The 61,346-nt window shown below is 46.6% G+C and overlaps 2 protein-coding genes across 2 annotated transcripts in view; one reads left to right on the plus strand and one right to left on the minus strand.

Moving 5' to 3' along the window:
- LOC311125796 (contactin-associated protein 1-like) overlaps nt 1–5,378 on the minus strand; it is a gene marked incomplete at both ends in the record, with an annotated part of 25,032 nt that extends 19,654 nt beyond the window's left edge. Inside the window, one exon of the mRNA XM_084199829.1 lies at nt 5,318–5,378. Coding sequence (XP_084055955.1) covers nt 5,318–5,378 — 61 coding nt within the window. The remainder of the gene's footprint in view (nt 1–5,317) is intronic.
- A 24,397-nt stretch (nt 5,379–29,775) lies between these two features.
- LOC311125798 (pleckstrin homology domain-containing family H member 3-like) lies at nt 29,776–60,714 on the plus strand. The gene is made up of 5 exons (XM_084199832.1): nt 29,776–30,428; nt 39,901–39,956; nt 53,715–53,809; nt 58,254–58,436; nt 59,919–60,714. The coding sequence occupies exons 1-5, from the start codon at nt 30,294–30,296 to the stop codon at nt 60,311–60,313; spliced, it is 864 nt and encodes a 287-aa protein (XP_084055958.1). The 5' UTR covers nt 29,776–30,293; the 3' UTR covers nt 60,314–60,714.
- The last annotated feature ends 632 nt before the right edge of the window (nt 60,715–61,346 follow it).

The following is a 61,346-nucleotide window of genomic DNA, read 5'->3' on the forward strand; positions in this document are numbered from 1 at the left end:
AATACAGTATACTTTGAGGTCAAACTGATGAGGGAGGGAGACAGGGAGCGACAGAGAGAGGTCGAAAAAAAGGGAGACGTTTGCAGAATTAGTATTCAGGCTGCAGAGGGAGGGAGGAGGGGAGGGATGAAGGGATGGAGGGAGGTGAGTGAGGGTGCAGACTCATCTTTTAGAACAGCTCTTGAAGAGGGAGAAAATAAATGGAGATAGGAGCGTCAGAGCGTCGGAGCGTCGGAGTGGAAGAGCTCAAACAGGAAAAACTAGGGGATAACCTCAGCTGAAGAATAAAACCTTGTCTCTGTACACAGTATGTGAGACAGCATCATTGAACTGGTCAGGCAGAGAGGTCCTTGTCATAACAGTCAGGAGTAGACTATGCCACCCACTCTGAGCCTAAACACCTTCCATTCCATTTCCCACCGTCACAACAGCTCAATCTGTCATGGGACTGTGAACGCTGTCATCCAAGGACCATTCAGGTGGAAAGAAATCAGCTGAGCCAGAGAAATGTGCTGCCTTTGACCTTGAGTGTTATAGTATAGTGTCTCTGTCTGGGTATCTGAGTCTGGACTAGGTGACCTTTCTGGCCATGTCCCCTGATCCTCTCCTGCAGACATTACAGACTGAGAACACACTGTTACTGCAGTACGTCAGGAAGTACAATACTCTGCTGCCTATAGATTGTTTGTCAAGTCAATGATTCTTCAGCTAACTCCAACAACAAAGCCTATAACCCTACACTAATAGAAGTTCAAGTTTACTTCCAGTTTAAGGTACATAGATTTTTGTTAATTTCCCTGGTGAGCAGTATAGAGGGTTGTAGAGGGTAGAGAAGAACTACAGGTATTAAAGGCATAGAGAAAGGCAGAGAGTCAATAGGACTACTGTAGGTTAACCCAGGCCTTGCCACTCAAGGCAGAGAGCCAATAGGACTACTGTAGGTTAACCCAACCCCTACTGAAAGGATGCTCTTCTCTCCTCCTCTCTCCCCTCCATCCGACTGCAAACCTCCCTCCACCCCCTTCTCTCTCCTCACATCCCTATCCCTCCTTCTCACTCAGCACACCTCTTTTCTCTCTCTCTCTCTCTCTCTCTCTCTCTCTCTCTCTCTCTCTCTCTCTCTCTCTCTCTTTCTCTCTCTCTCTCCTGGGCCAAAATCATGAGGGAGCTCCTTACCTAACGCCTTCCCTCTCTCTTCCTCTCATTTGATCTCAAATACCTCTCGAGTTGGCGTCGCTGTGTCGCAGTTACTAAAAGATGTACCCAGAGCTTATCCAGAACATTCCACCCCCTGCTCTCTCTTCCTCTTCTTCTCTCTCCCTCTCCATCTCTTTCTCTCTCACACTCTCTCTCTATCATGTTACTTCTCTCTCTCTCTCCCTCTCTCTCACTCTCTCTCTCTCTCTCTCTCTCTCTGCCTCTCTCTCCCTCTCTCTCTCCCTCTCTCTCTCCCTCGCTCTCTCTCTCTCTCTCTCTCTCTCTCTCTCTCTCTCTCTCTCTCTCTCTCTCTCTCTCTCTCTCTCTCTCTCTCTTGCACTCTCATTCTCACTCTCACTCTCTCTCTCCCTCTCCCTCTCTCTCTCTCCCTCTCTCTCTCTCTCTCCCTCTCTACACCACCACCAGGGGTTCTCTCAATCCATCTATCATTAAGGGAATGGCTTGGCTCAGTTGGCTGTAACTGTGAAAAGCTGCTGCCGGCCTATCAGAGATGCTGATGCATCAGTCTAGTGTTACTGTGGGGTGGAGAGGCTGCATGGGGCTGGGGCTGTCTGGGCTGACACATCACAATTGTTGTGCATATTGAAACAGCCTCCTCCGGACACATCATGCAGTGGCCCATGATAAACAATGTACAGTGTGATGAATATCTGGGCTTTTCAGGGATATTTGCTTTAGGATCTCTCATTAATTTATGGTTAGGAGACACGAATCCTAATGTTAAATGCCTGAATTTTTTGAATTGGGATTGTGTGGCACACAGAGTGGAAGGCAGGTTGCGTGTTAGAGTACAGACTGTTAATTATTCATAGCCAAAGTCAGGCCTCACAGTGGGGAGAGTCTGCCTGCCAACAGGGAGGACAGAGGGAAAGTAAAAAGTAAGCAAAATATGAAAGACATCAAAGTCCCAAACCATCTCATATACAGGACCATCATCCCACAGCATCCCGCATCTGTCTAAGAATAGAACAGAACAAAGTTTCCACATTGGTGCACCTCTATCCTCCGTATCAATTCCCCTCACTCACACTCACTCACACACACACACACAGACACACACACCACATGTCCCAACTAGTCTCTGTGAGGACTGGAGATGCACACTAAGACGGAACAACACATATCAGTGCACACACACACAAACAGATACATACACATTTTCACAGTAATAAACACATACACACACACACACACACACACCACAGGAGGCTGCTGAGGGGCAGCTCATAATAATGGCTGGAACAGAGCAAATGGAATGGCATCAAAATGGAAACCATGTGTTTGTGGTATTTAATACCATTCCACTGATTCCGCTCCAGTCATTACCACGAGCCCGTTCTCCCCAATTAAGGTGCCACCAACCTCCTGTGACACACACACACACACACACACAGCTGCAAGGGCAGTAGCATAGTAGGAGTGCCCCAGCAATGCTGTGGGTTAGCCCCACCCCAGATGAGCATATCCCAGGAATGGAGTCTCCATTTTAATCTGGCTCAGTTACACTGTGTACATCACATCCCATCCACAGCAGATTTACAGTATATGCTTGGCTGCCTGCCTGCCTGCCTGACTCACAGCCTGAGTCGTGGGCACTGCTTCATATGCCTGCCACCACCCAGATACACAGGCCGGCAGGCCAAACCACAGGAGGTAAAACACCACAACACCATCACAGTAAAGCAGTCAGCTTCCAAACACAGCAGTTTGATACTCCATCCCTAATAGCCAGTACTTACAACCAACTTCCCTCAATACCAACTCATCCAGAACGCTGCAGCCCGTCTGGTGTTCAACCTTCCCAAGTTCTCTCACGTCACCCCGCTCCTCCGCACACTCCACTGGCTTCCAGTTGAAGCTCGCATCTGCTACAAGACCATGGTGCTTGCCTACGGAGCTGTGAGGGGAATGGCACCTCCTTACCTTCAGGCTCTGATCAGTCCCTACACCCAAACGAGGGCATTGCGTTCTTCCACCTCTGGCCTGCTGGTCCCCCTACCTCTGCGGAAGCACAGTTCCCACTCAGCCCAGTCAAAACTGTTCACTGCTCTGGCACCCCAATGGTGGAACAAGCTCCCTCATGACGCCAGAACAGCGGAGTCACTGACCACCTTCCGGAGACACTTGAAACCCTACCTCTTTAAGGAATACCTGGGATAGTATAAAAGTAATCCGTCTACCCCCCTCCTACCCCACCCCCACAAAAAATAAATAATAATAATAATAAATTAAACCAAAAAAAATAGAAAAACTTTAAAAATATAAAATAAAACAAAAATATAAATTAAATATTAGAAATGAAATATTAAAAGGTAATTTGAAAAAAAAAGAAAAAAATATATATATATAAAACTAATGACAATTAAGAATATACTCTTTACAAAAATATATTTAAAAAAAATATGTATTTATTTGTAAAGTGGTTGTCTCACTGGCTATCATAAGGTGAATGCACCAATTTGTAAGTCGCTCTGGATAAGAGCGTCTGCTAAATGACGTAAATGTAAATGTGAATACTGAAGGCATACAGAAGTAACGCAATAGACCACAGAACAAAATGCCAAATACTCTACTGGTGTAAACACATCTAGAAAACTGACCAGTGTGGTTACCCCAACACACACATGGATACCATAACCCCACCTAGTTCCCCAAAATGGAATCCATGTGACACCACAAAAAAAAATACAATTCACACTACATGACCATAACAAGTGTTCACAATGTATTTATACAACCAAATGTACCAGACATAGACATACAGTACAACTCACCACAATATCACACCCAAATGTCCCAGATATTTAATTCCCACCTTAATCACTCTATCTGTCCAGCAGCCAGGATAGCCTGCCTGGGTGATCCTCTTACAGTAGGCTAACACCCCCACAGCACCAAGAGGGCACTGGGGCACTAAGTACTCACTAGTAATCACTAATATAGCCTAGAGAGAGAAAAACACACTACCTGCCCTGTTTACTGTACTGTATGCAGTGATATGAAGTGAATTAACAATGTTTTTCAGAAGTTTATACCTTTACATGGTACATTCACATATCATGGTGTCAGGTGGTCCTAGCCCACCGTCCCCCTCTCTCTCCCTACACCCTACCTCCCTTTCCCTCCCCCTCCACACCACCCTATCTATTTTTTTTTTTTAAACAGCTTGGTGATGAGTCACGCTGCAGCCTTTAATTCATTCATGATCAATGCAGTTCAGATTTGCTGAGGTAATCGTCTCGACATTGATTTAAGGAAAAACACACCACCAAGTTTTTCCTCCACATGCATCTCAAATCCATCTTCATATGACCTTGCATGTTATACCCTCCTGTACAACCACATCAAAAGCGACAATTAAAAAACAATATACATCATTGATCACGGAATTCCTATTAGGAATTTTTGCCGCGTCATGCGTGTTCCTAGATGAAGGAGACATTGGGCTCGTGGACAGGTGATGAGCACACACTCTGCGAAAGTACTGCATTGGGGTGGTCCCGCACGCGGCAGGCAGGTTAGGACACGGCTCTATTAATTCCTGCTGCTTTTACAGATAAGAAACCACATTTTCAGAGCCATCATTATCATACAGTTTGGGATATTCTCTACGACACAGTGGTTATTTGACATGACCGTAACAGAGTGCTAGAGAGGTGGCCGGGAAATGAACCATGCGATGCAGAAACTTGCACGCTGGCGCGAGAAAGCACTGCAATGCAGAAAGCCCCGTGCGAGACTGTAACCGCCGCGCGCCCTCAGTCCATGCCACTTCACTTATCTCAGAATTCAACGCAAAAATATATAGAATATGAAACTGTGTAAAATATAACAGCCATCGTGAACCCTTATACAATGTTTTGATGATTATTGGTCATTTTAAATCAGATGTTCTGCCCTTCAAAGATGCACCTATTGCCCAGAGCTTTTAGCCACTTCTATCTTGATTCACATTTTTACAATGAATCCCCTTTTATGTCAATATTGTTATCAATATGCTGCATATACAGGCTTAGGCTATTTAATTCATCTGACAGCAATTGGCTAAGAAATGACAAGACACTGACAGAAATTACCATTACTGTTTCACAAGACTTACGTGATGAGCACTCTTGAAAACCCCAAAATAAAAGGCTTATGCTCAATATTTTGCAAATCATCCTTTACAGAGGACAAGCGTCTCCGCACATGCTCTGTTAATTAGATCGTAGATTGTGTTCTCCTATCCACAGGGCACGGTAGCATCCTTTCACCCCCCTTTTCCCAACTTTAACTCGCGCAGTTCCAACTCCTCTTCCCGGGATCTCGGGTAGCCTCTGCCGGGACGGGGACGCGCATCAGTTACTGGTGCTGATGCTGCGCTTCACCGAGAGCGCGCACTGCTAGGCTATATTTTATGTAAATTGTTTTTAATAACGGTCACATATAGGGGACAAATTTCCAAGTGTGATCACTTTGTGGATTTGAAATACTGGCAACGCATGCTTTGACACTGTGACTTCAGTAGCTCCTCCAGAATTCCGCGTAGTTTTTGGTCCAGAGGAAGGAAGGTGGGAAGGAAGGGAGGGGTGGAAGAAAAAAAAACTTTTTTGGTCCAGCAGGCTACTTCTGTTTCCCAGTAGAGAATTTGAATGCTATACGTTTGACTTTGTTGTCAATAGTTCCGCAAATATACCTAGTCAGTAGTTTAGTAACCCAGGATTTATGCAATTCGTTTCACCGTTGTAGAATAAGGTTGTTCCTTTCCCGCATCGTTACACTCGCATATTGCTTTGGTTTGGCATCTCCCATATTCAATCAGTGGGCTTGGCATGCGGTACTTCTCACGGCCTCGCAATGGTCATGGGCGCACTGAGCCTATCAGAGAGCATCATCAATTTGGTCAAAAGCCTCTTCCTCCCCTGAGACCAAAAGTCAGACGACGATTATAATAACGATTACAATGTCTGTCGTTGCTCCCTAATAATGTGTTCGAGACTAATACTGTACTGTACAAGAGAGAGTAGCCTACAGAAGGCTACACTACAACCATTTATGTGGTGGACCTTGACCTACAATAGGGCCCTGAATAGGTACCAACAAAGTTAAAAGAGACTGATGATGTGTGGCCCAGGTTTAGTGACTGCCAGTTTGTGGCTGATGCTGAGACAGGCAGAGGCAGAGAGGACAGGGTGGGGGCGGGGTGGTAGGATTGACTGGGGGATTTATCTATGACATGTGTGGCACACTGGCCATGAACTAAAAAGGCTTTGAGATTAAGAAATGGGTTTATGGGACAGTGGGCAGCAGCAGTGTCAGTGCCAGGATGGGGTGAGATTGGACGTCGAGGCCAGCGTGAGATTTGCATTTTCAATCAAATCAGATTGGCATTTTGTAATCTCTCTGCCTCCACCTCCCCCAGCAATACCATAACATACTATATACCTCTGTAAATTGAATATATGAAGCCTATACTCTCTAATAAGATAAGGAGGAGGAGGAAGAGGAGGAGGAGGAGGAGGAGTAATAGAGGTCTAGTTTGTTTTTTTCCCACTAATTGCTTGTATAAAGAATAATCATCTTGGTTTCAAAATGCATGTCACATTGATTGGATTGGTTCTCTCAGCAAAGCCCTGGTTTGTAAACAACAGTGAGAAAAATAGAGGTATGGGCCGTACGGCCAAGGCAGATTAGATCAAACCTAAAAGTCATCAATTAAAAAACATAACACACACACAAACACACACACACACACACACACACACACACACACACAAACTCACACACACACACACACACACACACACACACACACACTAGAAAGCGTTAATCTCTCTCATTCACACACAGGCGTATACATTCAGGTTGGGGTCAGGGGTCAAACTGAATGCAACATCCATCTTGATTACCGTCTGTTTCCAGGGTGACCTTGACCTGTCTCTTCTTACAGTTTGTGGTGAATTTTCAAAACTCTTAGTACAAAACTCTAAACTGTTAACACCTGGTAACGCAGCCGGTCTTACATTCAAAACCTTTCATTGTGCATTCATTTTGTTTGGAGACATCTTTCACCACACAACCATTGATCCGAAATATATACGTTTACTGTTAAATATAATGAGTACATTAGTTTAATCACCAAAACACAACATAATGATATCTTCTCAATGTAGTTATCTTAATAACCCGTTAATAAATAGTAAAAATGTAAGGTAAATGTTTCAAAATTGCTATTTGAATGTAGTATGCTACAGTACTGTACATTACAGTACATTACACTGTTTTCACATTAGACAATACACTTGCACTACCCATTAAAAGTGACTGAACATCAAATTAGCATACATTTTATCCCATGTGTGATCCTTGAAGACATCTTTCACAATGTACACTATATATATATATATACAAAAGTATGTGGACACCCCTTCAAAATAGTGGATTTGGCTATTTCAGCCACACCCATTGCTGACAGGTGTATAAAATTGAGCACACCACCATGCAATCTCCATAGACAAACATTGGCAGTAGAATGGCCTTACTGAAGAGCTCAGTGATTTTCAACGTGACACCATCATAGGATGCCACCTTTCCAACAAGTCAGTTTGTCAAATTTCTGCCCTGCTAGAGCTGCCCCAGTCAAATGTAAGTGCTGTTATTGTGAAGTGGAAATGTCTAGGAGCAACAACGGCTCAGCCGCGAAGTGGTAGGCCACACAAACTCATAGAACAGGACCGCGAGTGCTGAAAATCATCTGTCCTCCAAACTGCCTCTGGAAGCAACGTCAGCACAATAACTGTTAGTCTGGAGCTTCATGAAATGGGTTTCCATGGCCGAGCAGCCGTACACAAGCCTAAGATCACCATGTGCAATGCCAAGCGTCAGCTGGAGTGGTGTAAAGCTCGCCGCCATTGGACTCTGGAGCAGTGGAATTGCGTTCTCTGGAGTGATGAATCACGCTTCACCATCTGGCAGTCAGACAGATGAATCTGGGTTTGGCTAATGCCAGGAAAACACTACCTGCCCGAATGCATAGTGCCAACTGTTAAGTTTGGTGGAGGAGGAATAATGCTCTGGGGCTGTTTTTCATGGTTTGGGCTAGGCCCCTTAGTACCAGTGAAGGGGAATCTTAACGCTACAGCATACAATGGCATTCTAGACGATTTTGTGCTTCCAACATTGTGGCAAAACTTTGGGAAAGTGAGGTCCATACAGAAATTGTTTGTCAAGATCAGTGTGGAAGAACTTCACTGGCCTGCACAGAGCCCTGACCTCAACCCCATCGAACACCTTTGTAATGAATTGGAACACCAACTGCGAGCCAGGCCTAATTTCCCAACATCAGTGCCCGACCTCACTAATGCTCTTGTGGTTGAATGGAAGCAAGTCCCCGCAGCAATGTTCCAACATCTAGTGGAAAGCCTTCCCAGAAGAGTGGAGGCTGCTATAGCAGCAAAGGGGGGACCAACTCCATATTAATGCCCATGATTTTGGAATGAGATGTTCGACGAGCAGGTGTCCACATACTTTTGGTAATGTAGTGTACCTTAAAAAAAGGTAGGGGCGTGGATCAGAAAACCAGTCAGTATCTGGTGTGACCACCATTTGCCTTATGCAGTGCGACACATCTCCTTCGCATAGAGTTGATCAGGCTGTTGATTGTGGCCTGTGGAATGTTATCCCACTTCTCTTCAATGGCTGAGCGAAGTTGCTTGATGTTGGCGGGAACTGGAACACGCTGTCGTACACTTCGATCCAGAGCATCCCAAACATGCTCAATGGGTGACATGTCTGGTGAGTATGCAGGCCATGGAAGATTTGGGACATTTCCAGTTTCCAGGAATTGTGTACAGATCCTTACGACATGGGGCCGTGCATTATCATGCTGAAACATGAGGTGATGGCGGCGGATGAATGGCACGACAATGGGCCTCAGGACCTCATCACGGTATCTCTGTGCATTCAAATTGCCATAGATATAATGCAATTGTGTTTGTTGTCCGTAGCTTATGCCTGCCCATAACATAACCCCACCGCCACCATGGGGCACTCTGTTCACAACGTTGACATCAGCAAACCGCTCGCCCACACAACGCCATACACAATGTCTGCGGTTGTGAGGCCGGTTTAAATGACGTTGGAGGCGGCTTTTTTTGTTGTTGAAATTAACATTAAATTCTCTGGCAACAGCTCTGGTGGACATTCCTGTATTCAGCATGCCAATTGCACGCTCCCTCAAAACCTGAGACATCTGTGGCATTGTGTTGTGTGACAAAACTGCACATTTTAGAGTGGCCTTTTATTGTCCCCAGCACAAGGTGCACCTGTGTAATGATCATGCTGTTTAATCAGCTTCTTGATATGCCACACCTGTCAGATGGATGGATTATCTTAGCAAAGGAGAAAGGCTCACTAACAGGGATGTAAATAATTGTGCATATCGAACATTTCTGGAATATTTTATTTCAGCTCATGAAACATGGGACCAACACTTTTCATGTTGCGTTTATATTTTTGTTCAGTATAGTATACTGGTCTATGACTGGCCCAGGGGATATTAATTGAACCATAGGGACTTTACACTCAAGTTTATGTTACATGGCACAGTTCTTAAAAGTAATGGATCAACCTCTTAACAAACCGTTTCATAGAGCCTCATCAGACCTATATGTCCCACCGACATCAAACCTAAATGTCCCACCGACTTCATACCTAAATGTCCCACAGACATCATACCTAAATGTACCACAGACATCATACCTAAATGTCCCACCGACATCATACAAAAATGTTGCTCCAAGGACATCATATAAAATAATCAACATTCCAAAATATGTTTTGAAGGCAGTTATACTGCCTACTGAAATTGACTACGATTTACTTGATCAATGTATTCATTTGTATAAAGGCAGCCCTCCGCAACTCTCTGATTCAGAGGGGTTGGGTTAAATGCGGAAGACACATTTCAGTATAGCATTAATAATGTCAGTCTAGGATTCAACGTTACATTATTGTGTTATACATCAACCGACCACTAGATGTCAATTGAGGCTCAATGTTAAAGCTCAGTCCCTGAAGGACACATGCTGTCCACATCTCACCCTATCTATTCATCACTAGACTTTATTCAACCCCTCTAAAATGTTCATTTTTACTGCCACTAGGAAATATATGAAAACTGAACACACTCGATGAATAATGTGCAAATAGCTACTGGGTCAATATGCTATGTGCCAACTTCAAAATCCCAAGTTACCTTCCTTGTAAGTATTACATATTTCTAAGATTATACTTTATATAGTTTAGCCACTGTCACCAGTCTGACTCTCTCTCTCTCTCTCTCTCTCTCTCTCTCTCTCTCTCTCTCTCTCTCTCTCTCTCTCTCACACACACACACACACACACACACAATGTCTCCTTGTTTCTCACAGGGAATCTTTGATCAGATTGTACTTTGGCCAGCTCCCATTGGAGAGTGTGTATTTTCCATAGGGGTGCCATTGTACAAGGCAAGGGACACAAGCTGAGTACACACACACACACACACACACACACACACACACACACACACACACACACACACACACACACACACACACACACACACACACACACACACACACACACACATGGTCCGGTGCTGCAAAGAAGCACCTAGAAAAACTGTAGCTGGCCCAGAACAGAGCGGCACATTTTGCTCTTCGCTGTTAGCAGAGGGCTAATATCAATACTATACATGCCAGTCTCTCTCGGCTAAAAGTTGACTGCATCACTTCATGTTTTATAATAAACATTAATGTGTTGAAAATTCCAAATTGTTTGCATAGTCAACTTACACACACAGCACTGACACACACACTTACCCCACCAGACATTTATTTTCACGGTCCCCAAATCTAGAACGAACCACCAGACATGCCACCAGGGTTCTTTTCACAGTCCCCAAATTCAGAACAAATTCAAGGAAACGTACAGTATTATATAGAGTCATGATTGCATGGAACTCCCTTCCATCTCAGATTGCTCAAGTGAACAGCAAACCTGGCTTTAAAAAACGGATAAAGCAACACCTCACGGCCTCTCGCCTATTTTACCTAAATATTTTGTTTGTATGTACTGTTATGTATGTACCAGTGGAGGCTGCTGAGGGGAGGACGGTTCATAATAATGGCTGGAATGGAGCGAAAGGAATGGCAATAAACACATGGAAACCATGTGTTTCATGTTGTTGATATCTTTCCACCGATTCCGATCCAGCCATTACCACGTGCCCATCCTCCCCAGTTAAGGTGCCTCCAGCCTCCTGTGGTATGTACTGATATGTATGTGTAACTGATAGCCTAGATGCTACTGAACGTAAATGTAATATTTTCAAATGTAAATGATAAATGTAGACCTAGAATGTTAATGTTCTGTATTATGCCATGTTTCGGGTGGACCCCAGGAAGAGTAGCTGCATCTATCGCAACAGCTAATGGGGATCTTAATAAAATACAAAAATACCAAATACACACACAAAAATGCACAATACACAACCGGCACCCAAACAAGTTCTGATGCACACCCAAATGTTCCCTAGAGATAGTTTCGCTGATCTGTTATCATGGATGAGTGCTAGATGTCATGAAGATAGATGGAGGGAAAAACGTGGTGTGATGAGCACTTTCTTGATTTATATGTGTATTCTGTGTGTCAAACAAACAATGAAGTTACAGTCAATTGAAGAGGACCTGTGTGTGTGTGTGTGTTTGTGAGTGAGTGTGTTTCCTTCACAGAGAACTGAATGTCTCTCTTTATGATGTTGAAGTGTACTACACATGATAGCTGGGTGCTTTTTGTAGACAGGCATTTCTCCGGCCACCACCCATGGGAGCCACGAGGACCCCACACACTGGTGGCCTGTTGTCCATCCACCTGTGTGACCTCCACCGGGATGACCCAGTCCCAGCTGAGAGCATGCCCAGCAGGGGTCCTCCAGACTGGGATCCCACCTGGTGTCTGCCCCACTCCTGGTCCAGCCACACTGTTAGCTCAACTGGTGCCTCCTGGACAGCTGAGCCCACTCCAACACTCAGGATTTAGAGTGGACATAGACAAACAAAATAAGCAAGTAAACAGCAAACACGCTTAAAAGAGTGATTTCCCAGCCGTCCTAAAACAATTCATGAAGGGTGTACAATGCAACAGATATCTCACAAGTGCATCTCCAGCAACTTCCTGAAAATGCTTTGTGAAGTTCCTCTTACGTGAAATAACTTCCCCCTAAGTAAAGTTTCCCTGATGGCACTGAGAGGAACTAATCCTTTTTCGTCTTTTCAGCCGGAGCAGTAGAGGTAGGGTTATAATAAGCCTTGGCCAGTATTCACTGCTCTATCATCACATTCCACTTTACTATGTTGAAGTGCCATGACAGCAGCAGGGTGAGGCTCACTCATGTCATGTGACTGGGGAGTGTGAACACTGTCTGGGTGTCACTGGGCCTCCACCAACACACTGCTAATGAAAGACAATGAAGGACCACTTCATCATCTTTCTCTTACACACTCGCACGCATTCACACACACACACAAACACATATTAACCGTTCACACACACATCTCCAACAAACACTCAAACACAAGGAGACGATGGAGACACGCACAGGCAGCTTCACAAAGACGGCAGCACCTGCACTGTGTTTAAATACCAACAGCTGTGGCCTACAGGAGCAAGAGCTGAGCCTCTTTTGTTCCCACTGTTTGCTGCCAATCCCACGCACACACACACACACAGACTCATGCACACCTCCCCCCTCCTGGTCCTATATTTCCCCACACGCCAGACAAGCCATACATGTTTAGTCTGTCTGCCAGTTTGTTTGCCCACTGACTTCTCTTTTTGTTGCCCTGTCTTGGCTTTTGTTTGATGTTGATTGCTGACTGTAGCACTTGACAATTGCAGCTGGGACAGGAGGGTAAATGAAAACAGATCAGATCAGGTGACCGAATGTGGGAAAGGACTGGTTTGAGTGATGGGAATTCAACTTAGCACAACACAAACAATGAGTCTGAGTATACAGTATGTGAGTTTTTCCAGTGGAGTTCGTCCACAAAGGACACCTTGTGCCTGTAGAACAAGATCTTAGATAATAGACGCAATGAGGTTGGAAACCCTGTGATTCACTTAGTTTGGTCTCACTAACACTATGTTTTCAACCTCAAAGTTACTAATGAGACTCAAAGCAGAAAGGCTTGAGGTGATCCTTGGGTCCACCAAACATATTTACTTGGTATCTCCCACACCAACCCCCTCAAACCACCTTAGATACACACACACACACACACACACACACACACACACACACACACACACACACACACACACACACACACACACACACACACACACACACACACACACACACACACACACACACACACACAGAGAGAGTTGGCCAGACAGTCCTACAGCCCTTTTCATTCCCCCTGGGCCGGTGCTGATTCCTTTTCCTTGGAGCTGAGAGCTGAGCTCCAGTAAAGTACCTCTGGCAGTACGGCCTGTCCTCTCAGTGCTGCAGATGGCTCCCACTCAGCCCAGAGCACACGGGTGGGGGTCAGGGTGTGAGTGTGTGCGTGTGTGTGTGTGAGGAGGGGGGAGTGCTTCTCTGGATCAGCAGCTTTTCCTCTATCAGGCCTAGCAGGGCAGGCAGACTAGTGGCAGAATATGATTTTAAATGGAAAGTAATCATGTGATGTCTCTCTAATCCAAGCAGGCTTGTGTTGCACCAGTTGTTTGGAGTTCAAACCCACATTGAGTTTGTGTTAAATGTCTGACACTACAGTCTGTGTTCCTTCATGATAGAGAGAGAGAGAGAGAGAGAGAGAGAGAGAGAGAGAGAGAGAGAGAGAGAGAGAGAGAGAGAGAGAGAGAGAGGAGAGAGAGAGAGAGAGAGAGAGAGAGAGAGAGAGAGAGAGAGAGAGAGAGAGAGAGAGGCGAGAGAGAGAGATATAGCGAGAGAGAGAGACATAGCGAGAGGAGGCCATTCTGACTCTTTTGGTCAACCAAAGAAAAATAAGGTCATCAGCATTGATTGGTGGGGACGTTAAGAGATGGAAGTTGCTCCTAGTATTTACAGAATTAACCCATGAGCGGTTCCTGAAGGAGACGGCAGTGGTGTGTGATGTGTGTGTGTTTGGAGGAGGGTGCAGTAATGAAATACTGCCCCGCACATAGCAGGGTTCAACCTCCGCCCAGGAAACTGTTGCTTTTGGAGGTCACGGCGCCTAGCAACATTCTGGATCTGGGCCTCAGAAGAACCTGAGACAACACACACACACACACACACACACACACACACACACACACACACACACACACACACACACACACACACACACACACACTTACAGTATACAGATGGAAGACATGCTGACATGCTTTTCAACCTTACTACCCCCCTCATGTTGAAACATACACTAAGATACATTGAGCTAAACACTCTCACAGGCAGAGTCAAATCAAAGGAGCAGAAGTTTACAAAGGTCCTCTGTGAAGGTTCTTTGCCAAGTTTGAGGTACAGCAGTGGCCACTTTTTTTTCCATATTCAATAATTATACTGCTTGTATTGCTAAGAGGCCTTCTCAAGGCTGATATCTAAACACAGGAAACTAGGGCAAAACCAACTAGAGACACACAGGCATCGTATTAGGGTTTCCACTGAATTTGCCAATGTTTCTGACATGTCCATCTTTCAGCAACGCCCTGTTGTGAATGCTAGTCAACACATTACCCCACAGCGTATACATGCAGACACAAACACACACACATGCACACACACGCACACACACACACAAACACATACACACAGGTCGGTCCAGAGTTTTAGTTTGGCAAAGTACCACACATTCTGTATTCTGAGTACTTGAACACAGTCGAAGAGCTAAAAATAGTTCAAGGACCCTGGCCCTCTGCCCAGTCCCTTAACTCTCGATAAGTTATCCTCTCTCCTCTCTCCTCTCTCCTCTCTCCTCTCTCCTCTCTCCTCTCTCCTCTCTCCTCTCTCCCAAACACTGAGCCTTTTACCCTCCCTTGATTCTCAACAAACCTCAGTTTTACTGCCTCTTTCTACCTCTCCAATGTCCACCATGCACAGAAGAGTGGTAATGCATTCACACTAACTCCAAAAACGATTTGAAATGCCGTTTTGGCTTTTGAGCAGTGAGCCTTGCCTGAGGACAGAATAGACGGAGAGTAACTGTATTGAACTGTGCAGTGTGCATTCCATCAAGCCTTATCTCTCCTGCCTTTCCGCTTTAATGTGAAAATACCAGGCAATATGAGGGTGTCTGGCCTCTGTCTCTCCTTGTCTTTTTCCTTGTTTTGTCTTCTACCGCTTCATCGCAAGCCCCTCATCTGTCCTATCCCGTTATCCCTCCTTCCCTATCTCCTATCTCCTATCTCCTATCTCCTATCCCCTTATCCCTCCTTCCCTATCTCCTATCTCCTTGTTTTTTCTCCCTCATTTCGTCTCAGGACTGTGGAGTTCTTTCCTGCCTGTTGTTTGGTTTAAAGATGAAAGATGTTGTTTCTTGTCTTGTTTTCATTTTTTGGTCAGTTGAGGAATTAGTGCCTATGGAATATTCATCTATCTATGAGTAATGGACGGTAATGGTGTAAAGTCCTTTATGTCATTCTACTGAGGGAACGTCTTCGGTTCATCTAGTGTCCTTGGTATAACCTTATACTTCATCCGAAAGACATACAGCACTGTATACATATAGGCCTACTGTAACTCAGCTCAGAGAAGGATAACATGTTTTGTAAACTCAGATTTGCTTTTTTATTTTACAGGAGAATATCATTTAAAAGGAGATAAATCAATGTCTCCAGACTCCTAAAAGAGCTAAACAGAACCCAGTGAAAAGTATTAAATGTTCCCTACTCTGACTGAAGGAGCGGAGGGTGGGATCAGAGATTTATATTATAAGTTCTAAACTGTCCCTTGTTTTATTGTCCAGAGAGTGAGGTAGCAAAATGCTCGGTTAGTTTGTGTATGCTCAGTCAATACGCACACAGCCAGTCAGTTCAGCTCCTGACCTCCTGTGCACACACATACACGACAGTGGCCTGCTAAAACAGAAGAGGCTCTTTAAAACAAAACATTCCTCACGCAGTAAACTCCCATCTCTCAACACAACACTACCAGTGTACCAGTAACACAGTATAACACAATGTCTCTCCCAGTCCAGATTGAGGGGTGTACTAGTGTGACAGGCAGGCATGCTCAGTGTAACAGGATGGTAGTGCTAGGGGTATTAATACTGTACTGGAGCCAGAGAGGAGTTGTGGGTTAACTGGGGTGAGGGGGTCAGAAGTTTAAACTGGGAATGTTTTCCCTTGCCTGCCCTACCCTGGCCCTGACACCAGTCCCTCTGGTCTCCCTTTCTCTCTGGGAACAGATGTGGCCGCGGCGACGGTTCAAAACATCATGATCCTCCACTGCTAGTTAACATGACCCCTCAGGCTGGCCAGGGAGACCTGCAGTACACACACACGTACAAGCATGCGTTACACATGAACATACACACGCACATGCACACACACACACACACACACAACACACACACAAAATACAGGAGACAAGAGCTGATTATACTCACAGTCCACATCGTCATTCCTTTAATGATATTTTATTCCATTACATGGCCTATCTGTCACAAAGTATTCATTTATACAGCAAGATATTCCTCAGAGGGAACTTCAGGTCAGGTACTGTAGTTAAAGGGCTCCACTATCCACTATCCAGTACATGATGGGCCAATAGCCCAACAGCCCTCTATTCACCAACTAACTGTAGCCTCATAGCGTAAACCATACGTAATACCTAATAGCAGTGGGGTAAGGGGTGGAGGGATGAGATGGGGGTTGAGTTCAATGCTTGACCCAGTGGGGACTCAGGAAATCCTGTGGGAAACTGGGTTGAGAGGTCAATAGGGTAAAGTAGATAGTCTAAATCCCTATTTCAGAGGAATGAGATGGCCCCTGACCTTTGAACACTGTGACTGCATCTGTAAGATGATGGTTGTAGTTAACTCTTCAAAGACAGATCTCCTTCCAAAGGAACCCCCCTCCCCCCTTTCACAGCATCAATTATTGGCCATTTATTGTTTGTTGTTGAAAATCTAGATGGATCCAACTTTATTCAACTTCTGCACCTGTAAGTAAATACCACCATTTTGCACCAATCAATAAATAGGCCTACCCTTCTCCAATCCTAACCTACCCACCGCTCCAATCCCTTACAAGTCCGTAGGGTCCACTAACTTACACTGACTTTTAAAGCTTCACGGAAACATTAATGTTAATAATCAGTCAAGTACACCCCCATAAGACGTGTGCAGTAATCCTACATGTAACTGGATGGTGCACAGAGAGACTGTGAACAACAGGGCCTGCTCTGCTCTGTCTCCCATCAGCCTATGTGACTTGGGTCTATTCTACAAAACGTCTCCATTGGAAACACCAAACCACCAATGTCAACAAACGGGCTGGGGCGGCCGTGGAGAGGAGAAGACAGGAGAGGAGAGGTAGGAAGACAGGAAGTGGGTGGGATCAGCCAACAGAAAGGCTTGGGGAAAGTATTTTATGAATATCCCACCAGGAGAGAGAGAGTTAGTGAGTGGGTGGAAGAACAAGTGGAAACAAGAGTAAGATACATCTCAGAATGTCTTTATGTGAGACTCTTATAGGCTTTAGAAGACGACCCCTACCCTGTCTGTCTCCCTGTGTGGACCTCCTCCCCAGAAATGACTACGAATACTAGAGCAATCTCTCCTACACAGATATGGTCTTTTTCCAGGGATAGCAGAGTCAATCCCAATCTCATACATACCAAACAAGTAGCACCCACACCCCAGCATCACAGAGGCCCCCCCTCTCTCATCTCTCACTACAGGGACACACATCAAAAAGGTCAGATAGAGGGTGGTTATATTTGTCCGGTTTCACACATGTACAAGTGTGTAAGCTGTACAAGTGTGTGGTGTGAAATGGAAATATCCCATAATGAAAATGTATATCCCACTCCCCCTGAGACACCCTTAGAGAGTGGGGTCAAAGACATGGTTCTCCACTCACCAGGCTAGAGAGGAGAGGAGCCGGGCTGGTCTGTGTTTGCACTGGGGGGCCCACTATCACATCCACAACCCCACTCTAACTCTCTACTAACTAACCCCCTCATCCACCCCCTGCTCCTGATCTAGTGCCTCAACCTGACACGCTGTATCAGGTTAGTCTGCTAACTAACCCCCTCATCCACCCCCTGCTCCTGATCCGGTGCCTCAGCCTGACACGCTGTATCAGGTTAGCCTGCTAACTAACCCCCTCATCCACCCCCTGCTCCTGATCCAGTGCCTCAGCCTGACACACTGTATCAGATTAGCCTGCGTGAGTGAGTGTGTGTGTGCATGTGTTAATGGAGCATCATATCTCAACTGCGGGAAACTGAGATGCAGGAAAGAGGGGGGCTTAAAGGAGGAGAGCAGGGGGAGAGGAAGACAGAAGGGGAGAGATGGGGGAAGCGAAAGAAAGAAAGAAAGAAAGAAAGAAAGAAAGAAAGAAAGAAAGAAAGAAAGAAAGAAAGAAAGAAAGAAATAAAGAAAGAAAGAAAGAAAGAAAGAAAGAAAGAAAGAAAGAAAGAAAGAAAGAAAGAAAGAAAGAAAGAAAGAAAGAAAGAAAGAAAGAAAGAAGAGAGGGGGGCTGGGTGAGAGTAAGACAGTTTGGAAAGAGACTGTAAATGAATGGGATCAATCTCTTTGTGTTGGCGCAAACTGAGAAAGAGGAATATTGAATATTTTGGATGCTCCTTCCTTCAGCAAACAAAGAAAAACAAATCAGACACTCTGACTATGAATTATCTTGCTCTATGGGGGTAATCATAATAACAGCCATTCACTTTCTGTGAAACTTCAACTCTCATAAACCATAAATGGAGGGAGAGGCCTTTCTTTTTTTCAGTTTTATTGCGTTGGCGTGGGCAGAGCGAGTGAGCTCTAAAAATAAAACATATGTTCCTGCAGGTCTGTGGGAGCTGGGCCTCTGGGGTATTGTTTTGGGAGATGGGGGAGGATGGGGAGGATCTGGCCCAGAGAGAGAGAGAGAGAGAGAGAGCTAGAGCTAGAGAGAGAGAGAGAGAGAGAGCTAGAGCTAGAGAGAGAGAGAGAGAGAGAGAGAGAGAGAGAGAGAGAGAGAGAGAGAGAGAGAGAGAGAGAGAGAGAGAGAGAGAGAGAGAGAGAGAGAGAGAGAGAGAGAGAGAGAGAGAGAGAGAGAGAGAGAGAGAGAGAGAGAGAGAGAGAGAGAGAGAGAAAGAGAGAGCTTATGGTCCATGACACTGTGCAGCATGGCCCTGGCGCCCGGCAGAACAGGGACATCCATAGGCTTTTATTGAGCTGCTGTGCTGCACACAATAATGAGAGTTCATCCCTCACAGCCCTGTGGGGTACAGAAGGGGTGGGGGGTTCGCAGAGCATGGGGGGAGACAGTAGTGTGTGTGTGTGTGTGTGTGTGTGTGTGTGCGTACATTCAGACATGTATGCTTATGCATGTGCATTATGGAATGCTAAAGGGATTGAGCCAAGAGCGGCACATACACAACCAGTAGGGAATGATCCTCAGACAGAATAGTAGTCTGCAGCACACAGCAATCCCTACTGAATGACCCTACAGTCAAGAATGAGTTCATGCCGGCTGAGCATGAATGCATGGGGGAGTTTGCTCCAAGCAGCGCAGGGGAAATGAAGGGATATTAAGGGAGAAATGAGAGTGAGCGCCGAGGGGTCTAGAGAGATATCACATGTCTGGATTTAGCACCAGTCACTCAGCCTCCTACCACTGCACCTTTACAGAATGCTCAGCAAAGTGGAAGAGGGAAAGGTGGGGGAGGATTGTGGAGTGTGTGTGTGTGTGTGTGTGTGTGTATGTGTGTGCGCGTGCATGTGTGCGTGTCTCTGTGTGTGTTTGAGGGCGTCAATAGGACAGTATAAGTTAGGGTTTGGGTTGGACAGCGGTGGAGTGTTATAGTGTAGAAAGAGTTTCAAGTTTCAAGTTTTATTGTCACATGCACAAGTACAGTGAAATACCGTTCTTACAACCTCTTTCCCAACAATGCAGAAATCAATATTAGTAGTACTATAAATGTCACGGTTTCGGCCGAGGCTGCTCCTTCTCCTTGTTCGGGCAGGCTTCGGCGGTCGTCGTCCCTGGAGTACTAGCTGCCACCGTTCGTTGTTTCTGTGTGTGTTTGGTTTGGTCTGATTTGTTACACCTGTTGCTCATTTCGTCTTGATTATGTGTCCTTTAAGTTCTCGTTGTTTCTGTCTTGTGTTTGTGTGTAGTTGTTCCATGTCAGCAGGTGTTGCCAGTCAGTTTGTGCTCTATGTTATTAGAGAGTCCGCACGTTGTGCGTTTGTTGTACTTTTACGCTGAGTGCGTTTATTTTTTCCTTGTTCAACCGGCTCGGTTTGTAGCCGTTATTTCTGTGGACTTTATTAAAGTGTTTTTGGACTTGCATCTGCATCCTGCAATTGATTCCACACCACACCTACGCCCGTCCTTGACAGAACTACACACCATTCATGGAATCAGCAGGAGCAGCAGCGACCGAGTCATGGGAGGAGCGTGTCCGCGGACAGGATGACAGGATAGCCCAGATCACCAACGCATTACAAGGAGTAATGAATACCCTGCATCGCCTGGAGACCAGTTGGGCACCCACGCCTCCTCCCACAGTACCACCAGCACCGGTCAGTCCCTTAGTCCACGCTCCGGAACCCAGTGGGATTCGGCTCTCGCTCCCGAGGGCGTATGATGGTACCGCTGCCGGGTGTCAAGGTTTCCTCCTACAAGTTGAACTCTACCTCGCCACCGTACACCCGGTGCCCTCGGGACACGAGAGCGTTTCCGCCCTCATCTCCTGTCTCACCGGCAAGGCGTTGGAGTGGGCCAACGCCGAATGGAGGAGAATAGACCCCGCGACGATCACCTATGCGGAGTTCTCCCGTCGCTTCAGGGCTGTATTCGACCATCCACCTGAGGGGAAGGCGGCGGGAGAACGTCTATTCTACCTCCGACAGGGGAAGAGGAGCGCACAGGATTTTGCACTGGAGTTCCGGACTCTAGCGGCAGACGCAGGGTGGAATGAGCGGGCCCTCATAGACCACTTCCGCTGCAGCCTACGGGAGGACGTCCGTCGTGAGTTGGCCTGCAGGGACACCACCCTCACGTTTGACCAGTTAGTTGACATGGCCATTCGTCTCGACACCCTGTTGGCCACACGCGGACGTCCTGAGTGGGGGTCGTCCATTCCACCCTCCAGCACCTCCGAGCCTAGTCCTATGGAGCTCGGGGGTGCTGGCGCTAGAGAGGAGAGGAGAAGGAGCCCCAGGGGAACCAACCCCTGTACCTACTGTGGCCGTGGAGGACACACTGCGGCCAGGTGCTGGGGGGGGGTCTCCTAGGGGGAGAGACGGCAGGCCACGCTCTGGGGAGTCCTTCCAGGTGAGTAGGCGCCCCACTTACCCAGAGCTCTCTGTTGATCACCTAACCATACCTGTTTGCTTCCCACAGGTTGCACCTCATTCCCAGCATAAGGCGCTAGTAGATTCAGGCGCAGCTGGGAATTTTATAGATCGGCGATTTTGTGCTGAGTTAGGGATTCCCCTCCTTCCAGTCAGTAGTCCCTTCCCAGTACATGCTTTAGATAGCCGTCCGTTGGGATCGGGGTTGATTAGGGAGGTCACAGCTCCACTTAGGATGGGGACGCAGGAGGGTCATGAGGAGACTATTCAGCTATATCTTATAGACTCTCCTGCGTATCCGGTGGTGCTGGGGCTTCCCTGGCGGATTACTCATAATCCCTCTATTTCGTGGCAACAGAGGGCTCTCAAGGAGTGGTCTGTCCAGTGTGTAGGGCGATGTCTGGGCGTTTCCGTAGGGGCGACCTCGGTGGAAAGTCCAAACCAACTGCCGGCATTGCACATTCCCCCCGAGTATGATGATTTAGCAATTGTGTTTAGTAAAGCGAAGGCGACGCAATTGCCACCACATAGACAGGGGGATTGTGCGATAGACCTCCAGGTAGGAGCTGCGCTTCCGCGGAGGCATGTGTATCCTCTGTCTCAAGAGGAGAAGAGAGCTATGGAGACTTACATAGCCGAGTCTCTGAGACAGGGATACATACGGCCCTCCACTTCCCCTGCGTCCTCGAGTTTCTTTTTTGTGTAGAAAAAGGATGGAGGTTTGCGCCCGTGTATTGATTACCGCAGTCTCAATCAGATTACTGTGAAATACAGTTATCCACTCCCACTGATTGCGACTATGACGGAGTCTTTACACGGGGCGCGTTTCTTCACAAAATTGGATCTCAGGAGCGCATACAACTTGGTGCGTATTAGGGAGGGAGACGAATGGAAGACAGCATTTAGTACCACCTCGGGTCATTACGAGTATCTCGTCATGCCATACGGGTTAATGAATGCTCCTTCAGTCTTCCAATCCTTCGTTGATGAGATCTTCCGGGATATGCAGGGGCAGGGAGTGGTCGTGTACATTGACGACATTCTAGTGTATTCTTCTACCCGAGCCGAGCATGTAGCCCTGGTGCGCCGAGTATTGAGGAGATTGTTGGAGCATGATCTGTATGTCAAGGCAGAGAAATGTCTGTTTTTCCAGGAGTCTGTCTCCTTTTTGGGTTATCAGTTGTCTGCGTCAGGGGTTAAGATGGAGGTTGACTGTGTGTCGGCCGTGCGTAATTGGCAAACTCCAACTACTGTTAAAGAGGTGCAGCGGTTCTTGGGTTTTGCGAATTACTACAGGAGGTTTATCCGGGGTTTTGGACAGGTGGCAGCTCCCATAACGTCTCTACTAAAGGGAGGTCCGGTGCGCTTGCAGTGGTCTGCTGAGGCGGATAGGGCTTTTGGGAGACTGAAGGACCTGTTTACCTCGGCGCCGGTGTTGGCGCATCCGGATCCCGCACTCCCATTCCAGGTCGAGGTAGACGCGTCTGAAGCCGGTATAGGGGCCGTGCTCTCGCAACGATCTGGCACGCCCCTGAAACTCTGTTCCTGTGCTTTTTACTCTAAAAAGCTCAGTCCGGCGGAGCGAAATTATGACGTGGGGGACAGGGAGCTGCTAGCCGTGGTCCAGGCCCTAAAGGTGTGGAGGCATTGGCTAGAGGGGGCTCAACACCCTTTCCTCATTTTGACAGACCACCGAAACCTGGAGTACATCCGGGCAGCTAGGAGACTGAACCCTCGCCAGGCTAGGTGGAATATGTTTCTGGCCCGGTTCGTTTTTAAGATCACGTACATCCCTGGGTCCCAGAATGGTAAGGCAGATGCTCTGTCCCGGCGGTATGACACGGAGGAGAGGTCCGTTGAGCCCACGCCCATACTCCCGCCGTCTTGCCTGGTGGCACCGGTGGTGTGGGAGGTCGATTCCGAAATCGAGCGGGCGTTGCGTACCGATCCTAGCCCTCCACAGTGTCCTGTGGGTCGGACGTACGTGCCGTTCGAGGTTCGGGATCGACTTATATATTGGGCTCACACGTCACCCTCCTCTGGACATCCAGGGATTGGCCGGACGGTGCACTGCCTTAGCACTAAGTACTGGTGGCCAACGTTAGCCAGGGATGTGAGGGTTTATGTTTCCTCCTGTTCGGTATGTGCCCAGTGTAAGGCACCCAGACATTTGCCCAGGGGTAAGTTACAACCCCTGCTGTTCCACAACAACCCTGGTCTCACCTCTCGGTGGATTTCGTTACTGATCTTCCCCTCTCCCAGGGAAATACCACCATCCTGGTCGTTGTGGATCAGTTCTCGAAGGCCTGTCGTCTCCTTCCCATGCCGGGTCTTCCCACTGCCCTACAGACCGCTGAGGCACTATTCACTCACGTCTTCCGGCATTACGGGGTACCCGAGGATATAGTGTCTGATCGAGGCCCCCAGTTTACCTCTCGAGTCTGGAGAGCGTTCATGGAGCACTTGGGGGTCTCGGTGAGCCTTACCTCGGGGTACCACCCGGAGAGCAATGGGCAGGTGGAACGAGTAAACCAGGATGTGGGTAGGTTTCTGAGGTCGTATTGCCAGGGCCGGCCGGAGGAGTGGGCGAGGTATGTTCCCTGGGCTGAGATGGCCCAGAACTCCCTTCGCCACTCTTCCACCAGGCTCACTCCTTTCCAATGTGTATTAGGTTACCAGCCGGCTCTGGCACCTTGGCATCAGAGCCAGATCGAGGCCCCTGCGGTGGATGAGTGGGTGCGGCGCTCGGAGGAGACGTGGAACGCTGCTCACGTACATCTGCAGCGGGCCATCCGTCGACACAAGGCGAGCGCCGATCTCCACCGCAGTGAGGGACCGGTGTACGCACCGGGAGATCGAGTCTGGCTCTCGACCAGAAACCTGCCCCTCCGCCTGCCCTGCCGGAAGCTGGGTCGGCGGTTTGTGGGGCCTTTTAAAGTCCTGAGGAGGTTGAACGAGGTATGTTACAGATTACAACTTCCTATTGAGTATAAGAATATTAACCCCTCGTTCCATGTGTCTCTCCTCAGGCCGGTGGTAGCTGGTCCACTCCAGGAGTGTGAGATAGCAGAGACCCCTCCGCCCCCGCTGGACATCGAGGGGGCTCCGGCGTACACAGTTCGGTCCATCCTGGATTCGAGACGCCGGATGGGGGGTCTCCAATATCTTGTGGAGTGGGAGGGGTACGGTCCGGAGGAGCGGTGCTGGGTGCCGAGGAGAGATATCTTAGACCCGTCTCTTCTGACTGAGTTCCATCGTGGTCATCCCACGCGCCCTGCTCCGCGTCCTCCTGGTCGTCCCCGAGGCCGGGGTCGGCGCACGGCTGGAGCTGCGCGTCAAGGGGGGGGTACTGTCACGGTTTCGGCCGAGGCTGCTCCTTCTCCTTGTTCGGGCAGGCTTCGGCGGTCGTCGTCCCCGGAGTACTAGCTGCCACCGTTCGTTGTTTCTGTGTGTGTTTGGTTTGGTCTGATTTGTTACACCTGTTGCTCATTTCGTCTTGATTATGTGTCCTTTAAGTTCTCGTTGTTTCTGTCTTGTGGTTGTGTGTAGTTGTTCCATGTCAGCAGGTGTTGCCAGTCAGTTTGTGCTCTATGTTATTAGAGAGTCCGCACGTTGTGCGTTTGTTGTACTTTTACGCTGAGTGCGTTATTTCTGTGGACTTTATTAAAGTGTTTTTGGACTTGCATCTGCATCCTGCAATTGATTCCACACCACACCTACGCCCGTCCTTGACAATAAAATTAAGTAAAGTAAGACAAAAACACACGACAAATAGAAATAAGAAGAACATGAGAAAGTAAGTAGCTACAGTGGCTTGCGAAAGTATTCACCCCTCTTGGCATTTTTCCTATTTTGTTGACTTACAACCTGGAATTAAAATAGATTTTTTGGGAGTTTGTATCATTTTATTTACACAACATGCCTACCACTTTGAAGATGCAAAATATTTTTGGGGTGAAACAAACAACTAAAGACAAAAAAACAGAAATCTTGAGAGTGCGTAACTATTCACCCCCCCCCAAAGTCAATACTTTGTAGAGCCACCTTTTGCAGCAATTTCAGCTGCAAGTCTCTTGAGGTATGTCTCTATAAGCTTGGCACATCTAGCCACTGGGATTTTTACCCATTCTTCAAGGCAAAACTGCTCCAGCTCCTTCAAGTTGGATTGAGGTCTGGGCTTTGACTAGGCCATTCCAAGACATTAAAAAGTTTCCCCTTAAACCACTCAAGTGTTGCTTTAGCAGTATGCTTAGGGTCATTGTCCTGCTGGAAGGCGAACCTCCGTCCCAATCTCAAATCTCTGGAAGACTGAAACAGGTTTCCGTCAAGAATTTCCCTGTATTTAGCGCCATCCATCATTCCTTCAATTCTGACCAGTTTCCCAGTCCCTGCAGATGAAAAACATCCCCACAGCATGATGCTACCACCACCATGCTTCACTGTGGGAATGGTGTTCTCAGGGTGATGAGAGGTGTTAGGTTTGCGCCAGACATACCGTTTTCCTTGATGGCCAAAAAGCTAAATTTGAGTCTCATCTGACCAGAGTACCTTCTTCCATATGTTTGGGGAGTCTCCCACATGCCTTTTGGCGAACACCAAACATGTTTGCTTATTTTTGTCTTGAAGCGATGGCTTTTTTCTGGCCACTCTTCCGTAAAGCCCAGCTCTGTGGAGTGTACGGCTTAAAGTGGTCCTATGGATAGATACTCCAATCTCCGCTGTGGAGATTTGCAGCTCCTTCAGGGTTATCTTTGGTCTCTTTGTTGCCTCTCTGATTAATGCCCTCCTTGCCTGGTCCATGAGTTTTGGTGGGCAGCCCTCTCGTGGCAGGTTTGTTGTGGTGCCATATTCTTTCCATTTTTTAATAATGGATTTAATGGTGCTCCTTGGGATGTTCAAAGTTTCTGATATTTTTTATAACCCAACCCTGATCTGTACTTCTCCACAAATTTGTCCCTGACCTGCTTGGAGAGCTCCTTGGTCTTCATGGTGCCACTTGCTTGGTGATGCCCCTTGCTTAGTGGTGTTGCAGACTCTGGGGCCTTTCAGAACAGGTGTATATATACTGAGATCATGTGACAGATCATGTGACACTTAGATTGCACACAGGTGGACTTTATTTAACTAATTATGTGACTTCTGAAGGTAATTGGTTGCACCAGATCTTATTTAGGGGCTTCATAGCAAAGGGGGTGAATACATATGCACGCACCACTTTTCCGTTGTTTATTTTTTATAATTGTTTTAAACAAGTTATTTTTTTCATTTCACTTCACCAATTTGGACTATTTTGTGTATGTCCATTACATGACATCCAAATAAAAATCAATTTAAATTACAGGTTGTAATGCAACAAAATAGTAAAACGCCAAGGGGGGTGAATACTTTTGCAAGGTACTGTATATACAGGGTCAGTTCCAGGGTCAGTTCCAGGGTCAGTAGCTATATACAGGGTCAGTTCCAGGGTCAGTTCCAGGGTCAGTAGCTATATACAGGGTCAGTTCCAGGGTCAGTTCCAGGGTCAGTAGCTATATACAGGGTCAGTTCCAGGGTCAGTTCCAGGGTCAGTAGCTATATACAGGGTCAGTTCCTGGGTCAGTTTCAGGGTCAGTAGCTATATACAGGGTCAGTTCTTGGGTCAGTAGCTATATACAGGGTCAGTTCCAGGGTCAGTGCCAGTACCATATTTACAGTGTGCAGGGATACTGGAGTGGTAGAGGTAGATATGTATAGGGGTAAGGTGACTAGGCATCAGGATATATGATAAACAGAGTACCAGCAGCTTATATTATGATTGTATGTGAGTGTGTGTGCGTGTGTGTAGAGTCAATATGAATGTGTGTGCGTGTTAAGTGTGTTTGTGTGTGTGTGTGAGTGTGTGTGTGGAGTCCTGTGAGTGTGCATAGTGTGCAAAAATAAAAATAAAATTAAAGGGTCAATGCAGATAGCCTGTGCAGCCATTTTGTTAGCTATTTTGCCATCTTATGGCTGGGGATAGAAGCTGTTCAGGAGCCTGTTGGTGTCAGAATTGTTGCTCGGTACCGCTTGCCGTGTGGAAGCAGAGAGAACAGTCTATGGCTTGAGTGGCTAGGGTCTTTAACAATTTTCCGGCCCTTCCTTTCACATCGCCTGATATAGAGGTCCTGGATGGCAGGGAGTGATGTACTCGGCTCTCCGCACCACCCTCTGTAGCGCCATGCGATGGAGGGCGGTGCTGTTGCCATACCAAGCAGTTATGCAGCCAGTCAAGATGCTCTTAATGGTGCAGCTGTATACCTTTTAGAGGATTTCAGGTCCCATGCCAAATATTTTCAACCTCCTGACGGGGAGAGGCACTGTCGCGTCTTCTTCACGACTGTGTGTGTGTGGACCATTTTAAGAGGTTGTAGGCCTATGTAAGTGAGGGGAATGTGGATAGAAGTTTAGAGGTGCTGGTTGTTTTCTAGTTCTCCTGAATTGCTCTAAAAGCAAATTCATACACTTGTCTAGTATATTATTAGTCTAGTGTCAAAGCTTTATTGTCTGGTAATTACTTTTCAATATTCACTCTGGAACAAAACACGAAGTATATTTTGCCAAATTCATATTGGCTAAAAACACATCTAGATATAATCTGATTAAATCTGGTAGTCATGATAAAGAAGTTCCGACCACAAAGTAATACACTCATGAGTTCCATCTGATATCACAAGTAGAGAAAAATGCTTTCTTGTAGTGCAAACCCAAACAAAGTCACAGACAGGCTTATCTTTGTTAACAACATTTGGGAAGAAGAGCTCTGTCAATTAGTGATCAGTGATTATCATAACTGCCTGTGAAGTCATTGAAAGGAGTTTCCTGGAATAGAGAATAAAGCGAGCGAGTCCATCTGCTTCCTATCGAGGCATTTCATGTGTTTCCGAGAGCAAATGCCTGTATTAACACACACACACACTCACACACTAAATCAACCATAAAAAACAGCCAGAAAATACACAATTAAACAAGCACTGGCTTAGGCCTACCAACACAGTATTTACAGTAGTCTTCACACAAACATGAAGTAGAAATGTGGTAAGAAAACATAGGGACTCCCTAAAAACATGCCACTTTGATATAAGTAACTTTTCGTAGCAGGTTAGGAGAGCATTTTTGCCAACCCTAACCCCAACCTTAACCTAATACTCCTAACCTGATACGAAAAAGCCCTAGCTGGCCTCCCGAGTGCCACTAGAGATCCTGGTTCGAGTCCAGGCTTTGTCATAACCGGCCGCGAACGAGAGACCCATGGTGCGGCGCACAATTGGCCCAGGGTAGGGGAGGGTTCGGCCGGCAGGGATGTTCTTATCCCATCGCGCACTAGCGACTCCTGTGGCGGGCCGGGCGCAGTGCACGCTGACACTGTCGCAAGGTGTACGGCGTTTCCTCCGGCACGTTGGTGCGGCTGGCTTCCGGGTTAAGCGGGCACTGTGTCAAGAAGCAGTGAGGCTCAGTTGGACTGTGTTTCTGAGGACGCACGACTCTCGACCTTCGGCTCTCCCGTGTCCGTACGGGAGTTGCAGCGATGGGACAAGACTCTAACTACCAGTTGATACCACCAAAATGGGGTGAAAAAGGAGGTAAAATACCCCCCCACACAAAAAAAAAAGTCCTAGCTGTATCAAAGTGACTTGTTTTTATGGAATCTCTTTATAAAGAAGGCATAGAATGTTTCATGGAGTTTGGGTTGTTGTAGGATGTGTTTCAAGCATTTTCTATGAAATATGCAATCCCACTCTACTCCCACTTCCTCTGCTGAAAGTGATTTTCTCAAGAATGATGGGCAAGGACGCTAAAGTGGTAGGTCATCAAAGAGACATGTGACGCAAAAGTCTGTTGGTAGATGGGCGTGCCTTGTCTGGGCGTTAGAGTCCAGCCGGTAATATTTCGCATTGGACATGAGGGGACGGCTCGCCCCGCCCATTCAAGGCTGGCTGATCTCTTGCACGCTTTTGTTCAAACTCAAATCAAGTCAGTCATAATCGCCTGCCTACCCTTTAGTTTAGCTATTACACTGTAAAATGTGAATAGCAGCAGACAACAAGAATTTCGCTCTTCATATTGATTTCTTTAGACGGCTCTTATTTACAATGTTCATGGTTTTGTCAGCCAGTAGTGAGTGGTATTTAGGTTTGAAAAGTAGATACATTGGCATTTTAGTTAGCTTGTGATAACGTGCGCGACGATTTCAGATACGAGGTGTCGGGACAAGGCAACAACTATAATTTTGGAAGGACAGATTTGACACAACTTTCAGACTAATTTTCACCAGGTTGAACTCTTGGATAGCCTCTATGTTTCTTCTATAGGCTAGTGTTGGACGGTTCTCTTGGCGTCTGAGTCTGTTTCTCATATTCCCTCTCTGGAAGTCTATGGAGAGAGGCTGTTCAACTTGGATGTTATCCTCAAGCGACTCTGGATTTAGTTACGTACTGTGAGACTTACAAGCGCACCCCCAGAGGCCAGACTTTGAATGTTGACTTTACGACAAGAATAGTCGAAAACACCTAACTTTACCTGATTTGAATGCCTTTGCAAGGATTTTGCTGGTTTCTGTGCTGCAGGCAGGGTTTCAATTTGCTCGGACGGGACTATGGGGAGAAAGAGGAGGAAGAATCTTTTGAGTTGCGCAACAAGGAGGACCTGACTTGCAACGGACATGTAAGTAACCTTATCTGCATGCATTATTAGTATTACCATGTTAATATTATTTGTATGCCCCCTCCTTCCCTATGATGCAGTTATACTGCGTTGTTAAGACCTGTCATACACATCTATGCGTAGCCTATGACCACCTTATAATGTATTATTATCATCTTCCTGACTACTAAATAACAGCCAATATGTCAGTCAGTTGGGAATTTGCTACATAGGGAGAGTTAACATATTATATGCCTTAAAATAACACACCATAAAGGATGACGCTACATGTTTATAAAATGTTAATCAAGCATTTAACTTGTATGGAACATGTTTGAGAGTACACAAAGTAGAAATTGTATTTTAATGTCGTTGCCTACTGACACCTGTAAATGGTATAACATAGTTATAACTAAGCATAGGCTACATAGCCAGCATAAATCATGGTGCATCTTGCTTTGAAGGCCAACACATAAGTGGCAGTTATAAGTTGATGAACCAATTTCATTCCTCACCACAGAGAGGTATAGCTGGCTACATGACTCTTCGTCACACTAGTTACCCACCCTCCTGATTTTGCCCTGAGCACAAGCTCATGAATACACTCACTGCTGGCTATGGATTCAGCAGCAGGAAAACGAAGCGGAGTTGGGCCAGGGCAAGGTCTATCCATGCTAAAATAACATTTGATTAGAACCATATTACATGTTAGAATCCTATCCAACATTGATACACATGGTAACATACAGACATAGGCAGGAATGAGCAGCCTATGTGCACAAAGATAGGCCTAGACTAGAGGTTGTACTAGGTCAGCCTTGTCACAGAGCCCACATTTACAGTTTTGAAGTGGTACCACTACCATCATGCTGACCTGACAGATTCCTTTTCCAGGATATAGGGAGTGTGTCAGGTCATTCATGTGATCTGCTCCCTCCATCACAATAAAATACAATCCCACTGTCATGGATACAGTGCACACAGACAGACAGAATGTGTGTTGATCCCTGTATTTGGCCTGTTCTTTGAAGCCTGGGCAACATTGAGCAATCTCACACAGTGTGATGCAACCAATAAAGCCCAGTGTTGAATGGAATCGATCCTGTGGCATCCGTCCACTCTATGGCAAACAAGACTGTGGCCTTGTCTTCTCTCAGTAATGTTAGTCATCTAATCGGGCACAGAGAGTTCAGCATTGTCCGCCCACTTGTGAGGGGTCATTGTTGCCTTGTATTGAGGTAACCTCTTTACGTCAATCTAGGACACAATGTACTGTACCCTCACATGTCCATTAAAAAGGAGCTTTACCTAGAATTCATCATCAAAGTCAATATTATTGACCGCAGCTCAGCAAGCCGTATAGTTGTAGGCCTAATTCAATATTACTTAATGTTACGCTTTCAGTCATATTTTCTGTGTTGCTTGCAGTGCTTAGCTTGACTTGGGCAGCATATCTTCTCGCACAACATAAGCTAACCACTCCAAGAACATGGTTTGAAAATGTTCCCATCGATCACACACTGAAACACCCATCCAGCAGAATAGTACACTCTCCCCTCCTGTTCACCTCTGAAGATGCTATGAGTGAAAGTCTATATCCATTCATATCATCCCTTCTGTCTGCCAGCTGTTACACACTTTTGTTTTAGAAACTGGAGAGAGATACGTTTTTATGAAAATGGTCTTGAATTGCGATGGATAGGCAGGTCTCTTCCCAGCAGTCCAGCTGCTCTAACAGACTGGTCTGGTCTGGAGATAAGAGGAACATCTGGTGCTCAGGGGGATCCAGAGAGGTGTCAGTACTGGAGAGTTGTTCGTCTTGGCAAACATCCCATGTCTTGATCATTATACACCATCTGTCTGGCAGTGATAGCTAAACAAAATCTCCAACCATGGTCCATTTCCTCAATCGATGCAGGGTTATAGTAGTATGTCTCAGTTAAGGCCGCCTGATGGGCTTAAAGTAAGACACTCTCCACCTCAGTGGAGGCTGCTGAGGGGAGGACGGCTCACAATAATGGCTGGAAAGGAGCTAATGGAATGGCATCAAACACATGGAACCCATGTTTGATGTATTTGATACCATTCCACTAATCCCGCTCCAGACATTACCACAAGCCTGTCCTCCCCAATTAAGGTGCCACCAACCTCCTGTGCTCCACCTCCCACCATATAGCATAACCCCCCCATCCAAACCTAGCCATGCATCTTCAGGCCAAAAATTGTCACCACCCCTTAGCCCCTCAATCATGCCTCTCTTTGTGATTTACAGGAGGGTAAATCCATTTGAGTTCACTCTCTTTTTGACAGCATCCCTTTTAATTTGAACGAAATCTTCCATACATATTTGCCCATTGGAGAAGTACTCAGAAAGTGACTTTTTGGACCTGAATGCCAAAACATTCAAGAGATAAAGGTGCTCAATGATGACTTATTTAGCATACCCCACCATACCATGAGACATCCATGTCTTCATAACTGGAAAATATCAATGGTTGAGATTGATATAATGTAAAAGCTTATAAACAGGGTTGTCAAACTGTTTTATAATTTCTTTAAAAAAATGTTTAAAAAAATAAAAATTGTCATTTTTTAACCTTAATCATCAATTCTCTAAAAACGTGGGAAATTCTATTTTTTTTCATATTCTTATATGTTGTAGCTAAAACCCTATTTTACATCATCTGAGGTATTTGTGTTGTGCCGGCCATCGGTTGAGACACAACATGCTCTTAAATACAGGGTGGGTGTCATGTTTTGGCTGATAAATGTACTAAAATGGGAATCAAATAGACATTTTGACTTTCATATAATACTACAAAGATGGTTGGAGGTCCACACATCAGAGAATGTTGACTTGAAATGGAATATGTTGTTTTACATTTGAGCCTACTGTCAATCCTCCATAGGAAATCTGTTGAAATCATTGAAGGATAGATAATAGTATAGACATGACCAGTTGACATTCGATGGTGTGTGGACCGGCGGCCATCTTTGTGGTTGTAATTAGAACTTTAAAATGTTATATTATTGAAATGACACCCACCCTGTATTCAACAGCCGATGGCCGGCACAACACTAAAACCTCAGATGATGTAAAGTTGGGTCTAAGCTACAACATATGTGAATATGAAAAAAATCGGAGTTTACGCGTTTTTAGATCATTGACATTAAAGATAAAATAAAATGTCAATTTCTATTCAAACATTTTTGTGTAAGAAATTATTAAATAGTTTGACAACCCTGTTTGTAAGCTTTTTAAATGAATTCATATGGATTTACCCAATAGTGCGCTGCACACTTCCTTTCCCAAAAGAGAACAAAGAGAGTACCCTCTAAAGAACATCCCAGTTCAAATCAATAATGATCTAATTTCACATGAATTGTGTCGCCATCCATATTGTATTATCTGGACTACAGTGAGCATAGGCTATGTGAATGAGGGGTGATGGGGGTTTGGCCTATTGTTCATACCACTGCCTTTGGTTTGCTCCAGTGACTTAGGTTATTGTGTGGTCATAGGTTGTCGTGTGGTCATAGGTTATCGTGTGTTCATACCCTTTTCTGCAACAGTAGCCCTAACCTCCCACTTGGGATTTTATCAGCTCCTTAACTACAACTGGACACAACTTCCTAGAAAATATTGATTATTGATTTCCTGCCTACTGCTAATCCTGTTTCCTCCCTGCCTGCCCCCTCTCACTGATGTGTGCTGGATATAGAAACCACCAGTCAATACTACCTGCTGAGCCAACCATTAGACCTCAGCTGACACAGACTAAGCATGCACCATTACAGCACACTCTCCAAAGGCCATCCATCCCAAGGAAAATCTAAGGATTTGTGAACTGTAATATTTAGCTTTCCATGGTGTCAATGGTGGTTTTGGGGGTGGGGTCGGAGGGTGGGTGTCGAAGATGAGTCCTGGTCTGGGGAAAGCCCTACAGGGAAGTTCCACTGTTTACACACTGGCCTCAGTTACATCCAGCGTTTGACAAGCTGCACTTTGAGACAGGAGGTCAGACCTCCCAGGCCTCCCTGTGTGTGTGTGTTGGAAAGTTTTCTCTGTAAAAGCCTGTTAGCTAAATGGTCCCTGCTGCTGCCAGGGATGACCACAGCTACCCACAGGCCTGGTGGAGGAGTGAGGAGTCTCCCCTACGCTCCAGATACATCCATCCAACATCTTCACCACCACCACCATCTCCTACGTCGGCGTTTTCCTCTGCGGTGCCAAGAAGGGCTGTGAAGTGTAAAAGCCGTAATACTGAAACCATGGAGTGACGTGCTGTACCCGGCCTTTGCTCCAGCTGAGGTTGGAGGCATGAGTCAGTTGTGACGCTTGTGCAGGCTTGGCTGGCAGAGCAGTCCCTGCCTGGGCCAGTTCAGAACCTTTCCCCTGCATGTTTACAATCCGGATTCAAAGAAATTGCTCTCCCAACAGCTGCCCAAACAGTCAGGCAGACTGAGCTGAATGCCTCCAGTGTTGAGATAGCCAGGGCACTAATTTTAGGAAAGGACATCCGTCATTCTCTCTCCCTTCCAGGTTTCCACGTAAATCTCAGCATTCTGCTAGATGCAATGTGAAGTTAGGCCTAGCTATGTTTGCCACCGGGCAACGCGCCCGTCTACGACAGCTGCCAGCGTTACCGGGAAGAAACAGGCCCTGGCTTGCCCAAATGTGGGTCCCGTTAACCGGGCTACGGCGATGCCCCTGCCCTCCCCTCCTCCCTCTTTATTAAAAAAGAGTCTTCAGAGGTGTTACGGTACACTGGTTTATATTTGGTTTCCGTTGCGTCGCGGCCTCACCACCTTCAGGCCACACATCTGGTCCTCAGGCTGGCGTTGGCAGAGCCCGAACATTTCATCCTGGTTACTCAGCCTCCCAGGAGAGCTGCAGGGCCAGGCAGGGGAAGGAGGGAGGAGGGAGGAGGGGGTGGTGGTGGATGAGGGCCAGAGGGGAGCGGAAGTGAGCCACGGAACGAATACATCACGGCATCTCTCCCGCCCTCCTTCCCAGCCCCGCTCCAGTCCCGGATGATTCATCCCCTGCCTGCCCTCTCTTACACTCTCTCCAGCGAGATCAAGTCTGCCAGACTTCTGAATAGCCATTCCCTCCTTTTTTGGGGGGGGGGGGCACGAGGGATCGACAGGGGGGGACGCTTTCAACTTACTCTTGAAAGTTGTAATAGTGGAATGCACAAGGTGCAATTTCGAAATTAGATAATGCATTATCAGTTTTCCTCTTGTCATGTTAGTCATTACATACTATTTATAACTTGTCAGTAATGTCCAGATCAACTAGCTCATGTCAGCTAACATTATTCAGCTAGGTTTTTAGCCCATAGATTTTGTTGTAATGTTTGAGTCACTCAAATATCACATGAATACACATTAGACATGGCAAAATGTATAGAATTGCAAGAAAATGAGCTTTAAAACTGCAACATTTTCCTGAGTGAAAAAGTTTGGGAGCCTCTGGCCTAGATAAACAGACAGGGGTAATAATGTTCAGTGACAGTGTTCTTTTCTTAGAGAGTACCTACTCAAAATAAGACTGTGGAGGATTTATTTATTGGATTTATAAGCAGACTTGCTATATGGCAATTGGCAAACAGTGACTTCAGTCAGTTCAGTCACCAGTTCCCTCTCTGTTAGACATGGCAGGCTCAGGCTGTGCCATGGTGTGAGCAGAATGTCTAGAGAACGGGACTTGGCCAGACAGTTGAGGGTCGACAAGAGGGCCAAGCAGAGCCAGGAGCAGGGGAGGGCCACAGCCCGCTCGAGCCTCATTCACAAATTGCTTTACGACACCATTCAGTTATTCCTGTCGGGCTCGTCTGACGTTTACAGTACCTCTCCCTGGGTTAAACTTTAACTCAATCATATTACCCACACCTTTTTCTTATCCTTTCATTTGACCTCCGGCCCTCCGCCCGGCGTCTACCCTCATACAGAGCGCGTACTGTAAAGTACCCACATACAGCGCGCGTACTGTAAAGTACCCTCATACAGCACGCGTACTGTAAAGTACCCTCATTCAGAGTGCGTACTGTAAAGTACCCTCATACAGAGCGCGTACTGTAAAGTAGTAGTTGGGTTTTTCTTTACCCATTTTTGTCTTCCTTTCTGAAGCACTTTGCAGCGTGTGTTTGCAGATGCAGAGTCCTAAACTTAGCAGACCCAGCAGTAAAATGTGGTGTTTGAACAGTGAGAGGCCCAGAGCTGACCTGGATAGTGTTTCAGGTAGGCCAGAACCCCGGGCCGGACTAGGCCGCCGCAGGGCCTCCCTCAAGGCTGTGACTCCTCAGAGACAAAAACACAGGCCACAGAAACACACAGCGCACCACGGACACGGGCCAACTGGATCACAGGCTAGCTCTGATGAGGTTTTCCAAGGTCAGGCTAGGAATCCTAAGGGCCCATATGCAGTAAGAAAAATGGCTGCTTCACAGGGCATCCCAGAATGAATAGTCCACTGTTCCACCGTGAAAATTGATTTAACTTGACTGCTAGCAGGGGCTCTGTGTATTCAGTTGACACAGCCCACCTCAGCTCCCATAAGACCAACTTGGTGAGAGGAGTGTTACTTTACAGATGGATTGGATTTTGTAGTCATTCAATGTGGGCTATAAGTTGTGATCGATGTCCAGCTGTTTCTTTCCTAAACAACAAGCTAGTAGCCACTGCAACAATGTACTGTAAAACAGGCATGTCTCTCAGTGCAAGGTAGAGAGAGGGGTGAGGATAGACATTTACATTTACATTTACGTCATTTAGCAGACGCTCTTATCCAGAGCGACTTACAAATTGGTGCATTCACCTTATAGCCAGTGGGATAAACACTTTACAATATGTTTTCTTTTTTTTTCTTTTTTTTTCTTTCTTTGGGGTGGGGTAAGGGGGGGTAGAAGGATTACTTTATCCTATCCCAGGTATTCCTTAAAGAGGTGGGGTTTCAAGTGTCTCCGGAAGGTGGTGAGTGACTCTGCTGTCCTGGCGTCGTGAGGGAGCTTGTTCCACCATTGGGGTGCCAGAGCAGCGAACAGTTTTGACTGGGCTGAGCGGGAACTGTGTTTCCGCAGAGGTAGGGGGGCCAGCAGGCCAGAGGTGGATGAACGCAATGCCCTCGTTTGGGTGTAAGGACTGATCAGAGCCTGAAGGTACGGAGGTGCCGTTCCCCTCACAGCTCCGTAGGCAAGCACCATGGTCTTGTAGCAGATGCGAGCTTCAGACGGCTGTTTAAGAGGAAAAGTACTGTACAGTGAAATGATGTTGGCCCCTCATTGTCATTTTCCAGGAAATGAAAAAAAGGTCTCTGCTTAATCATCAGTGCAGTTAAAGTAGAAACAGGAGTCTGTCTACACCCTCATTTATGGGCCTAGTCTGTTTGTCTCCCTGGTCTGGCCTCTCGGTCTCTCGGTCTCTCGGTCTCTCGGTCTCTCGGTCCCTCGGTCTCTCTCGGTCTCTCGGGCTCTCTCTCTCTCTCTCTCTCTCTCTCTCTCTTCTCTCCCTCTCTCTCTCTCTCTCGTCTCTCTCTCTCTCTCTCTCTCCTCTCTCTCTCTCTCTCTCTCCTCTCTCTCTCTCTCTCTCTCTCTCTCTCTCTCTCTCTCTCTCTCTCTCTCTCTCTCTCTCTCTCTCTCTCTCTCTCTCTCTCTCTCTCTCTCTCTCTGTGTCTCTCTCTGACAGAGGAGTGCCATTAGCATGTGAGGGTAGGCTATACTGTGTTACAGCCTTGCTGGTCAAGTGACCTAAAGGTTCATGTGCTCTGGCTAGAAGTGTTTGCTAAGCAGAAAAGTGATTTATTTCTGTTGGTTTACTTTGACACTGTACCAACATTAGTCTTATGGAACTTGAATATATCATTTTCTCATTTGTGTGTTTATACAACAATAATTCAGAGGTTAAACAAAGAAATACACATACAGCTGTGTGAGATAGGAGTGCGACCGACCACAAATAATATTTTATGTTAGTCGCCTTTTTCACAGAACGGCTGGATGTGTATAAAAGGGTGTAGGGTGTGTGTTGAGCTAAAGCACAAAATCATCCTCTGTTCTGGCTCCTGTTAAATGAGCCTCTTTTGCATGCATATTTCTACCACATCTCACCCTTGCACGTGAAAGCCAACCATTACAAGAACAGAGCAGCTATGTGCCTGGTGTGGCTGCCAGGAAAGGCAGACTGCATGCTATACTGTAACACACAGGGCTGGCTGGGGGGCAAACCTTCAGGGGGGCAATCACCCACATCTAGACCTAGACTACCTGGGAACTTACCTGGGAACTACCTTTTTTGTGGAGAGCATGATTTGCCTACCATGCTAACTGTCATAGCACATTAACTAGCCTACCTCAAATCTCTACAGGGTTATCTACCTTGAACTGATGGGTCCGTTGCTCTCTCAGACACCCCTCACTAAACATGTATGTTGTAATCAGAATGCAGACTCTTCCCAGCTAGCACATAACGTTATGAGAACCATATGTTTCTTAGATCTTGGTGAGAGGGTGGTGGTCCTACGGTTATTTTGCATACAACCTTCCCAAAGCCTTATTTGAATGGTGCAGGATAGTTGCTTGGCTTTGGAACATTCTAAGCACATTTAAGGAACTTTACAAAATCTACAAAAATCTTGGTATTTAATTTCCTAAAAGTTAAAACACGGTTACATTTAATTTCAATTTGGTAATGTTCTAGGAACGTTCTCAAACTGGTTTAACAATTGGCAATATTATAAGTTCAGAGAATATTAAGAAACAACGTTCTTCTGTGAAAATGTCAGTACTTCAGCATAACGCTACCTAAAGGTTTCCTCATGGTTCTATTTAAAGTCATGTTCTCACATTGTTCCGAGAACGTTAAGAAACAACGTTCTTCTGTGGGAATTTCAGTACTTCAGCATTAACGTTTCTACAGGTTTCCTCATGGTTCTATTTAAAGTCATGTTCTCACATTGTTCAGAGAATGTTAAGAAACAACGTTAATAAAGGGGAATATATATATAAAAAACATGGGGATTGGAAGTGATGCAGACAATTACATTGATGGAACTTACAATCTATCTGCAATATTAAGCTGATCTACCCCCCAAAAAAGAAACAACTTTCTTCTGTGGGACAGTTAACCCAAACTATGCTATCAGGGTTATTAAAAGTCTTATTAAAACATGTTCTCAGAACATTATTTTTATTACCTTCAAACAACCTATCATTTCCGTTCTCAGAACATTAATAAAACCTCTCAGGAAAACGTTCAGAAACCATAGTAAAATGTTCTCAAAACCTCCCTGCAACCTAAATATGAATGTTCCCAGAACAGGCGAATTTTCACTTCCGTTCTCAGAACATAAAAAAAAAATCTGTTTTACCGGTCAGGAAACTTATGGCTTCGTTCCCAGAACCAATGTGAAACCAAAAACGTACGTGTCCACAACTTTCAAGAAACCAAATGTGCTAGCTGGGTTAAGTGTTTTTTTTGTTGCTTATTTTCACAGGGTCCACTTGAGGTGACTCTCTCTCAGCCGACTCGCACAGCCAATGGGACAAACGGGTAAGTTGTTTGTGTGTGTGTTTGTGTGTTTGTGTATGCCTGAGTGAGCACACGGGTAAATTGTTTGTGTGTGTGTTTGTGTGTTTGTGTATGCCTGAGTGAGCACACGTTGTGCTGCTTTTAGGATGTCAGTGTTCCAGTTTTTCAGAACGTTTACATCAAAAGTTCCTCTATAGCTCTTGATGTTCATGTATGATTCTGTGTAGAATGATCCGTCACCAAGCACAGGCATCATAAGTACCCAATCTCTTTATCTTTTACTTCCCCCTACGGTTCATGGGGTTTATCATATAGTATGCCTGACCACACACGCACACACACACACACACATGCAGAAGTAGGATCTTAATTTGAGCCAATTTGCTACAGCAGAAAAATGATCCTGCAGCAACAAGACATGTGAATTATAATGTGGATTATAATGAATGGTTATTTTTGTAGGGGTTGATACATTTTTAGTAAGGGAAAACCTCAAATACACTACAAGTTCTCCTGCAACAGGGTGATCAAATTAAGATGATATATCTGTAGTACACGCCGCTACCAGATTCGCAGGCCATGTGTCAGCAAGAGACAGGGTGACTCTCACACCCGGGAGCAAGATAAGACAAACACACACACACACGGACCACTTGACCTCCACCAGCAGCAGAGGTCGTGGCGGTCTAAAGACGTGATGTCAGTGTGGGATGGTGGTGGTGGAGGGGAGATGAGGGATGTCAGTCCTCAGGCTTGCACCACACTATCAGTCAGGCATCACATCCATATCTACCCCCTCCCTCACTCCCAGGCAATCTCAATCTCAGGCCTCTCAGAGCACAGACAGTTTGGAGTGAGTGAAAAGCCCTAGAATTATATAACGTAGCTAATGAACGGTATACATGCCGGATAATGTCACAACTCGCTACAAGAGGACAACTCAAACAGGAAAGGGAGAGGGAGGAGGGCTGAGGGAGCGGTGAGCCTCGAGTCAGACGGGACATGCAACCTCCCGAGGGAGGGAGGGAGGGAGGGAAGACAGGGTGAGCGAGGTTACTCAATCTCACTTCAGGAACACACCCTGGAGGGGCGAGGCTGGCGCAAGCGTGTGTGTGTGTATGTGTGTGTTGCCACCTCTGCAGAGCAGAGAAGAGCGGGAGGCCTCAGAGCTGTCACACAGGTGATTTACTTTTGGCTCTGTAGGGAGTGTGTTAAATAACTGACTGACTATAATCATCACACTAAGAATTATGTGCTGGGGTACACAACCATTACCTGGCCACACCTATCTAATGGCCCATTTCAAAGCAGGGAGGAGATTTATTCGCACAGATTAGACCAGTTTAATTTGTTTTTTTAGGGGCCCATTGAGAGTGAATTTAGAAAATTCAAGGCATGAAATTCAGTCACAAGTGAATGTAGGCTAAGCAGAATAGATCTGTATTGAAAAGCGCTGTAATATTGAAGGGATGTGGAGGGTTTGTACTATTCTGCAAGTGAGCGTCATAGATTTATGGTCGTCCGGAATATGAAAAGTATAGGCTCCAACAGGACATCCCACACCTCCGTCTGTGTGCAGTAACCTTTATAGCACCTCAATTTGAACATTAGTCATGTCATGTAGTCGCTATTACTCATTACGAGCCCTGCAGGCTTCTCTGTGAGCATGTTCTGTTCTGCGGTTAGAAAGCTTCTCCAGAGCAGCTCAGTGGGCGTAGTTACATGTGTATTCACGTCCACAGTGTCTAGTGTGAAGTGAACAAAGCCTGTGGTTCGCTAGGTTGATTGTTGTGATACCGCAGAGAGAGAGGAGACAGGTGTGGGATCAGATGGGAAGGCTGGCATGTGCCCATATGGGCAACATAGGTCTAGACTACCAGTCAAAAGTTTGGACACACCTACTCATTCAAGGGTCTACATTGTAGAATAATAGTGAAGACATCAAAACTATGAAATAACACATATGGAATCATGTAGTAACCAACAAAGTAATCAGCAGCAGTCAGGCCCATGATGTCTAACAGAGGCCTGTCATACAACCCTAACCCATACAGTCTGTCTGGTGCCTTTATGAAATGCCTCCATGGCCTAAATGTGCCCATCAGCCTACTGCCTGCCCCTCAAACAGGACAGGAGCCTCTCGCTCACATGTATCCATATCTGTCTCACATCATCTCTATTTTCTCCCCACTACTTCCCTCTCCCGCCTCAACTGAGCCCCTCGTTGGCAGCCCAGAGACAGAGGAGTGGGATGCTAGGAGACACACAGGAGGCAGAACACAGTGGCACCACTGAGGGCAGCTCTCGCTAGCTTTTTTACCTCTCTCTCTCTCTCTCTCTCTCTCTCTCTCTCTCTCTCTCTCTTCTCTCTCTCTCTCTCTCTCTCTTTCTCTCTCTCTCTCTCTCTCTCTCGGTTTCTTTCTCTCTGTCCCTTCTATGAAACACACTCTCTCTGTCAAGACCATGACTTGCTGTGGGATGCCAGACAATGATGGCTGGAAGAGACTGAAAGAGACAGTGTTTACGACTGTCTTTGGAAGTGTGTGTGTGTGTGTGTGTGTGTGTGTGTGTATCTGTGTGTTCCAAGAAGTCCTTGGATGTGGTCTGTGTGGTAATTGCCTGTGTGTGTCAGTACTCAGACAGAACTAGGAGCTCTTATGTCAGCTCTCCATACTAATCTAACCATGACAGGTTTATTAAGTTGACCGGCAGCGCAGCTTCAAGTGCCAAGATATCAAGGCTTTGTTAATGCAGCTTACACTCTATTCATGCTCCTGAAATGCATTGTTTTCCTCCCTTCACATGCACATTGTCAATGTCACATACAAGCATGCATGCCCACACACACACACACACACACACACACACACACACACACACACACACACTTCCTGTCCTCTCCCTCCGGTTTTCCCCCTGATTTTCTCTCCCCTCTGCCTAGTCCAGAATTCCTTGGCAGTGGTCTTGAGTAAACAGTGTATTTTTAGAGCTGGGAGGTCATATAGGCCCACTCTTAATCACCACATTCCCATTTTCCCACCAGCCCCCTCCGTCTCAGCTCAGACAGAGGCCCAGCCAGGCACACTGGAGACGGAGAGGGGAGGAGGATAGGATGGGGACTTGAGAGAAAGATGGGCCTCTTCCCTCCCTCCACAGATACCACAAAGAGACTATCTGTGATTGCTCATTACCTACTTACAGTATGTGTTGTATTTGAAGGTTTCCCCAGAGACCAGTGTTTGTCTAAAAAGCCTCTGTTATTTGACAGTTGCTCATGTGTTTGTTCAGATGTCTAAAAAAGTCTGGGTAACTTGCATCGCTTTCACTACTGTACATGAGCCATGGTTTAAAGCTGGACATTGACCTCCTGGTTGAGCTCATTTACATTTACATTTAAGTCATTTAGCAGACGCTCTTATCCAGAGCGACTTACAGAAGCAATTAGGGTTAAGTGCCTTGCTCAAGGGCACATCGACAGATTTTTCACCTAGTCGGCTCGGGGATTAGAACCAGCAACCTTTCGGTTACTGACACAACGCTCTTAACCACTAAGCCACCTGCCGCTCATCATAGCCATGTGTGTTGTGCGATGCGGCTGTTTTACACCCCCAGTTAGTCTTACCCCAGAGCAAGGACACTGGGTTTTTACAACTTTAATTAACATCCCGTTGCTTTAATTTGATCTGGACCAAAATCAATTACTCATCAGCTCGGCTACTCAGGCCTCCACGAGTCTGACTGAATGGTAGACTCAACAGACTCAGAACGCCCAACCCTCTGCTCATATATTTAGTCCAGAGAGGACATCTGAAAAAAACAAGATCCCCTTGTTATGTCGAGATCACATCTTATTTATCTCATGATCACGACATAACAAAAGTTGTTTTGTCGAGATCACGAGATAATCAAAAGTACCAAGCATCATCCATTAATTTGTTCAGATGCACGATAACCACCTCATTTACATTTAAGTCATTTAGCAGACGCTCTTATCCAGAGCGACTTACAAATAGGAGCCCTGTGACTGCGTTGATCGCAATGCGCTTGTGGGGCATTTAAGCCCTGAACGATGCCTGACAGACAGCGCTGTCTCCCAGGCTGCGTGCCGCCCCCAAGACCACAGCCAATCACATGCAAGGAACAACACAGCTAATTTGGCTTGTCTTGTGAGCTAGCTAGTTAGCTCTTAGCTCAAGGTAAGGGACATTTTAGCTCGTTAACATGCTCCAAACACAAATGAAAGCACAATAGCATGAAATGTACCATACCTTAGTGTAGCAATCAATAAAAACGTATGCGCTGATCCATACTCTTACTCTATCATCAATACGTCCCCTCCTATTTATAGAGTTTATCTCGTGATCTCGGCAAAATAACTTTTGTTATGTTGTAATCATGAGATAAATAAATTGTAATCTCAACGTAACGAGATCTTTTTTTTATTATTCATATGGCCTCTCTGGACTTCCGTATATATTAGTGTGTCTTCCATCAATATGAAGCATATCAGAGATGTATATTGTCCACTCAGATCAGAAATGAGGATGCCTTGTTAGCTGGATCTGATCAGTTGCTTTATTTCCTTCCTGTTGAGTGATTGTGAAAGAGAGCGGCAGCGTGAGATTGAAACTAGGCCACACAGAGAGAGAGAGCGAGAGAGAGCCCAGTGGTGGTGATAATCACTGATCAAATAGAATATTGAGCAGTCAATCAGACTTATATTTGTTCGCCCACTCTTACTCAGCCACATGAGACAACACACACACACACACACACACACACACACACACACACACACACACACACACACACACACACACACACACACACACACACACACACACACACACACACATGAAGTATTGACACACAGGCACACAAATACACAGAGATAAGAAATGTGTGCTGTTAAATTGTGTATCAGAAGTACAGTGTATGGGGGAATGTGCATATTTGCATTCACCCAAAAGATAATTATTAATTTCCCTCAGTCCCCCTCTCTCTCTCCCTCTGGCACTCCCTCTCTCCTACTCTTTCTACTTCCGCCTCTCTCTTCCCTCTCTCTCTTTCTTTGTTAGTTAGCTTCCCGTTTATGTGGGGCAAACAGATGGTTTTGCTTAGCGTGCTGGTGTTAGGCCTACAGTGGAGAGACCGGAGGGGAGAGGGGGAGAAAAAGAAAGAGAGAGAGAGAGATTTAGAGGAAGAGAGAGAGATATGCCATCTGAGCTGCAGGACTTTTCCGTGTGTTCCCTTACACTTCCGTAAACAAAGCACCACAAGGGTATTTTTCCTTCTCTCACCAAATTCCTGACATCTCAAACACAGAAACCTCCTCAGGACAATGCTGGAGTGGTGCCTTACACGTCAGACCATAGATTGCTTACTCACAACAACAAATCAATTGAAATGTTTGAATATTCAACAAAAACCTGAAACATGAGCAGGTTAATATGGGAGTGTCTTGTCTCCTAGTCTCTTCTCCCACCTTCAGCCCTCCCTGACTGTGTCTTGGTCTCTCCACGGGGGTGTATTATAGTGATGGGGGGGTTCTGTTGGTCTGCTCTCCCTCCATGCCGTCTAATCCCTGTGTCAAATTGTTTCCTGGCCTCCACAGGAAGTCAGCACTCAAGGCCCCTCCGTCACGGCCTCAGCCGGGGCTTCTGGGAACGCGGGGGTGGGGGGAGAAGGAGGAGGGGGGCTACTGGACAGCTGTGGAAACCCCAGAGCCTCATCTGTCAGAGTGCCAACATGTTTCCCCAGCTGCACTACAGCTACACCCCCAACCCCCTCTACCCTCCACCCACCCACCACCAGGGCTCTCTCCCATGAAATGAAACCAGCCTGGGCCACTAACCCCCCACCCCTGAGCCCCGACTCCCCCCTCCATCCGGCCATGGAAGCTTGTTTTGGATAGTTGGTTCACACCACTCATTCACAAGCCCCTCTTTACTCAATTAGCAGAGTTTAAGCACTACTTTGGGACAGTGTGGGCAACTGGGCGCAGATCTGCCTGTTAAAACCTCTAAATGTCTAAGCATTTGTGGAGGGGGGGGGGGGGGTTCTACTGAGCTAACATATGGAATTGTTTTAAGATGGTGATACCATGGATCATTTATCAATTTAAAATAATTTTAGGACCCCTGTAGATACTGTATAAAACATATAATATAGAATTTGGCCTTTACTACTATAGCCCATAGAAACGCATTGAATAACGCATTAATAAATGGCAAAACAGACAAAAAACGAATCATAAGGAATAAGGTAAATGAGTAATTGAAGTCTGTCCTATATCCAGGAGATATAAGAAAGCTCAGGAAATATTTTTGTTTTTTGGACATACATTTAACCTCTTTTTTGGGGAGGCACAAAACTACCTTCATACTTCCATTCATTTTTTAAACCGGTAACAGTTTATATTCAGACGAGTCCTGTGAAACTTGTGGGGGTCGTAGAGCAAAACCATTGTGTTCGTGAGAGTCTCATCTTTCTATAGAGTGGTCATATTAGTTAGTTGGATGCTACAGACGTTTTCGTGAGAAGACAGATTTTTCGGGATGTCTCCTGGTTCTGACAAATAGCGCTGTAGCTCTGCTACTTTTCACCGCAGATGCAGAAGGGCGACATAGGCGAATGTGGTGGATTGAGACGCAGCCTATGCAGAAAAAGATATCTCTAGCTTAAATTGACAGATGTATTATGTTAGAATGTGTCAATAGACTCTTCAGGAATCATTATTAAAGGTAGCATGATGCAAACCCTAGTTCTACTATCTTTCTGTTGTCTACACCCTTTTTCTCCCCAATTGCGATCCAATCTTGTCTCATCGCTGCAACTCCCCAACGGGCTCAGGAGAGGCGAAGGTCGAGTCATGCGTCCTCCGAAACATGACCCGCCAAACCGTGCTGCTTCTTAACACCCGCTCGCTTAACCCGGAAGCCAGCCACACCAATGTGTCAGAGGAAACACTGTTCAACTGACGTCAGCTTGCAGGCACACGGCCCGCCACAAGGAGTCGCTAGAGCGCGATGAGCCAAAGAAAGCCCCCCAGCCAAACCCTCCCCTAACCCGGACGACAATGGGCCAATTATGCGCCGCCCTATGGGACTCCCGGTCGCGGCCGGCTGTGACAAAGCCTGGGATCGAACCCCAGACTGTAGTGACGCCTCAACACTGCGATGCAATGCCTTAGACCGCTGCGCCACTCGGGAGGCCCATGTTTGAACTTCTAACAGAAATGTGTTGGATAGCCCCCTCTGGATCAGCTTACCAAAATGTCATAGACTCACACCCACCCACCCAACTTATTTTCCTCAACACAAAGTAGCCTACCTCCCAAACCTATAGCATATGGGCTTCAAAGTTATAACAAGCCCCTGTGTCTTCACGTATGGTTTTGTCTTTGACATGACTTTGATGTGGCGATGCCTGTGTCTACAGTAAGTCACAAAGACAGATTGTGTGTTAGACGTTAGCTGAAGGCCTGGGTACCCAGATTGAAGCTGAAGGTCAGGCTTGTTTGGACAGAGACAGAGTAAAAGGTCAACTGGAGGGTTTGAGCCCGCCCCTGCCTCTCCTTTCTTTCTCCCATTTCCCTCCACTTTTCCCTCGTTTCCCTCAACTTTCAAATGATCTCTCTTGAATCCTGCCTCGTGCTAGTTTTGAAATGTGTAATTTTCCATATCTGGTTAGTGGTTAGGGTTATCTTCCCACACAGTATTGTTCCTCAGGGTTGTTATGTAATACATTTTAAAAAGCCGATAAATAAAATTGTTGCTGGCCAAATTGACCGGGAGAAAAAACAACGGTAGGAAGGCTATCAGCGCGTCACCCACCACTTGACAATGTGAGCTGGAGGCAGTATGCATTTTGAAAACATACTTCATTGTTTGAAACCTGAATGTTTTACTTCATATTATGAGGCATGTCTTACCTTGCTTGAAAATCCGACCATAGAAAGGTGGAGGCATTTATTTGATAAAGACTTTATAGGCAGTGCGTGAGTTTGAAGTTTGGGGAAGCATAGGCCTACAATATATCCTACCATTTATACCAATCTGTGGGTCAGTTATGATTTTCAGTTTCATTTCAATAATAATGTTTTCGGTTCTCAAAATCATTGTCACGTGGATAATCATTAAAATATTAATTAAAATATAAAAAATATAAAAATGTAAATTCAACTAATGCGAGAGGACCTGCTTCTGCCATATGACACATTGATACACCGTGATCATTGGTGGCTAAATAGCCTAAATGAGTGCATGGAACTCAGAGATGGCCAATGCAGCCGTTGGCCTATAACTTCCATTGTCAACAATGTAAAAATACATTAAAAACTGTAGAAAATATCATGATGAAAATTCTGGTAATTTCAATAACATGAATCTCTCTACTCAGCCTGTCTGCCTTCCTTTCTTTATGTCTTCACTTGAGCTATCGCTTGTGAAGTGCAACATTGTATCAAATCAATCAACTGGATCCGGCCCGAACTTGCAACATTGTATCAACTAGCCTATTCCGGGTTCTCAGAGTTTAGGCACCAGTGAGCTCAGGACAGACAACTGTTTTTGTGCAAGGGAAAGGAAAGGTATTTTATGACTTTCCACTGGATATATGGGATCATCAGATTATTATATTTTGCTCTTTCACACGAGGTTTGGTGATTATCTAGGGGGAGATTTTTGGAAAGATTGTTCAAATAGGCCTACTGTGGGGAACTATTAGGCTGTCTTTCACAATGGATGTTAAAACAACAGACAGTTGACTTACTGTGTGAGGTGAAGAAAAAATGACTGAGAAGCTGAGCTTATTAGTGGTGGACATGATGACTGAGACAATCAGAAATCATACATCCCCAAATGGGCACTTTCGCGCAGCAGGCCAGGTAGGTGTCACGCCCTGACATTGAGATCTCTAGTTGGGTTGGTCAGGGTGTGAAATCTAGTTTATATATTTCTGTGTTGGCCGGGTGTGGTTCCCAATCAGAGGCAGCTGTCGGTCGTTGTCTCTGATTGGGGATCATACTTAGGCAGCCATGTTGCCTACCTTAGTTGTGCGATCTTGTTTCTGTTTGGCTTGTTTGATGTTTAGCCTCTTGAACTTCACGTTCTGTTGGATTTTGTTATTTTGTCGGTGTTTATTAAAATAAACGACTATGTACGCATACCACGCTGCACCTTGGTCCGATCCTTTACACAACGAACGTGACAGAAGATCCCACCACCAACGGACCAAGCAGCGTGAACAGGAGGAGCAGACATCATGGACATGGGAGGAGATATTAGACGGAAAAGGATCATGGTCGTGGGAGGAGATCCAGGCAGGTATGGATCGCCTTCCTTGGGAGCAGACGGAGGCAGCGAGGGAGAAAAAACGGCGACTCAAAAGGTCCTGATCACGAAGGAAGCCCGAGAGGCAGCCCCAAGAACATTTTGGTTGGCGACGCAGCAGGAGGCCCTGAAAGGGCTGACTGTGAAGGAGGAGAGAGCTATAGAGGAGGCCACTCTGAAGATGTAGGCCCTCCAAGCAGCTAAAGACCTGCAGCTCAGCACTCTGAGGAGAGGAGGCCACCACCTTACAGGAGCTGTTAGTTAAGAGGGAGCAGGAGCTCTCCCTTCAGAAGGAGGCGCTGCAGGAGGCCCACAGGGAGAAGGAGTCAGTGGAACAGTCCGCTCCACCGGTGCCTAGTCCAGCTCCGGTCAGCTGCTTCACTCCAGTGCCAGAGCAGACCGCTCCACCGGTGCCTAGTCCAGCTCCGGTTATCTGCTCCCTACCAGAGCCGGGGCAGTCCGCTTCACCGGTGCCCTGTCCGGGTCCGGTCGTCTACTCTTCCCCCATGCCGGAGCCATCCGCTTCACCGGGGTCCGAGCCAGACGTCAACCCCTCTCCAGGGTCGAGGGCTCCCACACCAGGGTCCAGACAGGGCTTGGTGCATTGTGGGAGGACTGAGAGGGGGAGCATCGCGCCGGGCTCCAGACCAGACCGGGCTTGCAAAGGGGAGGCAGGATGGGAGAAGAGTTTACTGCCTACGTCACGTCCGAAGCCGGAGCCGGAGCCGCCACCGAGGCTAGATGCCCACCCTCCCCCTCCCCTAATGAGTCAGGTTTTTGCGGCCGGAGTCCGCACCTTTGGGGGGGGTACTGTCACGCCCTAAGGTAATAATAACCATGTTGCCTACCTTAGTTGTGGGATCTTGTTTCTGTTTGGCTTGTTTGATGTTTAGCCTCTTGAACTTCACGTTTGGTTGGATTTTGTTATTTTGTTGGTGTTTATTAAAATAAACGACTATGTACGCATACCACGCTGCACCTTGGTCCGATCCTTTACACAACAAACTTGACAGTAGGCTAATTCAATGCGTGCTCAGGCATGCGAGCTCCCTCAACATTAACAAAACCAAAAAAACAGACCCATGCTCATTGCTCACATGGATCACTCCAAACAAAAGACAATGAAAAAAGGGACAACTCGTAAATGATGGATGTGAAATAAACCTAAACTTGTTTCTCACAAGTGTAGCAGGTTGCGAAACAACGTTTCCACTCCGAGAATGAGAACAGTAAATGACTGTAGGCCTAATTAGTAATACAATGCATTAACATAAATTAATGTAACCAAATGACGGGGATTAACGGTACATTTACTATTGGTGACATATGTAATGGGAATTGATCAAAATAAACAACCATAGGGCAAACAATTCACATGAAACAATGAATGCGCAAGAATTGTTGGGAGACAGCTGAGTGGATTCTGTAGAGCTGAGAGCATGCATTTTGGAGAGAGACGGCCTATAGGTTACTTTCGCCACACACCCCTCCCCTTCTTCGTGTCTCAACATTTTAAATTATACACAAGACACATTATCGTCACACATATTTTAGATGCTTTTCACTGACAGACGCAACTCAATAATAAGCTAGGCCTTTTTCCACGCACGCTGCCCATGAAAGACTTCCTCATATGCCATTTCTCACCTGTTCTATTGGTTTTCTTTCGTTGTCCAAAAGTAAAATGCACAGTCCTAGTCATATTAGCAACCCATCCTAGTTGTTGCATCTTTAGATTCACACTCTTTCTAAGTTTCTAACTGAGATTTTCATCTCTGTCATATACCGCTTGCATCAGGTGCACTGTTTAGAATGGTGTTTTCCCTTTTTCCCACAAATTGCATTTTGGCGAATGTTTGAAAATGACGTTTTATTGGCTGCTTCATTACAGGAGTTGCATGTTTTGTTAAGATGAATTACCATAATCTAAATATGATTTCTGTCATTCTGAGCATGTGGGTAGATGCCCTAATGGGTTACACACCCAATGCATATGTGTCCATTACATTTCTCAAGTGGCCGGTAAAAAATCTTCCCAGTCACGTTGTCCGGCGCCACAATTTCCTAACGGAAACCCTGGTGCATACATACAGTAGCCTATAGCTTTAGGTAGGAAATTGACCCATTTCACGGCTAGAAGATTGCTGGTTTAAGTTTTGGGAGGAACATAGCTAACATATTGCTTTTGTACCCTTGAACAAGGCCCAAACTATAGAGGTACTAATCGACAACACGTCCTCTGTAGCTCAATTGGTAGAGCATGGCGCTTGTAACGCCAGGGTAGTGAGTTCGATCCCCGGGACCACCCATACGTAAAAATGTATGCACACATGACTGTAAGTCGCTTTGGATAAAAGCGTCTGCTAAATGGCATATTATATTATAATCCAGGGCTTGTTTGTACCGGTGCTTTCCAGAGTTTGTACGTGTGCCCCCATGCAGACAATAGCACAAAATGATCCTAGGCTTTGATATCAAGTCCTCCAAATACCAACACGCTATCCCCTAGCTGGCTGTGTTGGCGTTTTCTATAGATCCAAATCAGTGCATTAAGTTCTCCATTTAAATGACTGTATATAGGTCTGTCTGCATCTGTTTCTGCAGCAAGGATTATTCGTGGACTCAAAAAGAGCCGTCCTCAGATTTCTGGATGTATTTTTATGTATTTAAGAGAAGAGGGATATGCTCCGATACATGGGACTGGTCCCGGGTGGCGTTACTGTTTGAATGCTGCAGTCGCTCTTGGGCTTAGCTGCAGAGGTAGACTGGGTGTAGTATGACAAGGCTCTGACCCTCTGATGTCTCTGATGTTTCCCCTGCTGAATCAGTCACACACTGTCAGGGCCAGTGTGGTATAGTGTTTCCCTGTGTGTCTGAGCATCAGACTAAATTAGAGACTGATATATACACACATTTTCCAACTACTGTACAGTCTGAAACAGGCAAATGTATTGACTCAAGGGTCAACTAGTGGATAGTGGGAAAGTGAGATACTTTGAGCAGGTGTCATGTATTCTAGATGAACAGTCAGCACAGTCCTGTAAGCTGAGTTGAGCAGGATAGGATATATTAAGACTCATTGATTAGGTCTGCCTTCCATAAGGAATAACCTTCCACAATCATCTGATCAATAATCACAGCCCAGAGAAACGCTATCTAAGACGGTACGGGATGGAGGGATGGAGGGATGAAGGGATGGAGGGATGAAGGGATGGAGGGATGGAGGGATGAAGGGATGGAGGGATGAAGGGATGGAGGGATGAAGGGATGGAGGGATGGAGGGATGAAGGGATGGAGGGTTGGAGGGATGGAGGGTTGGAGGGATGAAGGGATGGAGGGTTGGAGGGATGGAGGGATAAAGGGATGGAGGGATGAAGGGTTGGAGGGATGGAGGGATGAAGGGTTGGAGGGATGGAGGGATGGAGGGTTGGAGGGATGGAGGGATGGAGGGATGGAGGGTTGGAGGGATGAAGGGATGGAGGGTTGGAGGGATGGAGGGATGGAGGGTTGGAGGGATGAAGGGATGGAGGGTTGGAGGGATGAAGGGATGGAGGGATGGAGGGATGGAGGGCCGCCTGCTAGAACTAATTTCCTGCCTGGTGTTTTCAGAGGAAGGAAGGCGGGTTTGTCCCTTCATACCTCACACGCTAGTTTGACGCAGGAAATAGAGAAAAGAAACTAGTAATTAGATAAATAAATGAGCATAGATAAACCTTATAAACAATTTAATGGGCTGGAAATGGGCCTTGGCCAGCGATTACAAGCTGAGCTCTCAGTCGTCCAAAACATTGCCTGCCTGGCCAGATGTCTGAAACGAATGTCACTTTACAGTCCAAAGTCCTCGCCACCACCATGACTGCATGTGGTGGCTTTTCTTTTTACGATGCTTCTTCGACAGTGGCCCTTGAGAAAGAGAGAGAGGAGAGAGAGCATTTCACAACAGTTTCCCATAATTCCCAGATGTTTTTGATGTTCGTTATGGGTTTGATTAGCTGAATAGCTGACAACAGTGTGAACTTTTGAACTCTCTCTCTCTCTCTGGCCTGGGACTGCCTGGCTGGCTGGCTTTGAGTCAGTCCGGCGTCGCTCTGTCACGTTTATTTTCAGTCCTCCGCTTCTTTCCACTCCACTGTGCCCGCCAGCCCAACCAATAAAAAAGAGACAAGCTGTCCACAGTGGCGTGGTATGCATGCAGCTGGGGAGGGGGGGGAGGAAGGAGGGAACACGGAGAAGGAGGGAGAGATATTCACAGCACTTCAACTTGTCCCCCTCTCCTCTCTCACGTAGGGTGTCAGAGAGGCTTAGGGTTGGCAGAGAGTCATTTTGGGGTTAGGTGTGTGTGGTTACCCTCCTCCCCTCGACTCAGAGCCAATAGGGTATGGGGGGGGGTGCCTTGACTGTGGGGTGTACGATGCAGTTATTTACCACCTCTGTCTGTCTCACACAGACACAGTCTGTCAGAGGTTCCTGATGAGATGAAGAGTCTGATCATAGAGAAGAGCAAGATGGGCCTGGAGGAAGACCCTGAGCTGCTGGTCAAAGGTGAGCCTGCCTGCCTGCCTGACACACTTCTACACCATCCCTCTATTCTCTCTCTCTTTTCTCTTTGTGTAGCTGTCGTGTTCCAGTTCTAGTGATTTGCATGTACAGTAATAACAGTTGTGTTTGTGTGATGATAACGTTCACTCATCCAAGAGCATTAGCCAAGCTTTAGCTCAGTGCATGTTTGAGGTGTTATCGCTGAATAAGTAGACCATACTGTACTACTGTACTGTACACTTCACGGTCCACAGCTGAGCCCTCACACGCACACACACAACACTCTGCCCCCAGTAATCATGTAATGATGACCATCAGCAGCATTAAGAGCCTTGCGTGCCTGACGCTTTTCAAGGAGTGATCTCACAGGCTATTCATGTGTGCTTTTCCTGCTACCGAAACGGTTGCAGTAAAATGCCAGCGCTTGGATAAGTTTCGTCCTCTTTGGGATGGCGTCAGCCTGATCGGCTAATTCTGACAGCAGTTACCATGCAGCACCCCTGGCTGGCTGGCTGGCTGGCTGGCTGCACCCCTCCTCCCTCTGTTCCGATGTCTGAGACCGGGGGGTGCATTCCTTCCCAATCGGAGGACGGATACTTCCCCTGGGCCCCTGGGGTGGCTATGTGCCTTGGCATTTCTTCTCACCAACCCCCGCCATCTCCACCACCACTGTGTAGAGTGTAGATGCTCCAGGACATGTGAAGGCCTTGTTCTGTTCTCTTTCCCCGTGCCCTTGTTGTGTGCAGGGATACATTTTCAAATGCTCCCTCCATTAAGGGTGTATCTGGCTGTTTGGTGTGGTTTTCAATGGGACATCCTCAGGCAACTGGGGCCAAGTGTCGCCTCGCTGTCTAAAATAGGCCACCAACCGTGCAGAGACGGAGAGAGAGAGACAGAGAGGGAAGGATATAGAGAGAGAGATTGATGGAGCGAGGGAGCGAGAAACTCCTAGACAGAATGCAGTAATGAGCATTAATTACATTCCCCTGTTTTTTTAATGCACAGTAAAACTGAACAAGTTTAGCTACATATGACTTAGAGTGGCCAGTACTCCAGTAATTTGGAAAGTGATTCAGTCTACTCCATTGGAATCGTTTCCTTTTCTGTTTGGATCTCTGTCTAATTCTGTTCAGCCCATAATCCTAGTGTTGAAGCTCATTAAAGCTCTGTGCCCTTATGGATGACTGTTTGTTATCAGATACTTTTTAATCTCCCCCAAATCTCCAAAACAAACAGAAAGCACACACAGAGATAGAAGGACAGAACACAACCAGAGAGAGACAGACTCCAGTGTTTGCTCAGTCTGTGTTTAAGGGGGCAGGGCCAGTGTTAGGGGTCTGGGGTCACAAATGAAACAAATTAAGGGCGAGCCGTGACCCCCATGGGACACATTAGCAGGCCAGAGAGATGGGATCCAGATGGAGGACCGTGGGGGGGAGGGGAAGGTAGAGGGTCCTGACCGGGACTCTTCTTTCACCCATTTTACATTTACATTTTACATTTTAGTCATTTAGCAGACGCTCTTATCCAGAGCGACTTACAGTTAGTGAATACATTTTTTTTTTTTTTTTTAAATGTTTTATACTGGCCCCCCGTGGGAATCGAACCCACAACCCTGGCATTGCAAACGCCATGCTCTATCAACTGAGCTACATCCCTGCCGGCCATTCCCTCCCCTACCCTGGACGACGCTGGGCCAATTGTGCGCCGCCCATGAGTCTCCCGGTCGCGGCCGGCTGCGACAGAGCCTGGATTCGAACCAGGATCTCTAGTGGCACAGTTAGCACTGCGATGCAGTGCCTTAGACCACTGCGCCACTCAGGAGTTTCTCCCTTTCTCACCCTTTCTCTCTCTCTCTCTTGCGATGTCTTTCTCTCTCTCCTCCTCACTGCCTTTCCTTCTCTTTCTCTACTTTTCTCACTCCCTCTGTCCCTCTTCCTCTCTCTCACTGTCTCAAAAAGAGCAGCTGCAGGACATCCTGTGTGACTGACAAAGGAGTCGGGCGCACATGCCTACCCGCTCTCCGCTAACCAGTCCACCCAAACCCCTCCAACCCCCTACCCAATCCGTCATCATCCCCACCCAATCCCGTCCTGTCTTACCTCATAGTTTTTATTTATCCATTTCATGTTGGTTTTTATGCTCCTGTTGATGTGGTGTTAGTTACCTCAGAGTCCTGCGCTCAGGACTATATTGGGTGGGTTTATAGTGTGTTCCAGGCTGCCACTAAGATCATATTGAGCCTCTCTGAAAGGGGAAACAGAATGAGACGTGTGTAGACTCCCACTCTGACTGGCCCCCTCCAGGTCTATGGGTTGTAACATGGGGGATGGTAGCAATGGGGGCTCTGCATGTAGGGAAAACCACTTTAAGGCAGGAAGAAAGGGAGCAGAGAGAAGAGAAAGAAAAAGGGGAGTTGGGGCGGGGAGAGATGAAAGAGGGAGAGGCTGAGCGGAAAGAAAAGAGCTGTAGGGAAAGCGAGGGAGATCTGACAGGTGGCATGCAGCTTGCTAACCACAGAGGAAGCTGTGACGCTGGCTCAGCGTCAGAGCTGATCTAAGAAGTTAGCCCAATGAACATGGCACTGCTGTACCCATGAACACACACACACATGCACACACACACACATTCAACGGATGGCACAGCCACATAACCCTGCCCCCGCCCTCACCATAGCTCCCTGCTCCAGCTTTGGGCCAGGTGACCAGCCAGGGCCCTCTGCCAGCCTATCCATCAGCCCTCACTGTGAACTCTGACCTCTGACCATGACTGCTCTCTCTCATTTTACCCCTCCCTCTCACCGCCACCTCTCTCTCCATCCCTCTCTCTCTCTTCCCCGCTCGCTCTCTGTCCCTCTCCCTCTCTCTCTTTGGGCAGCCCCTAGCTGGAGCTTGGCCAAACCGGTTTATTTACCCTCAGCTCTGTGAGATTAAATATTTAGAGGGAACAATTTGTACACATAGGCCGCGTCCCAAATGTCACACTATTCTCTATATATTGCACTACTTTTGACCGGAGCCCTGTGGTCCCTGGTCAAAAGTAGTGTACTACATAGGGAATAGTGTGACATTTGGGACACAATCAGTGTGGTGCTGCATGCCTGGTGTTTGGTAACACTACAGCTGCTTTCCCTTCTGGACACGGGTAGTACACTATATATACAAAAGTATGTGGACACCCCTTCAAATGAGTGGATTCAGCTACTTAAGCCACACCCGTTGCTGACAGGTTTATAAAATCGAGCACACAGCCAAGCAATCTCCATAGACAAACATTGGCAGTAGAATGGCCTTACTGAAGAGCTCAGTGACTTTCAACGTGGCACCGTCATAGGATGCCACCTTTCCAACAAGTCAGTTCATCAAATTTCTGTCATGCTAGAGCTGCCCCGGTCAAATGTAAGTGCTGTTATTGTGAAGTGGAAATGTCTAGGAGCAACAACGGCCCAGCCGCGAAGTGGTACAGAGCCCTGACCTCAATCCCATCGAACACCTTTGGGATGAATTGGAACGCTGACTGTGAGCCAGGCCTAATTGCACAACATCCGTGCCTGACCTCACTAATGCTCTTGTGGCTGAATGGAAGCAAGTCCCCGCAGCAATGTTCCAACATCTAGTGGAAAGCCTTCCCAGAAGAATGGAGGCTGCTATAGCAGCAAAGGGGGGACCAACTCCATATTAATGCCCATGATTTTGGAATGAGATGTTCAACGAGCCATGTAGTGTACATCCCCTTCATGTAAAGCTGGACACTGCAGACCAGGGTCCTGTTCAGTAGTGACCAAACACAAACAGTTACGAAATGGAAAATGACCATTCTTATTTGAAAAATTCTGGTCAGTTTCAAACCGTTTTGTCTCATTCTGTGCCTACTGAACACCACCCAGTTCTGAGGGCGATGTTTATGTGATAGGGGTGGAATGGAGGTGAAGGGAGCCAGGAGAATGTATCAGCCTCTCTTTCTCTCTCTCCCTCCCTCCCTCCCTCCTTCTCTGGGCGTTAATGTAAGATCTCTTCCTGCTACTCCACCACCAGCGACTGTTCTCTAACCTCCCGGCTTTCTTCCTTCAGTCTTTCCTACAGCTGTAATTATCCTGGTGGCAGGCACACAGGCCTTAATGTCTGACTATACCATTAGCTGCCGTTATTTTTAACCTGTTCTGCATGTTATAGACATATTTGATGTCAGATGGGTTCAACCTCTTAGTGATTATTTTCAGCCCAGCCTAATTAACCCTTAAATTCAACCCAATAAGACACACACACACATACACACACTCTCTCTCTATCGTTTGCAGATCTTTTTTTATTATTCGGCTACCTTTTTGATAACATCTTTCTTTCTCACACACGTTCACACATTGAAATAATCATGTTCTGGTGTCAACTGTGTGGGAACCTAGTCATGTAATATCCAAGAAATGTCCCCTTTCTTTGTGTGTGTGTAGGCTGGCTGTTCCGGGAGGTGCGTGGAAGCTGGATCAAGCAGCGCTGCTACTGGTTTGTACTGAGCCAGGACTCCTTAGACTACTACAGCAGCTCAGAGAGAGGAGCCCGCAGACTGGGAACACTGGTACTCACCAACCTCTGCTCTGTCATCTGGCCAGACAAACAGACCTTCAAGGAGACGGGTGAGTGCCACACACACACGCACACACTGACACATGAGCATGAACACACATACACACAGACAGACACATGCATGCGCTCTCTCTCTCTCTATCTCTCTCTCTCTCTCTCTCTCTCTCTCTCTCTCTCTCTCTCTCTCTCTCTCTCTCTCTCTCTCTCTCTCTCTCTCTCTCTCTGATTCATACACACCAACTCCATGCCATCCCAAATTCCCTGTTTGGATAACTAAGCCCCACATAATGAGTCCCATATTGGTCCCCTATCCTTATGCGGTTCAATTATCAAATATTGGTAAAGATCTCAAAGCGGTCGTAATGTGAGGATTTACGGTCTCCTCTCAGTTCCTGTGAGCCCAGTACACCGAGAGGAAGTCTGGAAATCCCAGTCCACTTTTCTCTCCACAACTTGGGTTTGTCTGGAACCCTCTGCTTTGAGTCATAAGCACCAGAATGGGCCTTTACCATGTAACACCCTGAATGACAGGAATCGGAGAGGAAATACAGGTGAAAGGCTATTGTTGTGTGAAGAGAGAGAGAGGGGGGGGATGACTCGGACTAGGAGTTTTTCTGTTAATCACCCACGATATACGCGCGGACACACAGGGCCCTCTGTGTCTGTATGGAGGGGATTGTACCTTCGCCTGCTAACTTTAGACAACCACTTAAAACATCCAGGAGAAAAAATACCTAACCCAAACATTCCCCTAAATCTGCTATGGGACTTTCCTGCAGAGAAGTGTGTACTGTTTTGCTGAGTAAATCTGTCCCAGCAGAGTGGTATGGACCTAACGGCTTCCACCTTGTCTCCTTACCATACAATACTAGTTTCCCTTTTAGACCCAATATCTCCTTCCATCTCTCTATCTGTCATATGTTCACTTGTGAAATAGCAGTGAATGGGGTCAAACACACACAAACACACACACTTTAGCCTCACTTGGCTAAACAAAAGCAAATCAGTATGCCAAGTCACGTAGCTAGCAGCAGATCACATGGTAACAAACTCAGGGTATGATTGGCCTGGGGGTCCACACTGTCTATAGCATGTCTAGTACAGTTAGAGAGAGGGCTTTCTCTGTTCTTACAGGAGGCCAGGTTGTTGTGCCAGGAGAGGACACACACACCGAAGCCTTAGCACTTCCCTTCTGTCCTGACTTGGTTGTAGTCATTGTGTTTTGGTTGGGCTTAGTGGCTAATAAAGTTGGGAGCCCCTCTCGGGATGACCGCTGACCTCAGTAAAACCCAGAGAAGAAGTGAGTGAGCAGGATATGTGGAGTGTCCCATGTCCAGACCACATGAGAGAGAGAGTGGAGCAGGCTTCCTTATTTTCGGAAACCACATTTATTACATAAGTATAGGCCTTGGATTCTGCTCTCTATAGCTATATTGTTCTTTGAAAGTTCAGTTTCAGTTTTTTCATGTTTACTCATGCTTTCATTGCACGATACACTGATGACTGACTTCCCTGTGCCTGTGTGTGTTCAGGCTACTGGAGCATCACAGTGTATGGGCGTAAACACTGCTACAGGTTGTACACCAAGCACTTCAACGAGGCTGTGCACTGGGCCTGCGCTGTCCAGAAGGTCATCGACACCAAAGCCCCCGTGGAGACGCCCACTCAGCTCCTGATCCGAGACATCGAGGTGAGACACACACACACACTGCTTCACGCCATCTCGCTGCCCGCCCCAGACCAGACCACTGCCAAACTGCCGATGACAAGGGTCACCAAACACAGACAGCAGCGACACAACGGACAATATACCTCCGCTCTGTCACCACGGCAACCGCGCGACCACACTGGGCCGCGAGTCCAAAGTGTCCTCCAATTGTTGTTGCTGCTGCCTCCAGGGAATTACCTTATTCCACCAAGCTGTTAGGGGAGAGGAGGCACCCCATAAAAGTTCCACTGGAAGACTTGTTCTGCCCTATTTTAAGGAACGTGTCATTTTTAGAGGTAAAAGGGTGGAAGAAGAGGTTGTGCAAGGCAAAGCGTCATATTTGGACCTGGTCCAGGGGTGTGTACGTGTGTGCCCACAGAAACATGCCTTACTTAACAGTTGAATGAGACACAGCAAGTTCTTCTATTTTTAAAGTATGATTGCATTCAACACTAAGACAAAGTCTAAGAGAAAAATCCAGACCACGCTCTGCCATCACTTTGGAATTCACCAAGTCGTGTTAAGTCTATGCTTGTTTGCTATTCTGAGTTTGTGTGTTGTTGTGTTTGTGTTTTGTACCCAGTGTGTGTATTCTTGTAAATGTACCCTTCGACCACTTGACTTCAGTCTGGCCTCTTATTTACATTTACATAGCAGACGCTCTTATCCAGAGCGACTTACAAATTGGTGCATTCAACTTATGATAGCCAGTGGGACAACCACTTTTTTTTCTTTTTTTTATGGGCGGGTGGGGGAGTAGAAGGATTACTTTATACTATTCTTATCACGTGAGAAGGTGTTTAAAGTAGCCCATTGTGTGTGTGTGTGTGTGTGCATGTGAATGCATGCATGTGTGTGTTTCCCCTCACCTATTCCCAGCACCCTCCTGCTGGGTTGTAGAGAGTGTTGTGCGTGCATATGAGAGGGACACCCATATTTGTAGAGAAGTGAGGGTCCCTAATCTCACAGCGAGAGTCTGTAATCTGGTCTAGAGAGTTTAATCTGTCTCCCTCCATCTGCACTGCTCAGCCAACGGGAGGCCAGGGTCATGGGAGGAGGTAGAGAGGGGCCTGCTTTTTAAAAGAGTTGCCCCTGTCCTCTCCTCCTCCTTTCCAATCCTCCTCCACTCCTTCTAACACTCTTTCTCACACTTAACACTAAGCCTAGCCAGTCCCACTGAAGGCTGAACAGACAGACAGACAGACAGACAGACAGACAGACAGACAGACAGAGAGAGAGAGAGAGAGAGAGA

This window comes from Coregonus lavaretus (assembly GCF_964263955.1).
Source record: "Coregonus lavaretus genome assembly, contig: HAP1_SCAFFOLD_2093, whole genome shotgun sequence".
NCBI lineage: Eukaryota > Metazoa > Chordata > Actinopteri > Salmoniformes > Salmonidae > Coregonus > Coregonus lavaretus.

Bases quoted from the DNA above. Each gene is read 5' to 3' on its own strand.
- LOC311125798 (XM_084199832.1), top strand. From the start codon at position 30,294: ATGCCTTTGCAAGGATTTTGCTGGTTTCTGTGCTGCAGGCAGGGTTTC. The intron at 39,957-53,714 runs GTAAGTTGTTTG...TGTCTCACACAG, and splicing joins ACAGCCAATGGGACAAACGG to ACACAGTCTGTCAGAGGTTC. The intron at 58,437-59,918 runs GTGAGTGCCACA...GTGTGTGTTCAG, and splicing joins ACAGACCTTCAAGGAGACGG to GCTACTGGAGCATCACAGTG.